Source organism: Echiichthys vipera (assembly GCF_963691815.1).
Source record: "Echiichthys vipera genome assembly, chromosome: 4".
NCBI lineage: Eukaryota > Metazoa > Chordata > Actinopteri > Perciformes > Trachinidae > Echiichthys > Echiichthys vipera.
Window position 1 is genome coordinate 14,496,055 of NC_139829.1, and position 60,948 is coordinate 14,557,002.

General features: G+C 40.4%; 2 protein-coding genes across 2 annotated transcripts; one reads left to right on the forward strand and one right to left on the reverse strand.

The window, feature by feature from the left end:
* Positions 1-38,836: 38,836 nt before the first annotated feature.
* Positions 38,837-46,960, forward strand: LOC310946583 (secretory carrier-associated membrane protein 1-like). The gene is made up of 9 exons (XM_083913087.1): positions 38,837-38,988; positions 40,219-40,299; positions 40,507-40,617; positions 41,076-41,184; positions 42,069-42,197; positions 42,902-43,061; positions 43,391-43,492; positions 43,580-43,697; positions 44,072-46,960. Exons 1-9 carry the CDS (start codon positions 38,932-38,934, stop codon positions 44,231-44,233), a joined length of 1,029 nt encoding a protein of 342 aa, XP_083769213.1. The 5' UTR covers positions 38,837-38,931; the 3' UTR covers positions 44,234-46,960.
* Positions 46,961-48,344: 1,384 nt separating this feature from the next.
* Positions 48,345-59,451, reverse strand: LOC310946685 (LHFPL tetraspan subfamily member 2a protein-like). Its single transcript, XM_083913221.1, has 3 exons — positions 59,317-59,451; positions 50,453-51,145; positions 48,345-49,240 (listed from the first exon to the last, which is right to left on the reverse strand). Exons 2-3 carry the CDS (start codon positions 50,862-50,864, stop codon positions 48,984-48,986), a joined length of 669 nt encoding a protein of 222 aa, XP_083769347.1. The 5' UTR covers positions 50,865-51,145; positions 59,317-59,451; the 3' UTR covers positions 48,345-48,983.
* Between the last annotated feature and the right edge of the window lie 1,497 nt (positions 59,452-60,948).

Consider the following 60,948-nt stretch of genomic DNA (forward strand, 5'->3'; position numbering starts at 1 on the left):
AGCAGAACTATGTTTTCATATCAGTGGTTTAACAAAGCCATTAGATGGTTGCCTCAGATGGAAATCTACATCCAGAAGATGAAACACAAACCCATAAAATCTCAAGAGGAAATTTCTAAACATACAGATGACTCAATTAAAGTGTTTGGTGAAGCTGATTCAATCTTCCTGAAAATGTTTGGTTCATTTATAAAGCCCAAGCTGTCAAAGACTGAATAGTTTGATGAGGGATTGGCCTGTGTGTACAACATCATCTGTCACACAGACAAAGCAGGCAGGATAAATCAGTGATATGACCATCTACTGAGCTCTTCATCACAAGGTAATGAGAGTAATATCCTCCTCTGCACAGTAACATCCAAGTCGGTTTCAGATAGACAAACAGACAAGCCCTTACGACCTTAACTGTCTCTGCTGTACGTATTCACACGCTCGCACAAAAATAACCAAACCGTCAACGAGGTATGTTTGAGTAGCAGTGACAGTTGTATTCTGTGCAGAACAACATGTGCAAAGGTGAGCCAAGATGACTACTTCCTGTTGGACAGCAGGAAGTGACATGGGTCAGATGGAATGAGGTTAGAGCAGAGGAGAGATAAGTGCTGTCAAAGACGTGTCAAAGTAATGTCTCAATCGCCCTTTAAAAAAGAAAACACCAGTCCTTTACCAGTATGAAGAAAAGAGTGATCACATGCGCTGACCTCTAAGACTTCAATTTACCTGCTGCATCTCCTTGACCTTGAACCACAGAGATAGTAATTCAGGGTCTTGGGCAGGTGATAAATGGTTTGTGTGCATGTGTGCACGTGCACATGTCCATATCTAATTCACAAAAGCGATCACAAATGGAGAGGCAGTGAGCTAGACAAACAGAGGCACAGCACACACACATGATTCAAAAACACACCTGCTACTTGAATCGGTGTTGTGTAATGTACTATATTGTAACAGAAATTGCTGTTTTGCAATTAAAATCAACTTAGTTCCATTAGGCTGCAGAATAATTGAATCTTTTTTGGTCTTTTGCATTGTGTTGCTTTCGACTTTTCAATTATTGGGATCTAAGTGTCAGTGCTGTTGTGGTTGAATATGGAAGTTTACTACATTGAATGTTTTTTGTACCACTTTTTAATTTTTTTAAGCCACCAATTATAAATGGAAAAGAAAGTAAATAGCAATCTCAGATCTCATCGGTTATCTGTCTGATATGATCTAATAGACCCTCGGGGCAGTGGCTACATATCGGGCATTCCGGAATTTACAAAAATCAGTTTACCTTAATTTTATTACTAAATTATAATTTGTGTGGATAGGCAATCCTAAAGTTTTTCTTAATAATGGCCTATAACAAATCTGCGATGCATTACAGACACAGCCACCATTTAGCATTTATAAGTAGTGTAAAGACATTACATAACCCACCATAATGTAATTGTAAGCAGATACGTGTGTTTATAGTAGTTGCAGCTGCAGCTGCTCCTTCTGTGGGCACCCATAAGTAAAAAGCTGATGTATAAACACATTTAGGAATAATATAATATAAAATAGGAGAAGTAAAAAGTGTTGGCACATTATGTTCATTAATAAACACTATCCTTATATCTGCTATAAATACATTGTAGTGTGTTATAAACCATTTATTAAACTGATTGATTATAAATGCTACATAAGGGGGATAAAGTAATGTTTTTGGATGTATGTATGTATATTGTGCATGATGACATATGTAAGTCCAGCAACATGGGGTGTGTGTGTGCGCATGTGTGTGTGTGCGTGTGCATGTGCAGGTTTGATGGCTTCCACCTCACGCTCCCTGCTTTAAAAGTCCATTTGGACTCCTGCCTACAATCACCTTCTCTTCGTCGCTGTGGTAACGGAGCCAGGCCTAATTAGTATGCATTATCAATTAACAAACTTAATAGCCGGCAGATTGATTAGATCCTCAGTTATAGGGGCAGAACTCAGGCGAAACATGGAATGAAAAATAATCATACGCACAGGCCTGCATGCTCACTCTCTCTCTCTGACACACACACACACACACACACACACACACACACACACACACACACACACACACACACACACACACACACACACACACACACACACACACACACACACACACACACACACACACACACACACACACACACACACACACACACACACACACACACACATACACACATACACACACACACACACAGCAGCTCACCAACCTTCTCCTCCTCCTCACTTGTGTAATTACTGTATGCATATGGCGGTGAGTGAATTGGGAATGAGGCAGTGTGAGGTTTTAAATAAACCTTCAGCTTATAATGAGTCAGGCCGCCATGGCTAGTTTAGCTCTGATTGTGCTCCACTCTAATGAATGACAAACCTTCTCCAATGCACATGCACGCATGCAAACACACACAGGGAAACTGTTTAACTGTGTATCAATACAATAAAGACATGTGCAATGTGTGGAGAAATGTATAGGGAGCATCTTTCACATACATCCACACATTAACCATGCACAGTGTCTCTACACACACACAGACACACAAATTCCCACCCACACACACTGAGAATGTAATCAGGCGTTAGTTTTCCCTCCTATCAGTCTAATGGAGGTTAATGAATGATTAGGTCTAATAATTTTAGAGTGGAGCTCTAGCTTAGTCACACGATGCATCAAATGCTTCCAGAGTGAGAGCAACAAGGAACAAACTCACCAGCAGTGTTGTGATGGTGACTCAAAAGCAAAGGAGAAAACATCTTAAAAAATGCAAGTAAAACATTATCATTAAATTTAGATGATATTTTTTTTAATTCACTTTAGCTTTTATGTGCTGATCACTAATTGTGCTTTCTGTATTGCTGAAATGATTTAGTTCAAAGTTGTAGAAAATATTCTGCTGGTCAAATTAATTAGATACAAGTACTTTACATTTACTGTTTCTGTGCCTACATTCTGCTCTACGAAAGAGAAAAGTAAGCCAATAGCTTATTGAGAACATTACACATTTTTTACTTTTCTTTTTCTTTATTTGGGTGAAATAAAATATTGGTGAAAAAACAAAAACATTTCTGTCATTTATTTTTCAGTCTCCCAGTGATACCATGATTTATAAAATTTAGAGTTAAATTCAGAAAAATAAATGTGACTAATTAAAAAAATGTGTCTGACAAAAATAAAATCATGTTCCTGCTAAATGATCTGTATTGGATGTGGTCAGCCTAAAAGCCGGTTTCATATTGTCATTGATAATGTAAATAACCTGACAGGTCAATGAAAATTATAGATCTGACACCAAAACATACTGAAACAATTCTTACGATACAAGCAATGGTATAACAAGGGGATTTTTCAATGACCAATGTTTGTTTTGGAATATTGTTTGTTGACATGTGTACTTGTGGCACTAGTGCGACAACAGTCAATCAATCAGCTCTGGGATATCGTTTCTTCTGGCTAGTAAATGCAGGGCTATAGCACATAGGCCCCATATAGAACCAGTGACCTACCACATCAGTGAAAGGCCAATTCATGGGCATTAAAATGCAAATGCATGCATATTTCACAGTGTTAAATTTTATGAAGCATTTACAGCCCCATCCCTCCAGTAGTAAATCCAAATGGTCTTATTTCCTATTCATAATATTCATACTCGCCACCTCTAAGCAGTGACATTAAAAATGTTTGCATCTCCACTCCTCAACTTAGAGTTGAAATTAAACTGAGTTTGGCAGTGAAGACACATATTTACACATAATCACATACACACATGGATGCAGACACATAACACATACACACACAGTGTGACTTTAGTGCAGATGTGCTCCTGCATTGTGGCCCAGTTTGCAGCCATCTCCCTCTGATGTATAACTCGTTGTCCAAACCTTAATGTTGATTTATTATCCATCCATAAATTAGAAAAATATGTTTGAGAATTCCGTGGCGCAGCCAGGCTCTGCGGACCGTCTGGGGATTGGCTGACGTGTCAGAGGCGCATATTGGCTCGCCAGGCAGCCTTTTGTTTCCCTGCACCAGCAGGCATTTAATGAGTGCTGATGGCTTAAGGTAAATGTGTTAGGACAGACAGCAACAACAGCCACAAAAACAGCCTGCTACATGGGAGAGATGTAGTCCCACTAAACAGCAGAAACCGGCTCCTTTTCTTTACAGACATGTTAAACAACAACATGATTTCCATTATAAATCATTTGGCCCTTTTTGTGAAGAGTCAAATAAAGTTTCACAAGAAGCTGATGACCATAAACTTCATGAGTAGTGTCTTTACACTACATTAAAGACTCCGTAGCTAATTTTACAAAGCTTCAGCCTTCCATTCAGCAGTTCAATAAAATGCCTCTCCAGAGCCAACTCATCATATTAGCTCCAGTTTCAGTACTATCCAAGCCTATTTTTTCTCTTATCCTGCTATTATCGAATAAGGTTGATTATTACTGGTGATGATTCTCCAGCCGGTCCTGGCTGACTTGTGTACCGACATACATACTAATTTCTAATACAGCCTCAGACAGCTCTTGGGGTAACATGTTGCAGCACAAGCCAGACTGTGCCACGGTCCTATCAGAAATGTTTTCATGCAGTTTGCATTAATCATAGAAGTAATCATAGGTCAAGGTTTAATTTTGTGACATAAAAAGCTGCTGTGATGTACGCCGGAGCATCATTCCCCATTTATCCAGAACAGCCCCTGGATCTATGAGACACACTGTACAGTGCATAATCAACACACTGAGACAGAAACATCATTGTCATCTTGTCTTCAGCTGACACTGTCACTTCATTGTCATGGCTGTTAGGTCTGCTGTGCTGATGTCCTGCTCTACTGTTTATGTTACAGATGTTGCAGTAATCAGAGCAGCAGCGTGTGAAGGACTCAGACTGCAACCCCGACCAACATCACGCCTGCAAAGGTCATTGTGGAAATGCTGGGTGATGGTGATGGCTGGGATAGAATGAGACATGGTTCCACTGAGATAACCCATTTTTCTCACATCGATGCTGCCGCCGTCAGTGGCTCTCTTAACTCTTGAGATGCTCATATTTCTCCCTGACAACCATAAACACTCAAAAAAATCCAAAGGCTTTACAGTAACTAAATAAAATGACTTGTTTAGATTTGTAGACTTTTTTTATTTTTACTCTTTCTTTACTAACTGCCTCAAGTATCTTGGTAGCATCAGCAATATCAGCAATTAAGCTAATTCAGTTGGGCAATAATAAGGACAATACGATACACGTATGCTCAATGTTTGTTCATAATTCATTACCATATTTTAATAATCTTGTTAAAATTTTGAACCAATTACAGGACTTGTCACAACATTATCTGGTCAGCTTACTCTCAAAATGGCTTTATCCATTAGCTGGAAATTTGACTGCCTTTTCTCATCTAGAAAACAATGAATCCTTCTCATAGAAATCCATATCAGTCAAGACACAATTGCTGTTTTGATGCCATCCTGGGTTGGGGAAAAACCTGATGTAGTTGTTTATTTCTTTGGGGGGAGGGGGATGGGGATGGGGGGGGGGGGGCTTGGGGTGCCGTGGGGCACACTGTGAGCATTTATCGTGGGCCATAAAGGGGTGCTGAGTTGCTAGTGGTGGCCATTGTTTAATGATCTCCTTGGGCGCTGGGAGTAAACTACTGCGGTAATCAGAAGGGTAAACTCAGCTATATTTCAATTTGGAGAGCCGCTCTTCCGTTCAGAGAGGCCGCTCTGAGACGATAAATAATAGGACTATTTAGCCTATCCCACAGGCTGCCTCTCTGACACCTACCCAAACACACACACACACACACACACACACACACACACACACACACACACACACACACACACACACACACACACACACACACACACACACACACACACACACACACACACACACACACACACACACACACACACACACACACACACACACACACACACACACACACACACACATAAGTCAGCCTATAACAATTCATGTCCCTTCCATAAATCAGCCCCACTAAAAGCTGGTGATTAGCGACATCATTTAGCCCCTAAAACCCAAACAGCGACAATTGTTTCCTTCCCTGGTTTAGGGAGAAGATGGAGAGATGCACAGATGGTAAATTGGTTGGAGGGGAATTAACTGTAGCTGGATGACTGGACTTGGGGATGTAGAATAAATTCAATGTAGGTTTCAGTTCTTGTGTTGAGATTATCTGGGCTATTTATGACAGTGACAGTTTTGACCTTGTGGATTATGACATGGTCACTGAGGAGATACCCTTTATAATGTATTTTGTTGTTTAAATAAAGGTCAACAACAATTTAAACGTGAGGGTGGAAAAATATCTGAATACAAAACTCCATAATTTTATCATGTTTTTATTTATTTTGAACTCTAAGTCCACTTAAATTGACATCTAATGATGGTCTTAAATTTAGAAAATAAAAATCAAAGAGAGAAAATTATGGATAAACATCTGGACCTCATGTATTCAAATTATGTAAATGTATTATTATAAGAACATCTTTAGTCTGCAATTTTAGTACATTTAACTTTTCCACATCTTTCATTATCTTTATCCTCTGTTCATTGAGGCACAAACTGAGTTCGCTCACCCTTTACAACATCTAACAGACCCATGGGTGACAAACATGCATTTGACATGAATACTATATATAATGAGGCACTCATGTTCCAATCCCAGTCCTAGAATAATTCTTGCTGCCTGTTTAAATGCATGTTTATGTCATAAATATATATATATATATATACAGTATATAGACAATGTATTGTAATATTCCTCTACTTATTTTCTTATCAAGAGCTCAGTAAGCCCATATGATGATTTGTTTTTCATCCGCACATCAGCAGTGGAAGCAATATTGTAATTATAGTTGGCCACTGCTGCAGCATGAAACACTACAATTTAGTCCTGCTGAAGAATGTCATGTTGAGAAGTGGAAGACTAAAGCTCACGGTGAAGCACACATTGAAAACAAAATAAAAACAGTTGATGGCACCACACTGCGCTGCGCTTTATGAATGCAATATTATGATTGAAGTAAAGACTGAGAAACAAAAGATAGTTTTGATGTACACTCTGGCCTGCTATACAGAATAAATTGGTATTTTCACATTTACTTTAGCATTCATCTTTTCTTTTGATTCTTGTAAGATTTGTAAGATACACTGAGCAAGAAATAACCTTTCAATAAGACAAGACTATTTGCTTTTTACTATTTGCTTTTGTGATCATTAATTATTTTCTATGATTAACAAAGAAAATAATAAATGATCTCAAAAGCACAGGAAACAAATTAAAACTATAGTGTAGCGCTACAACTGAAAATCCTCTTAGTGACAATAAGTACTAATATAAGATAAAGAATAAAGATAATAAGATAGATCATTCTACATACAGCTTGTACTAAGCTTCACATATAAAAAAGACATGAAATTTTAATCGACCCATATTTGTCTACTCAAAAGAAGCATGAGAAGCAGTTGGTAATTAGGCTAGAGAGAAATAAAAAATATTTTATATCCAGCCAATAATATCCTCAACCTTTGTTTTTTGAGAATCAGTGATTTACAGCCACCAATAAAATGAAACCGATTAAGCAACATAACCCAATAATTTTCTCATCTATCCTGCAGTGCTGTTGTACTGGTCTCAGTGGAGAAGGATCAGACGTGTGTCTGATGATGGCTTCCTAAAGAGCTTCAATTAATGGCCTGTCACTTATCATTAGAACTGCTGAAAGGCGGGACGCCAGGGAGCATGATGCAAACAAAGGCACGTTTTAGAACGTCAATTCTAAAAGCACCCATCTACTCTCTATTGTGGCGGCCGGCCTCTGAGGCCCTCATCCCTGCTGTCCCTCCTGGGGGATTAGAGGGTATCTGGAGAAATTAGCCGTTTGGATGACAAGCAGAGGCCAAAGTACGAGCCTGTGTTAATGGCCCTTTTTACAGGACAAAAGCGGTGGGGATTTTAAATAACATGTCTCCATTGCCGCCTGCGTCCACTCCAGTCACAGTGTGAGTGTGGTAGGTTACTGAGCGGCGTTAATTGATTGAAGTTGTGTGCTAACAGAAGGGGTTGGTGTGTCTGATGGCCTACACCATTCTGCATCTGTGGCTCAGAATTCCAGGTTATTTTCTCAATTTTAATTAACTTGACTGGTGAAAATTTAAAAGCAACACTACTACAACACTGTGACAATGTGCATCATTACCTCAACAACTCCACAAAACCATGAATTAGATTTTTTTTAAAAAACTGTATTAGTGGCTAAAGGGGCAAGATGTCAACATTCAACTTGAAGTCATACGATTCCTAATGCAGGCCAACTATCTTTGGTGTGGCACTAGCGAGGATGTTTACTCTTCATTACAGTTTGAGACAGAGGCAGGGAGATCGTCAAAGAGAACATCCACAACAACATCCTCTTGACTGGGGCTCTGCAGTCCTGCTTTTGTCCATTACGCTTGGCCTCCTCATTGACAGCCAATAAATCATTCATTTAGAGGCAAAGCAGGGAGAGAATCAAACAGCCATTTCAGAGCCTGAGGCCTTTCACTGTAGTGGCTGCTGCAGGCCACAGATCTAATGTAGAGTGGCCAGGCTGCAGGCGGGCGGAAGGGCTCTTAAGAGACAGGAGCCCATTGTTTGGAGAGACGGGAAACGCTGCTCTCATTAGACCTGAAGCTGAAAACCAACCTGAAAGGCCTGCTTCCATTTACCTGCCCTGTGCTTGGAATAAATCACCCCTATATGTATGTGTGTGTGTGTGTGTGTGTGTGTGTGTGTGTGTGTGTGTGTGTGTGTGTGTGTGTGTGTGTGTGTGTGTGTTGGACACATACAAACACATGTGTACAACTACTAGCATACACCCACTCATAAGCAGACACTTACAAAGAGCTTTATACATGCCTTTCAGAGCCACCTCTTCAGGTTCAGAGTTGTTTTAGCGCAGCGCTTGTTAAAGGTAAAACCTTTTACCTCTCTGCCTCTGATGGCCCTTTTGTTAAGCTGCTTTCTCATTCAAATCAGAATCACAATTAAGCCCGTCCTGACTTTGTATTTTTTTCCGTCTCTGTTCTCCTGTAGATTTGAATACTTCTTTGCACAAAGTGACTCACTGCCACGATGAGTAGCTTCTGCATGAGGAAGACTACTGTCCGGGGCATTTGGCTGTTGCAACAAGAACGGCCTCCTATAAAAGATATAGCTGTTATCATTTATTCGGTATATTGCCATATGGATTCTGGATCATTTCTAATTCAGATTTAGCCTTTGGTCTGTTGCCATGCTGAATTTCACCAGAGCCAAAAACTCACTCAGCGCAACAAAAGTAAAGAGAATCCAATACTTTACTTCGGGTAGTCAGGCACAGCAGGTAACACCCTGTGACAAATTCCAACACACTGAGAAAAAAAGAAAAGAAAGGAATACATTTCACAGTCACTGTTATAAAGACCAGAATTGACAAAGTATAAGAGCGGCCTGTTGGTGGAAGAAGGATGGATAAAAGATAAGTAGAAGGACAGATGGATAAAAGGGCAGATAGGAGACAAGCTGGAAAAGTGGGAATGGAGTGCAGGAAGCCTCTGAAAAAATGTGGTGGCAGAGATGTCAGACTATTTAAATACTGATGAGGCCCTCTGTCTCTCCTCGTCTCTGCTAATGACATACTCGTCAAAGCCAGACAAAAGGACCTGCAGCCTGTCACAACAGACACACATACATATACACAGTCAACACACCAGGGTACATCTGTGTTTGTGTGTGCATGTGTGTCAGGGGGATTCTTACATTGCTGTTCTGTCAGGGTGTAAGGTACCACTGAGAGGTGATAAATCTCCTCTTCCTTGTCAGAGAATGCTGGCAGTGCACGCAACAAAACCTCTACTTGGGTCACTTTCTTCACTCTCTCTTCATTTCTCCTTTCCTTCTTCCCTCACTCCCTCATTCCATTTATTCTCTTGGCCTGCTGTGTCTCCACCAGCATTCAAAATTAAGATGTCACACTAGAGCGGATGGATTACACACACATACACAGAGTCACACACAACTCATAAATGAGGCGAAATGGAATCAGACTCTTATTGAATGTCTGCTTGAAAAACTGTTTTGTCTCTAAGCACTATACTCTGTTTCAACCCATATCGATCTCCGCTTGTTCTTTGTTTCTGAAGTGGTGCATTGTATGTACATGTTTGGACTAACGACACAATCTTTGTCTCTCAGACTGCTGACAGGAAACAGCAGGTGATAGAGCAACATCATGAAAGGAACGGCCTGCTATAAAACAGGCAGTGAAAATGAAAATGAAAATCGGTGCCTCACAAAACACATATGTCTGTTTGATACATGAACACGGAGTCATGTCAGACAATAAAGTGTCCATGCAACAGACACTCAAACGGACAGCCGGAAATGTATTTGTTTTGGTTTCACTGTGTGACTACATTTCCAATTGTTATTGCAGCTGGAAACTAAACTTTTGCTCTAAATTGGCTTTAAAAAGACATCATAAAACTGTCTTTCCATCTTTCATTGCCTCTCTTCATCGTCTTCTTTCGTCTCCTCTTTGTGACTTTAGCTCTAAAGCAGAGGAGAGTGTCAGCGAGTGTTCTGTTTGATTCAGTGCTATCTAACCTTGCTTTATGAAAGCATTAAATTGATGGTTCCAGACCAGCCCAGAGAAAATGCACATAAAACTGAGACTAACTGAGAGATAATAGTCCTCGTAAACTGGTCTAAGAGCTCTATAACTCTCAACGTCCTCAACTTGTTCTGTCTTACACAGCACAAGCTGTCGCATCCCAAATACTGATGGGTACAAAGGCACAAACTGCAATGCAAACGCAAACAAAGGGAAAACACAAATGGAAGAAATACAAAACCTGGAACCTGCCAGCACTCCCAAGTCTATTTTTGATATTTAAGTAAGTATATTTAAGTAGACAAACCAACAGTACACAATACCTACTAATTATTATAACTGGAAATTGTTTGTTACATCAGAAATATTAATCATAAACTGAAATCAGTCAGAAAGTCATGCCAAAAATGCATATTCATTACTACATCGTATTGTTTTTTTAATCCAAAAGTGTAAATACAACTATTTGCAATTCTTTAGGGGGGGTTATATGCCAGACTTTTATAACTTTCTACAGGGTATGCCGATTGCCCAGCAAAGAAATACTCCAGCATAAACGAGTCAGACTATTTCCCTCTGTTTTCAATATTTGTGCTAAGATAACCTTACTGGAGGCTGGCTTCAGCTCCACATTTATCAATATATATATATATATATATATATATATATATATATATATATATATATATATATATATAAATAAATAATAGTATCAATATTCTCATCTTAACGCTGCTTGAAAGCGAATAAGCTTATTTCCCAAAATGTGGAACTATTCCTCTAAAATTATGTCCAGTGTATAAACATGAAATTGGATCCACTGACGTTTTACACAGCAGCTTTTTACATGATGAGTTCAAGTACTCATTTGTCTCACATTGTATCAATAACTTATTATACAAACATTTCACCATAATGCTGAGGCATATTATATATTTGCATACATATGATTTTGTCTTTATTGTTGATTAACATGACAGCTTGAAATGTGTGAAAGCATTAGTAGCAGCAGCTGCTGTCAGCTAGATGAGTGATGAGCCGCCTCTGTGTGTGCGTGTGTGCGTGTGTGTGTGTGTGTGTGTGTGTGTGTGTGTGTGTGTGTGTGTGTGTGTGTGTGTGTGTGTGTGTGTGTGTGTGTGTGTGTGTGTGCGCGTGCAGAGAAGAGAGGGAAGGTAAAGACATTTTCCCTCCAGGACTAAATACTTTCAAGGTCTGCTCAGCGCCCATAAACCAACTCTGCTTCTAGATCTCGGGCCTCATGTCTTAAACCGACCTATTCCCTCCATCCTCTGTCTCCCACCTTTCAAATGACAATACAAATAACACACTATGAAAAAAAAAAAAGGAGTTTATAGGTCAAAAATTAAGTTCTCCAAAACAAAAAATGGGCAGGACAATAAGTGCTACTGTATGTACTGTCTGCTATACTCTATGCAGACGACAATATAGTGTGCAGTGAGTGCATGAGATTTGTGAGTATATTGTACATCTTTGCAGGTTGCACTGGGTGGTAATGGATGGCCGGTGGGTGCCCGCTGACGTGTTATTCTTTTATAAAACATTGCCTCTGCGTACCGGAGCGCCGGGGAGAGCGTGTCATGCTTGTGATGAATGACCAAAGGGTAACATCTTCACTCCTGACCCCTAACACAGGCGTGCATGCTCATACATAGACACAGACATACATAAAATCTAGCATGCACTCATGCACATTCAAGTTAGTAAACAGATATTTTTTTTTTTACTGTGAAAGCACAAAAACATCTGATGCAGAGAATCCACTAATCAGAGGGGGATCCAGATGCAGGTCTGTGTGCCTTTCCTTTGAGTGTGTGAATATAAAGAGATGTTCAAGCTTTGTATTCTTTTCAAAGCTTCTGCTCAAATTGGTTTCATCGCTTTATTATTTTTTCATTTGATCACAGGAAATAAGGAAAAGTCTATTTATTGACGGAGCTCTCATTTATCACATAGCCTGACTAAAAGGCCTGCAGTCATCAAAGATATCCTCAGCTATGTCTCCCAACAAAGCATGAAAGAACAACAACAAAAGCAGCTCCTATCAACACTGGCAGAGCCGGAGCTGCTGGACAATGTTAAGGAGCTGGAGAGGTGAGTAATAAGCAGTGACCTTCTGCTTTTACATGCACACCGCCAACACTTGAACGCAGCACACGGACAATCTAACAAGCAGCAAAGAATGCTTATATATGAGAGGACTAAACCCAACGCTGCTATACCTGAAGTGCAGCAGCAGAAAGAGAAAATAAAAAAAGAGAGACAGAGAAAGAGATAGGAAGAGAAGGAGACATGATAGGGAGGAAAGCGAGACAGAGGGGATGAGGGGAGAGACAATGAGACAAGCAGACAGAGACAGAGTGGGTGAAGGTGGCGGAGGTTTGGCGAAGCGGGTGGGGAAGGGGAACAAGCAGCCAGTCTATTATCAGGAGTCTATAGAGAAGCATTTAGGGACAAATAGGACACCACCCCCCTGTCACCTCGAACCATTCAGCCCCTGTCAGCCCAGGCCATTCACCCAAACCCCAGGGGGAAGAGGCAAAGGGGGGACAGAGGGGAGGAAGCAGGATTAGGGTGGTGGTGGTGGTGGTGGGGTGAAGATGGAGTACCCCGGTACCACCCCACCATGATGCTTCAGATGCTGTATCCTAGCAACGGCACTCTGGGTGTGACCCGTAGTCATATGGCTCCATTCAGTTTCACACCTCTTGAACACACACACACGGGCCTGCAGTGCTCCTCAGGAGCCCAAACAGGGTCTCATGTACAACAATTAGCACAGATCATGCCCCCCCGAACCCGGCCATACCAGCAACCCCACAGGGAGCAAACTTAATTACCATCAACAGACAGAGGGCAGTTTATCTTTACACACTTAAGATGATCCACTTTGCACACACACATCGGGTCATCCTATACAAAAAAGCTCCATCTCAGCCCGCTGTCAATCACATGCTAATTCAAGCAGCGTGTTGATGGTATTCTTTTCTCCCTGATTTTCATATGGAATTAGTATTTAATGAATTGTGTGAAGATTAATTAAAACATAATGATATTTAATTGTTACCAACTAATTGCTGTGGCACTCTGTTTTGAAGTTGCTGGGAACTTTGTTTGGTTGTAGTTGAGAAAGGAACAGTTGGCTGGAGAACACTTCGCTGAGCACCGTTTAAACTTGAAGCGTTTCAGTAAAAAGGGCCTTTTAATCACAATCAATTTGTGTGAGAAAATTAGCATGTAATGTTTCATACGAGATAAGTGATATTAAACATGAAAGGTTGAAAGGCATGTTTTGGGTGACGCAAATGCACGCACACGCATGCATGCACGCACACGCGCACACACGCGTGCGCGCGCGCACACACACACACACACACTCACACACACACATTTAAGAGAGGGATAAATGTCTTTATCAGGCTTGTTCTGGCTAAAAGATTTATATACTCCATCAATTATTTATCCATGGATTATCACTGTTGCCTGAAGCTAGTGATGTACAATGTTTACCATGACCTTGGGCCACACACACTTCCAGCACACTCAAGTGGTGGATGATAATAAACAGGCGTGCAATAATTGTCCCAAAGTCACTTTGTTCTTTTTCAACTCTGAGGACCCTTGCAAGCCAACTCTGATGCCTATTGAATAAGATTGTCTACCGTGTCTTTATGACTACTCATTAAAACACACTTTCATCATTTGTTATAATAAAGTGCACTCCTCTCCAAATGACATCATTAAACATAATTCAATCTTTACCTCTTCTTCATGTGTGCTGGTTTTCCTGATTTATCCCTACTTTTATTTCATTTGCTCTCCCGGTCCACAGCAGCACTGCCCCTCTGTGGAGGGTTCTGGGGCTGCATGGTTCCCAACACAGATAACTGCAACTACAACAAAAAAGAAAGGCGAAGATTACTAAAAAAACAAATTGTCCACTCAAACCAAATTGATCTACAACATAACTGAAATACAAACAGACAGCATCAAGTTTGCCCAAATGCTGCGAAGCACAAACATTAGGGTAGTGCACACTCACAAACGCATTGCTCTGTGTGTGCATACCAGCTATGCACGCACACACCCATAGGGCAATTTAGTAAATGTCATCAGGTCTGCAGAAAGTGAGGGAAATAGGCCTGCCTCCCATCTTTGTATTGGGAACACAGGTGAGATTGATGAGTAGCGTCTGTTTATGATATCGGTTATTCAAGATGAAAGATGAGGGTTTGTAGAGGGGTTCCTCCCATTCACTGTCATTGATTTACACACACAAACACAAGAGAACATACCCACAGTGAGTGTCCTTGCTTTGTCAATAGTCAAGGTTATTTCATATGCAGTAGAATATTTGACTGATCTGGTGATATCAAACACAGCAAATAAAAAATACTTTTGGTCATAATGGCAGAACAAAGACTGACTTCTTAAGGGACGTATTCTCACCAGACAAGCAACTAAGTACTGAGTGAACATCCATCAGTGGAGAAAGAACATAAAACTGTGGTTTAAAAGCAATAAAAGACGGCAGGGAAATTTGTGAAGAGCAGTCAGGGTAGAAAACGAAGCACTCAAGCCAGAGCCAATTCTGTTCTGGTGAATTAAAACCTAAACCTCTTCACATTAACATCCGCAGAGAGACAAGTGTTGCGGTAAGTGAATGTGTTGCCTGTGTTTGTGTCAAAAGCCTGTTTTTCTTCCTTGGCCAATTAGAGTGACTATGGCACAATGGCAGCTAATTTTGTCAAGCTCCTGTAAATGGAATGATGGATGCTGACGTTTGGGGGTGGTGGGCACTGTGAGTGAATGTACGCCTCGTAGTTACCCAGCAGGGCCTCCTTCATTAAAGCTTCTTCTAGAGAAGCACATACAGACAGGCACAGTGAGAGGAAGATGCACAAACATTCCCTATTCAGGGTGAATCAAAAACCCACAACACACTACTTTTCACAAGAGAGCATTCATTATGTAGCCCTAATGTAATGGCATAAAGCACAGGAGCAACAGCCTATCAAGTGCAGCAATTTGGCTTTTTTCACTTGTACTGTTTCGTTGCTATAGGGTAATTTGTAGCACTCAGCAGGGCAGGGTAAAGTGAATCAAGATTAATTTACATGCAGGGGAACACTTAGGCAGAGGCAGAGCGGTAAGCAAACGCACCATCTCTGCGGCTGAGCGGAAAGAAGGCAGCAAGGCAGAAGGGGGGAAAGTGTTGGATAATTAAGGAGCATCAAATGTGATTGCTGAAGGCAGTTAAAAGGCCACAACATGCCGACTGTGGTTGCTCTTAGAATGCAGCCTTTGCGTTTTAGTCAAGCTGCATTGACGGAGGCATGGATTTTAATGGGAACAACAGCTGAAGAGCCAACCAGCCACTCCAGATTCAGTCTTCATTAATTGTGCTTTAGCGTCTTCTCCTCTAAGCATATTATTCCTGTGCATTAGTTTGTTTTCATTTAGGAAAAAGAGTGCCACGCTCAGTACTGCACCTAGTAACACAGTGTACTGCTATAGCCTTTGGAAGAGCCAAGGAAGCCCTGTATGAGCCAAAAAGGCAGAGGTTTTTCAATTGAAACACTTGATTTAAAGAACACATTGTCGTACATCACGTTGACACAAAGACAAAGCAAAGAGTCCCTGAAGATGTGAGGTTGAAGTGACAAGGCTAACTTGGACAAACCGCTGCAAACATTCAGATACAAATGCACCAAGCAGAGGGGAATGAAATTTCTAAATGAGCTGTTTGAGGTGGACACACATCTCAGAAGCGATGGAGGCTGAATCCTTGCCCCACTGCACAGACTTAACATATCAGAGAAAGAGAAAGAGATCACTGGGATGGGATAAAAAGAGAATAGCTGGTGGAGTTTCTCCCCTCTATCGCTCAGTGGTAATGGACCCTGGACCAAGCCTGTGGCAGGGGAATCTGATCAAGTATGCTATCCTGGAGACAGTTCACATGCACGCACGCACACATGCATTCACACACAGAATGATTCTGTCAAATCTGAATAAACACAAACACACATCGGTTGGATTGTGGGGTGCAGCTTGGGGATTTGGGGTGAGCGTCTGGCATATTTGGCCATCTCAGATCTCCTGTCAGGGCCTGAATGCAGGGTGACAGCAAGAGAGAGCCTGTGGCGTCAGGAGACCTGTCTCCATCTATGCATCTCTCACATAAACAAATTCTCCCATCGCTGTATTCAGACTAGCCTCTCTGCTCTATTACACACAACACACAGCTGCCACAAGCACTCAGACACCCAATCAACAACCACAGAGAGCGAGAAAGAGAGAGGGAAGGGAGAACGAAGAGAGAAGGGGAAGAAAGAGGAAAGCAAAGGGGGAGAAGGGCAGCAGAGAGAGATGGAGGAGAGGAGAAAGCGAGACAGGAGCAGCGCCAGGGGAGATGCTGAGATGAGAATGTTGAAAGGAGGGCCAGCGCTCTGAAGCTGTGCTCAGCGTTCTGTCTGGTCGAACAGGAACCTCCTAAAAGCAGAACGATGACCAGCATGGATGAAAGAGAAATGGGCTCCAGTGGGATGAGGAGTAGACGGGGGCAGGAGTGGGGGGTTAGGGGTTGCAAACACATTCAACACATGAAATATCAGGACCTCCTGCTCTTTCCATGAAATAGACTGAGGAGGAGAATGCAAAAGCTGAAGCTGAATGTTAAAAGAGCGATAAGATAACACTTTAATGTCCGTTTCCAGGGAAATTTGTCTTGCAAAACAAGCTCCAACAATTATGCAATTATACATGAAGAGATGAGACAACATCAATAAAAAACATAAACAACAACTATGAATAACAAATATGATGGGAGTCCAGCCCTGCAAGAGTGGTCATAAATAATCTGAGTCATAAATAATCTAACTGTCACTTCTTTGCCTTTCTGTGCTGATTCAACAGTGATATGGACAAAGGAACAAATCACAGTGTGTGTATAATGTTTGTAAAGTGAGGGATTGGGCACAAACTGTCACCTCTTAGAAGTAAAGGAGTCAGGTTTGTTACAGAGCTCAGAAACTTCTGCGTTTTATGTGCATGTTTACTGTGCGTTTTTAGCCCCTTCTTTTGGTTCCATTTTCAGTTATAACCCACAACAGCTGCTGGAATGGACCATTTCCGGTTACATTAGGATTTACAGCAGTAATGTTTATACTAGCTCAGTTAAATTTGTGATAAACTGTAATGTCACCTAAAGACAAATCTGGGTCCTGCTCCATGGACTGGAAGTCTTATATTGAAATAAGGCTGTAACTTATTATTATTTTTATTCTTCTTATAGATAGTTTTTCTTAATTAATCATTCTGTCTATGAAATGTCAAAAATAGTGAAAAATCTTCAAATAGCTTGTTTTGTCCAGCCAACAGTTCAAAATCATAATGAAGGAAGAAAATCACTGAAAATTTGAGAAGCTGGAAACTGCAAATATGTGTCATTTAAGCATGATAAATAACCTGAATCATTGATTAAATTGCTAAATAAAAATTAGATTTGAAGCAAGTAATTTGTAAAAACCTCGGAAGAGCAACAGAGAAGAAATCCAGGAGGCATGACAGAACATGCAAGAGCCATCACATTCGTATAAAGAGTCATAGAGGAATTACAATATGGAAAAAAAATAATGACAATTTTAAGTAAAAAGAGATGATAGTGAATTAATGTCATGTTAAATGGCTAATCACTTAATTAATAATCACCTTTACCTGCTAAACATACAAGGAATTGGCCTTGGTGTTCAACTCGCATAATAATTCAAAATAGTTAAATAACAGTATAAATAACAAAATAGTTAACAGTTAAACAGTTAACAGTTTAAAACAACAAAAGGTTGTGCAGTTTTGTGCAAGATGTGCAAAAATCCAGGGGGGGTGCAAAAATGTTGTGCAAAATTCACAGTATATACATTATAATTAGACTACTCTTACACAATGTCTTAAATATCAGTGGATCTCCTGGTTTCTAGATATTAGCTTTACTAAAGAAAGGGTTAGGCAAATTTACTTTTTATAGATTTTTGTTGCCCAAAGCTAAGAAGTTTATGTCTTTCCGTGCTCCACTTTTGGTTGATTGATATTAGGAGGTCAAGGTGCACAGGTGTTTGTGCAGAGGAGCACCTGAGAATGGGCAGCACAGTGCATGTGATAGGTGGTGTGCTGTTTAGCCAGATTGATCTGCCACATTACAAAACATCCCTCCTCCTTCCTCCGCATCCCCTTCTATCTGCTCCCACCGCTTCTGATCAGAGTATCGATCCCAGGACCAGTCGATCGGTTGCTACTCTGTGATCTGGGCCGGGCCAATTACTTCAGTGAGTAATAGTGATTAGTTTGTGTCTAGATCAATCCACACTGATACAGGCAGAGAGGCTGCGGACAGGGGCCAGGGGAACCGCTGACTATTCACATCAGCAGCACATTTGTGAAACAACAACAGTGTCGTTGAAGGATCTTGTGCTTAGTATCTTAAATGTAATGGTTTAATCTTGTCAAACCTCCACAGAGTACATAAATTCAAGACACACAGGGTTTCTATGTTTGCAAAAAGTTGAAATGTTGAGAATTTCTTCCACAGAGAAACACTGCAGTGAATCCATTTTATAGCCCATACCAAACACGCACAGACGCATGTACACGCACAAATCCTACACATATGCTTAAATCTCAGCCTATGCCATTGGTTTGACATTGTACAGGTCATTAAAGGAAAACTAGTGCTAGTGTCGAAGGCAAATCTATTTATGTTGATTGTATTCATGGGCAATCTTTCCATAACATTGATCAACACAGTTTGTCTAATAGGAAAATAATAAACAATTACTCCTGCAGACGAGAAGGGTAATTGATTTTCTTCTGTAAATTACTACCACCATCAGCCCTGCGTACACAGAAAGGTGATCATCTGCATAAAATCAATGGGATATGATCCTATCTGTATGATAATCATGGACTGTAACCAAGGAACCTTCATTAGCTTCAGAGCGAGAGAGAAGGAACGTGGAGGGTAAAACAAAGAGGCAGACAGAGCAAGCAGTGAGACTTCAAACGGATGTAGAGACAGATGTCCTCTTAATAAATCTAGTCAATGTCATTGCTGGTAGAGGGATCTTCAACATTTATGCACATCAGAAGTTAGAGTATCTGTGATCTAGAATCGATGCTACATTGATTATATATGACCTTTATGAAATGGTAAGATGCTTTGGGCCAAATCTGATCACCATAATGTTCTTATTTGTTGCGCTTCTCTCCGAACAAACAATTTGACATTGTATGAATAATGTGAGAACTGTACGAACTTGTGAATTAGTAGATATGAAGGCTGCGTTAAATGGCCCTGATTCATTTCTGATGGGTGCTCACACCACCCCTGGTGTTCCCAGCCAGACACTGACTTATAGTGATTGGTAAGCCCACCACCGGACAGCTATGTACGACCGTGTGCAGGCCTCCAAATCAATATGGCCACCAATATTAATATCATACGTCAACAGGCTATATCTGCAATGAGGACAAAGAATGAATGAAATGGATATGATTACAAACAATATGAGTTTGCTTAGTTCACAACAAGACCAGAACAAAAATATGACATATAACCAATCTCTCTCTTTCTTATGTTCATCAGGAAAATGACATCATTGGTTTTGCGTTTTAACACTTAAAATTACATTTTAATATTATTTTTTCCCCCTGCCAAGCAGCATGAATACTCTCTGAAGTTAATTGAATTTAGGGGTTTTAGCAACCTAGGGAAGGTATAGTTAAAACCATTCACATGGAAGGTATTTTATAAGATGATTTCAGCATTTTCAGGCTTGTTTAAATTTGAAAGTTTTAGGCCAACATAATAATGAATCAATAAAGGCTGCTTCATTTATACTTTCAAATAATATTCCTGGCAGTGTGAACAAGGCTTTGAAACAGCATTTAGATTAGAAAGATTAGAAACCTCTTTTTTGATCCATTGTCAATAAATTGGGGATTTGGGTGTATTGGGGAACTTATGAGCTTAGTGTAAAATCTTGGCCATGTTGGCCTTACAAAGTGTCCGACTTTGACACCTGAGACTGCAGTATAACATTAATATGCGACATCTTAACAAAAGCCAATATTTTATTCTTGTAAACATAAGCACAATCTTTTCCTCAACCATAACCATAACCATCAAACCATGCAGTATCTTCATCATACAGATGGCAGACATAAAAATACTCAAATGAGCATTTTAGCTGTTTTGGAAGGCAATGACAAACAGCTTTTTCATTTAGGTATAAGGATATAGCCTGTCTTTGACACTTACAGCTACTGCAAGGTCGGGTTGAACTACAACAGTATGTGGCCCCGGGGGGAAAAATAGCTTTTGGGGCCCAATTGACTGCCAGGTCCTCCTGCTTTCTCTCTGTCAAAATACCCATTAAGGAGATACTGCAGACTAAACATGAGGATATTATATTTTACATTTATCTTTAGTAGACTTGACCACTGTAACAGTATCTTTAAAAAGTCTCCTTTATATGAATCGATTAGACAGCTGCAGTTGATTCAGAACACTGCTACTCGAGTCCTCACTAAGACCAGGAGTGTGGATCACATCACTCTGGAGGTCTTTACACTGGCGTCCAGTCCATCAAATAATTTATTTCAGAATATTATTAAAGCACTGAATGGTTTAGAGCCAAATATATTATGAACGATCCATTTTTATTGGACCACACTTCTGGAACAAACTCCCAGAAAACTGCAGGTCCACTTCGACTCTCAGTTCCATAAAATCAGGGCTAGAGACTTAGCTTTCTGTTTGCTGCCTTTTATTAAATCCAAAAAATATCGATTTCTTTCACTGCACTGTAAATTTGATTTCATACAATGCTTTTACGTTATTCTATTTAAGCCTGTTTTCATTTTCTATTCTCTTTAATTACTGTTTAATTGTTTTTAAATGGCCTTTTACATGTTTCATGTAAAGCACTTTGAATTGCCTTGTTGCTGAAATGTGCTATATAAATAAACTTGCCTTGCCTCAACAAGAGACCCAATAAACGACGTGTACTACCTACTTGTTTGTCACAAAAAGACTATTGTTTAAATCTTGATTTTGACTCAGGGCTCCTCAAAGCCTCAGGGCGAAGTAATGATGCAGAACTGGCCAGTATCAACTGGCATTTCGGTGGATACTTTGCTGCAGATGTGCATAAAAATTTGTGGTTTACTTGGTATAAAACCAGTAAATGTGAAACTAAAGAGCGCTTTTTGTTTTATTACTTCACTCTACCTTCATATCTCTATGAATCACCTCCCTTCTTTTCCGTCTATTTAGAAGCAAACACAGAAATACTGTATAATTAATCTATTTTAGGTACCAACTGCACTCCAACCCTTTTCATTCTGTGTTCACTAAGGAAAATGTGGTTCCCAATATTGTAAGACCCTAAAACTAAATAGAGGCCTTTTCAATAATAAAGGCTTTGGGCTTTTAAAGCTGAAAGAATGAGTAGCTGGAGACAAACAGCAAGAGGAGGCTTTCAGTATATTAGCTTCTCAAATCAAATCACTGTGAAGGAAAGGCAAAACCTGCATTTAACATAGTAAGGGGGCCTAGACACTGAAGAATAAAGTGAATGCTCTGTTTGAATCTGTCCTTCCTTCATAGATTTTAATGGCCTATGGTAGAGTGAAGTGTGTTAACACTTGGAAGCTACATTAGCCCAGGACTATTTTTTAAAGCATAGAAAGGACCATTTCCATTTGCATTACGGTTGTAAATTGCACAGAATGAAATCAAAACCTCTGGCACACTCAGTCCATAGCCTGTTATCAAATTATATTGATTTATTAAAACTAGTTAATTTCAGACACTAAGTGCAATTAAAGACACCGACTGATATGTAGTGGCCATTATGCATAACCAACCTCCCGGTGAAGCCACGTTTGCAGGTTTGGATCTAGTGAATATACATCTGAATTATAGTTGTTAGAAGTAGCTTTGTCCAGATTGATGTCCTGCTTTTGTCATGACTGACTGAAAAGCTGGGATCACTCAATACTAATCAACAGGCTGGACACGAGCTGGTCTTTATCACTTTGTCCCCTTTATATGACTCCCAACCTTGGCTGTGCAACCAGTTGCCTGATTTCTCATTTTGTTGCAATGCGCCTGACAGTGAGCAGCTCTGATTGAGGGGATCCATTAGGGATCAGCCTGAGGAAAGCCCGTTTGATGGATGAGACCAGCAGTCACCTTCAGAGCTTGCTAACAACACCTGTATCCTCTCTGTCTCACACACACACACACACACACACACACACACACACACACACACACACACACACACACACACACACACACACACACACACACACACACACACACACACACACACACACACACACACACACACACACACACACACACACACACACACACACACACACTTGCTGACATATAACAATTTGCATTGGCGTGCTGTGTAGAGTAGAGATTTAAAAAGATGAAAATCTATACTGTCTTATCAGCAGTGATTCAGTTCAACCTGTAGACAAAACTAGCAACTGGTGAAAGTACACTTGTAAAATGAAAAGGACCTACAATGGAGAAAAATCTCTTCACCTAAAACCTGATTTCCATTAAAGAGATACTTGACGGATAAAAGTGTTCCTTTTACCATTTATAAGCTTTACATAAGTCAGTCAACATAAATGCTATTCAAGACCAGTCAAGTTTCAAGACACATAGATAGCCATCCACTAAGGATTCTGTACCTCCAACATGGAAACTTAATACCAAAAAGCTATGATATTATTAAATCAATCAATCTAAACATACAGTAACAGAATACACTGAAAAATATTAAAATCCTGTTAAATTATAACATTAACTATAATTACATAACTATAAAAAAAATGAACATTAAAAAAATCTTTATCCCTCCTCCTTTGATCGACTACGATTACACTTTCAAACAACCATAATAAATATGTCATTCAACTGTCTTCTGTCATGTTTTTGGGCTTAATTTGGTGTGATTTAGGGAATTCCTTCTAGAACAAATCAGGAAAATGGAGTGCTACAGGAATGGGTCCTAAAACCTGATAATAAGTTAGCATTTTTTGCAATTCTGGTACCTTTGTCTCAAAGTCAATGCTATTTTTTTAAATGGGTTTTTGGTGAGACACCTGAAAAAAGGTCAGTGGTTAACACAAGCCTAAGAGATTTTCATGTTTTGTTCTATAACATAAAATACGTCGTGAATGTTGAAGCTTCGGGTAATAAAAAAGGTGGTTGCTAGCAAGTGGCTAAATGAGATTATGAACATCATCACGGCAAACATGTGAAATCAGTTTGAAGATTTTATTGTTGTGGCATAGTTTATTCATAGCCTAATGTTAACTTTTTACTCGCATTTAGACTTCAAAAATAAAAAATTGGTATGTAGTTTGTAAAGATTATGTTACTGAAAAAGAAAATGTGAAAGCATCAAACTTTTGTTTACCACAATAATTCTAATTATAAAATCCAATGAGAAAAATTCGTGACCTACAAAAATGTGTCATCCCTGCAACACTACATGGAAGGGAAGAGTTTTTATATTCCTATTTTCAAAAAAATGAATTTTGCAAACTGGAGAAAAAGTGCAAAGGTGGTCACAGACACAACTGTATTATGTATGTAGACGTATGATTAATAAGAAACAGGTTCGTTTATAGTTGTGGGACAAATCCCCACACAGCAGCATGTACAGTAACAGTAGACACAAGAAGAGTGCGGCATCACCTGCTTAAATATTAGTATGTAGTGTTTTTGAGTTTTCAGATCTGCTGACAGTCAACTGTGCGCAGGACTTCACTCACCCAATGTTCATGCAGTAAAAACATAATGTCACAGGTTGGCTTTCATTCCAAAAACAAATGAATAAATCATATTATGTACATTATAAATGAAAAACAATCTTTATTTCTTTAACTTTAATTGGCAGTTTTCTCCACTCAGAAAAATAAGTGTACAGTATGTACTTTATACACTTCTGCATGTGTGTGAGCCTACATGTTGGTGTGAAAAGTCTTCTCTGTGTCTAGCAGGCTAATTGCTCTCAGCAGTATTATCTCATTAGGGCCCATCAGCATTTGACATTTAAATACAGAGCTGCTAAAAGCCTCTCTGCTTATTTAATATTAACATTACCATCCATCACATCCTCTAGAGAGGCAGGGCAGGCACAGGCCTTGGTCTTATTAGTTCCCTTTCTCCTGACTCCCAGCTCTTGAAGCCACTGGGTAATTTTTTTCTTAAATCCCCAATTGATGCATTTATAAAAATAATGATGTTAATAGCTACAGCGTGAGAGTGGCAAAAGGGGACAGAGAAATCATATTGCATGTACTGTCAATGAACATAGTATGAAATAAGGAGGGGATGCTGAGATGAGTGAAGGTAAGCAGGAAGGTGAAATGGAGGATTTGAAATGGAAGAGTGAGGAGGGATGGGAGAGGGTGAAGGAGAGGGAGGGAGGTCAGCCGAGCAGTGTTACGGAGGGAAGGTAGAGCCTGATGGGCACCAAATGAACAAATTATGACGGGCTCCATTTTGCAGGATGGGGTCACACCCCCCCATCCCACCCTCCTCTCTCCTCCACTCCTCCTCTCTTCTCTTCTCTCTGACAGTTCAATTTCCCCCTCTCGCCTCCCTGCTCCTGCCTGCTAATTGTGAGTGAAGCCTTATCATTGGGCCCCCCATCCACCCTGGGTCCGAGGAATCGCAGTGTCAGAGAGGAGACTGGAATGTCAAAATGTTATCTGAGACAGCAAACAGCCAGAGACAGAGGTCACACACAATAAGACCGGACGTTCATCTGGATGCAGAAGCACGGGCACGCCACCTCTCACCGGATGCCTGGGCAAAAAGACTGGGAAATGATGCAATGGTGCAACTGTGTAAAAAATATAATTCATAAATTTTCATATCTTCTGTAAATGTGTAAAACAAATGATCTCCATGATTTTTCTGGTGTTACGCTTCTTGTCAGTGGTCTGAAAAATTGGTTGCAGTGAAGGGTGATGGAGTGTTAGGTGTCAATCAAATACAATCATTATAAAACACCTCCATTACATCAGGGGCAATAAAACTGTGATCCAATAGATCTGTTCGAAAACATATTGGATTTTGAGACTAACAAAATCAAACTCAGGCATTCATGGCAGGAGCGAATTCTTGGAGCCGGATTGATTCACATGCTTTGGAAAAATGCCTCACACTCTCATAAAGACACACACTCCTTCTACCCAAATCTTGTCTGAGAGCACTTGGCTCTCATGTGCAAAGTGAAGCTGAGGCATGTTATTTACAGAGTAGAGGAGGCCAGGTTTAAATGACACCTGAGGATAAAGCTCATCTCACACCAATGCTCAGCCCTCTGTCACTACTTTGTCATTTGAGATTGAAGCATCGCCAAAGAGCATTTGCTCATGGTTTCCTTTTTAGTTGCACTGTTCCCTCTGTTCATATGAGACAAAGATAGACAAGCCGAGAGATATAAGGCAATCTTTCCTTTGTGGGGGAGCAGGTGGCTGTCACATAGTATGGGGTTTAAAGTGCTTTAGTGGTCAGCTGATAGGGCTGATCTAAGGTCAGAATAATCTGAATGCAGGAGGAACTATGAGGGGCGACTCAGGACAGAATCACTGACCCCAGACGTTCCCATCACAGAAAGCTAGATTGAGGGTAAGAAAGGGATAGAGGGGAAAAGATTCAGAGCAAGAGGGGGAGAGAGAACGCTCATCTTTATTCCAACACTGGTAATGAGGGTTAATTCATTGGTTAAGGATTAACAAGGTGCAAGAGTATGATAGGCAAGCAGTTGCCTTCTCAAATATAGGTTTAAATCAACCCCATTATGTGTGTTGTAATTTAAACTCCAGAGTCCCGCCTTGTGGGAGCGTAATTATGCCAAAGTAAAACTACAAACCTGTGGTGCACCATCACAAATAAGAGGTGGTCCATTAAGAAGTTGTTTTTATCGTGTCCTTCCTTAAGACGATCACTCTTTGTAAATTATACAATAGCTCTCTAAAGTCTCTAAAGTTTTCAGAGTGTTTAGAGGTACTAACCTTTACACAAGCACTCTCTAAGTGTGCCACAATTCAAGGGGTCAACATATTACCAGCATCACCTTTGTGATTTAACTGCATAAAGATATTGCTTCTGCTGTATCCACTAAACATCAGCTTGACAGCTGAAGATTATGGCAGCATGCAGGTTACAGACAGGCTGTGGTTATTTCAGCACTTGGTTTTATTATGTAAAGAAAAGGAAATATTGAGTACTTTAAATGTTGAAGTTAATTAATGCAATGAATGTAATGTATGGAGTCATGTAATTGATGCAGTTCATTAGTATTGATATTAATATATTCAGTTGGGATCTTGAAAGGGAGGCCCAATTTTACAGGTGAACATAAAACTTAAACAAATGCATACATACAAGACATGATCAACATTTATTTGAAATTCAACATCATCTAGATCAGTGGTTCTCAAACTTTGTACTTGACTTACCACCTCAGTTATAACCAGGCTCTCTCGAGTACCACCACTAAGACCAATGTTAAAATATAGCAGCATAGGCAGATGCTATTCAGCTACTGACAGGAAGGTTTATACCTAATCAGAAGATTATTTATTGTTGACTGTCTTCAGCCACAGCCACACTGTAGAAAAGGGTAGCATCAGAACTGACATGTCAGTGTTTTCAAACCAATCATTTTTAATCTGCTTACTATCCTGCCATCATAGTTTAGCTCATAATTTGGCTCTAATTACTAAACTATTTGATCAAACATACCCAAGAGGTGTCACTGATTTCCTACCTTCCAGTTACCTTGCATTCTTAAAATGTGGTTGAGACACTGTAGGTAACCTATCACAGCTAGGGATGCAAAGGGGCAGTACAATTTTGGTAAATTGCTGGAAACTTTCCAGAAACAAAAATATGACAGGAAATGCTAAACTTATTTTAAATTACATATCAATGATCCTAAAAGTTTAAATATTTTCTTAGTATTATATTAACTTAGTAAAAAATGTTTCTTTTTCTTATCTTGGAGATTCCTTCAAGTACCATCAGAGAGAACTTGAGTACCACCAGTGGTACAAGTACCACAGTTTGAGAACCAGTGATCTAGATAATTAAGTGTCCGAGAAGTCAGACGCAACCTTTTCACACTAAAGATAATCCAGGGTCTTTCTACAGGTATTTTTCCAGTGTGTTTTAGCTGAATGCAAATGTCAGAAATCTGTAATATACTCCATCCATACATCTTCAACCGCTTGTCCCTATTGGAGACAATATACTAATATACTGTATAATGATAATGATGATGATGATAATCATCAAAATCCAAAATCTACTCATATGAAACCTTGATAGTTCTGGTAATAACTTGATAATCCCACCAAACCGAATTATTGCCTATTTGGCATACCCACATGCAAAAGCTTATAAAAGATTCACTGTAAGACCAAAATGTACGTATGAGGCTTTGGAGAAGTGTGATTTATGATACTAATTCTGCAACGCAAGGAGTGACACACTATGAACATGTTACAATATTTGAATCCTTGGAAAAACAATCTGGTGAATAAACAACTGCACAAAATATACTGGTAGAGCTACTTTAAAATAATTACTTTTAAAGCTAAAAAAATTAGTATAAACATACAGTACATAAGGACAGGGAGCTACAGTAATGGTTAAGGCACATACCATATGACTGCAATGTCGATTCTAGCTGTGGGACCTTTGTTGCATAGTATGCTCCCCTCTCCAATAATGTTTCAATCTCTACACTGTCAGCTGTCAAAAAAGGTAAAACTGACAAAGCAAAGAATATTAGTACCATGAAAGCAGGAAACAAAAAAGCTGCGTAGTCATTATCCAGGTGTAATTTTTTAATTTTTTTGCTTTTTAACAAACTGATAAAATTAAGAAATGAATCTGCATATTCAGTCACTAAGTGGATTTGATCTCTGTGTGTGCGAAATAAAAATGGACCTGACCTCCAAGGCAAGCCCAGACTAAGTAATGACGGCCTGAGCTAAGCTAATATTTCATCATCAGCTAGCCGGTGTTACAATGATCTTGATGCTATTAGCAGACTAATGGCTAAATACTCCGGCACTGCTAAAGAGGAGCAAGCCACTGACACACTTAGCATCCGTTGGCTCGTTTAGCATGGACATAAATGAGCATGTGAAATGGAGACATGAGAGGGATGGGCACACCAGTGACCCCTACATATACACATGCACAGACACATACACATACACCACTACACACACATACAAGCACGGACACGGTGACCCCTACACGGTTGATGAGACGGGAGCTTATATGCGAGTCAGACGGAGCCACATTTGTAAAAAGCGATAGCCAATTACGGCAGCCCGAGCTGGGGGATAATAGCCTGCCTGTCAGGCTCTGTGTGCAGTATATGCGAGTGCATGCATGTGTGTGTCTGTGCCTGAGCACGTAGTACCCAAGAGTGAATATCGGGTTCCTATTCTCATCTATTTGCCCTATATCTCCATTCCTTAGATATTAATTTCAGAGCAGTGCTGCAGCACAGGGCCCAGGTCGTTAGTGTGATTCATCTGGGCGTCATCCAAAATGGGCACGAAAAAGACAGAAAGAGTAAGCCATGTCCACCAAAATGGGAGGCATATTTCTGTAAGATTTCAGCACCATGGAGTAATGGGGAGGTTTTTATCCATAATATTCTCTATCCCCGCTTTATATTACAAATTATGTGAGATACTGGGTGAAGCAGAACATAAAGATGGAAAATAAAAATTTGGGTGAAATATAAGGAACATAGGAGAACTGTACTCATGATCACAGAATGAAAAATATATTAGAGTATATATTAGAGTCCCCTAAATGTAATGTATATGAAACTTCAAAGTCTTGCAACATCATAAAACCATGTACCAAGTCATGGAGCTCCGTCATAGAGAAACTGAATAAAACACAGCAGAGACGGCATTTGTCTGAAAGCTCAAACATCAGTGTTTGTCCTGTACTTTCCACAGACACATGATCTCCTCAAGGACTCAGCCCTGTCAGCCACAGTGGCCAGCCACCTGAAACAGAGGAATGATAGACTATCAGAGGAAGGGAAACTGTTCAAGGGAATTGTGTGGATTTAGTGGTCTAGTGCTGACACATGGCTTTGAGCATGGTAGAAAAGCACTTTAACTCTTCAGTGCTTTTATCGCATGTACACACTCCATAAAACATGAGTCTATGTCGGAGCATGGCGCTCGCACACACACACACACACACACACACACACACACACACACACACACACACACACACACACACACACACACACACACACACACACACACACACACACACACACACACACACACACACACACACACACACACACACACACACACACACACACACACACACACACACACACACACACACACACATTGTCAGAAGACTACAAAATTTTCAAAAAACTTTTAGATTAACAGTTCACCTGATGTCAATCAGTAAGAAGGTGGTGACAACAGACTGGGAAAGATTGACACACTATAACATAACTAATTACCGCCTTGTGGTTGTACACCACCGCCAACCAGTCAAGTTGCAGTTTACATACAAACTGGCCAGACTTACATAATATATGGAGAAGACTTGAAAGGAATTCAGTATCTAACCAAATATATTCCTGAGTTCCATCCATCTTCAACCCATCGGGGTCGCGGGGCGAGCTGGAGCCGAACCCAGCTGACATCGGACGTGAGGCGGGGTACACCCTGGACAGGACGCCGGTCTATCGCAGGGCACATAGAGACAAACATAGACAGACAACCAATCACAGTCACATCTACGGGCAATTTTAGAGTCATCAATTAACCTAACAGCTGCATGTCTTTGGACTCTGGTAGGAAGCTGGAGAACCCGGAGAATACCCACGCAGACACGGGGAGAACATGTGTGTTGAATAATGTTCAGAAATATTATGTTACAGTGAAGTTGACTTTTTGGATATAAAATGTCATCACTTCATATTTGATCCTTTTAGACATTCGTTTGAAATGTTGTCATAATTATCAAAGGAATTATTGAGTTATTGCCAAAAATGTGATTGGTTGTAGGTCATGTTTTGTTGCTGTGATCGGTTGTAGGTCTATCCAGTTGTGTCCAGAAGCAATTTGCTCTGTTGAGTTTGATAGACAGATGGCTCATCCAATCACCTGTCACATTTGTGCTGTATTTGAAGAAATTAACACCAGGGATTCCTTCCTATCACTTCCACAAAAATGGGATGGACAAACGGAAAGACGGACAGACAAAATGCCTCCGGCCATGGCTGTTAGCAGTGCAGAGACAACTATTTTAACTGTTTGAAGTTCACATAACACAGCCACTTCAATAGCTTTCCACAATGCCTGCAGAAAGGTTCAAGCACTGTGGACTTAGCATAATGGACTTTGATCGATTGTCATAGTCTTTTTGGTTGGTTTTGGTTGTTTTGCTGTAAGCAGCAACCTGATTCTGCTTTGTTATCTGCATTTGTAGTATTTCAGCTGTAAACTAATTTCCAATGGTGGGACTGAGATTAATGTACGTATGCACCCAACCAGACTCCTGTATTTATATGCATTATGTCCCTACGGCTGCCATCTTATCATTTCCATTAAATCAAATCAAACCGCAGAAAGTATAAGCCTACAGAACTAAAACATACCATAGCAAAAATGTTATGGAACAGCTTTTGTTTTTAGAGCATTATTTAATTGAATTTAAAGTTGTTCTCTATATAAAAAAATGATTAACTGAAAACCTATTTTTCAAGGGCTGGCAGGATACAACTGCATGAATTTTAAATCTATTCTGAGGCTATAAATGGTTTGCTCTTGTTATTCATACGTTTGTTTTGTGACACTGGAGAAAAATGGTGACGATATAGTGGATTCTAAAAGTTTTGACATTATTATTTTTCATCAGCAAGCCTTTCCTTTAATTTATATACATAATTCATATGTACTTAAAGAAATCCCATATTGGGGCTTTAATGCTGAAAACAAACAATGAAGTTAGAGCGTATCCTGCGATATTCCCCTCTCTACTATTCATCTCCGTAATAGAGATGCAAGCTCCGTAATGCTCGCTGGGAGCCAAGCATGAGATTGAGGATTTCTCACACACCATGCATTATTCATAGTCCAGAGCAACAGAGTGTGTAAGATGAGAATTACACAGCATGAAGAGAACAGGAGAGAGGGGACTAAGGGGAGAAGAGGGGGAGAGGGGAGCAAAGGTGAGAGACCGTGTGCAAGAGAAAGAGATAAAAAGGAGAAGAAAAGAAAGTGAGATAGTGGACACTGTCAGACCTCCATTTCCTATCTCTCTCAGGTTAACCCCAGGATTGTTTTTGGAGTTTGTGAACAGTGGGGTGGAGGAAATGAATATGGAACCAGGAGCCCCCAATAGCTCAACCAGATTGGCACACAATTTGCATTTGTTAAATGTGCGTCTTGTGAGTTGGTTCGTATTCTGAGCACAAACTGAGTAGTGAGCAGGAAATTTCAGGGTTCTGTTATGATTCGTGTCCAGCCTTCGTTCTTCATAATGAAAAACAATGGGAAGTGAGTCAGGGTTGGAATTGATTTGTTTAACAATGGAAATGAACAAAGTAGGAGGCATGGACCAAAATAGGAGGCATGCTTTCTTAAATGAAAGCTCGGGACCAAGAAATTGCAAGATTGTGGCTGATACAATTTGACAAATGACTTGTACAGAATGATACGGAGCATTTTTCATCAGAATAATTGGTAGATGGATAAAAAAATGATTTCATGTCCATTACAGTGCAAAAATATTCCTGTGCTCAGGGCACTTTATTTACAGCTCAAGAACGTTCTTGGAGTATAAAACAAAGACACAATTGTACAACATAAAGTATCGCACCAATTTTCTGATTGTAATTATTAAATCAAAGCAGGATATGAAATAGTAGCAAAACAATTTTAGTTATATCTTTGATGACCCCATTTGCTTGGTCTGAAAGCCTCTCAGCAGAAGACTAATGTTATTAGTTTGCCAAGTAAATGGAATATTACATTATATATTTTTCCTTTCAACTAATACGTATGTGAGTGTGTGTGTGTGTGTGTGTGTGTGTGTGTGTGTGTGTGTGTGTGTGTGTGTGTGTGTGTGTGTGTGTGTCCTCAGATGCAGCCTTAATGACAAGATTGTGATGGTTACTGGCTTTTTAACTTCCCAGTGATGAAAAGCCAGTATTAATTTAGGCTACAGATTTCATTTGTTCCGAACAGGAAAAACAATATAAATCACTTTTAGAGTGATTAGAGAGAGGGTTGGATTAATCCAGGTCTGATTAGGGCATTATGCTGGCTTGTTATGGACACACAGGGTGACTGACGGTAATTACTGTCTGTAATAGGGGAGCACACACTCAGTCAAGGCATGAGCCACGGCATGGTGTGTGTGAATTTATGTGTGTGGTTATGTACTGCATGTGTGCGCTTAGTTTGACTGAAACTAGGGTTGATAATGTTTGCTTTTCACCAATTATGTATTGAAATATGCAGACTGTGTGCAATCAGAGAAAGAACTGAGAGCAGCCTTGTGTGAGAGACAATTGGAGATGTTGAGAGGGGTATGAAGAGGGAGAGGTGAAAGAGTCATGGCTTTGTTTATGGTTATTGATATCCCTAGACAAACATATTCACCCGGATAATAAAAACAGATGGCAGTAGGTAAGGCAAATATTACCGTGTGGAAAATTAGAGAGGTGCTAAATCAGCAAATCGAACCTCAATGTGCACAACGGACACACATGCACAAACCCATGCACACACATCTGAGTCAATCCTTATACTGTACATAATAGAGACAACATCTGAAGATTCTACGGCTACAAAAAGTGTAGCTCCTAAATTAAGGGATATCCTGATTAGTCTGAATCTCTTGTCGCTTCTGCGCAAATATAAAAGTTGAATATATATAAAAATCTAGAGTAATCAGTTCTATGCTTTTCAAGCTGCATTAATACCATAGGTGTCTTGACGGCAATAGAAAGCATAGGGCAGATTCAGCAAAGCCTCCATATGCCAACATTGTCTTTATGATGGGGAATTTCCTGCAGGTGTAAAGCTAAATATCTTTTATAGTTTGGAAGCAGACATAGGGCGCCCAATGAGATGTGTCCCATTAAAGGCATGGGAAATAAGTATGCATATTTAGCAGAACGTTGCACATCTCTCTTCCAACTGCACTCACCATCCTCTCAGAGCACTCCATCTCTCTCTTCCATGCTCCTTTTCCTTTTCTCCCCCTCTCCTCTTTCTTTCTTTATGGCAGCAATTGTTCCTTTTCATCACATCATTGGTTGAAAGAGAACTTTAACACACCGTTGGCTCAGCAAGAGCACCACATGATTTGATAGGCTGAGAGCCCCACCAACGGTCCCTTTGGGCTGTAAAACAACAGTCTAGAAGCTTGTTTTATGAGTGCATGCCTCTGCTCTTTGCATGTTTATGTCAAACATTTGGAACAAATGGCATCCATTGGCTGGAACAACACAGATAAATCTAGTCAATTCACTGGCAAGGAGAGCAGCACAGGCCACCGAGAAAGTGGCCCACTTGATGGCTGACAAGCGGAGTGCTTGTATTATTCAATTAATACCTGAAAGGGGTATATTTTATGCAGCATTTACTTAAGCATCCAGTAGTCAATGTGCACATGGCACGCACAAATACACAAACACAGGGACTTGTGTTTGCATCCTGGGAAAAGACTGGACTCCCCTTCCATTTTGCCAAATCAAATATACAGTGAGAGCAAGCTAAAAGGCACTTTCAATCAGCCGCTCTGGGTCTGTCTGTCAATCTGGGAACAACAACAATCTAGCCTACTTGGAGTGGTCTAGTCAACATCCATTCCCCAATAAATTCAATCAGTGATGCTTTGTGTGTGTGCGTGTGTGAGTCACATGTTGTGTGTGGAAGTGCAAGTGTTTATGTGAAAGGCAGAGCCAAAGACTCTTTCCGACAGAGTTGTTTTCGAATAACAAAGGATCAGTTTAAAGTGACACCTGGATGTATAGAGGATGTTTAATATTCAAGGAAAAAGATATCGGCACATCCAGGTTGGGAAATACAGAGGTGGATACATTTTTCTTTGAACATAATCCTATTCCCCATTGAGAGTGACAATAGGAATCTCTCGTTCACCAAATAATCTTAGAAAGCCAAGTAGCAGAGTTAACAGGCCTGAGCTAATGACATTGATGTGGAGGGCTGCACGCTGGAGTGATTGTCTGACTGAGACCCAAAAGCAGCACTAGCAGGCTCATCATGGACCCGTACTCTCATTATTTGGCCACAAATGGAAATGCAAATTGCTCGCTTTGCTGTGGACGCCTCAAATTTATTAAACTAAAAGGTTTAATTTCCATTTTTCTCTGCATCAGCTTTATTTATAAATGTCGTGCCCTATGAAGACCCTGTTATTTTCTCCCTCTCCTGCAGGCTCTTAACAAATCTGCTCATTAATATGGAAATGGAGAATCAATCGCTTTTCCGGCGACAGAGCACTGTTTCCCTCTCTGGTGTGTAATGCGCTCTGACTGGTCAACAGCACAAACAAATCCAAATGCATACACACTCCATATATTAAGCTACAATATCTATATCACTATCCATATAGCTTTATTAGAATTATGCATTCTACATTGTATTTTACTATATGGTCGTAACATCTGTTCAAGACTGAATGTCCCGGCCCATTCAGACACCTATTAGACTATTGCCAGAATAGCACCAGATGTTGCAGCATTAATAAGCCATAATATCAAGTCCTGCTTATCCAACCTTTTCAGAGCTCTAAAATAACACTCATAGACTTTAATGAGATCTAATTATGCACAAGGTTCTTATTCAGGGCAATATGATGATAATTGCATCTGCAGCTTTTAACACTTGGTCGGTAAATTGCTTCTCTCTCCATCTGTCTGTCGGTCTGTCTGTCTGTCTGTCTTTTTCTTCTCTTTATTTTTGTCTTCCTCCAGTCAACGGGGGGATTGAACTATCACACCTGTCCACTCTGGTCCGCAACCTAATGAACGTTTCTAAATGGCCATGACCAGCTGGTTAAGAGACTAATGCAACAGCTATTAGCCAAAGCGGTTGTTTCCTCACCGAGTCATCTGTGGAAAGCAGCATACGAAAGGCAGGAAAGAGTGGGCAAGGACACAGGTCCCTGCTTTAACACAGCACGCACACACACGCAAGCGCGCGCAAGCATGCACGCACACACACACACACACACACACGCACGCATGCACGCACGCACGCACGCACGCACGCACGCACGCACGCACATCTTTCACGATCTGCAGCAAACAAACCATGTGACGTATTCTCAACCCACAGTGCATTAGTGCTTATTAGGGCCTCAAGGTGTGTGAGTTTATGTGTGTGTCTTATTAGGAAAATTCAGTTTCACTCAAGGTCTCAGCTCTGTGGTTGCAGACCACTGGCCATTGATTATTCATAGAGTCTGTGATTGGGTCCATTAATACAAGATTAGGGAAGGAACCGATGCTCATTTTGAGTGCATTTGTGTGAGTGTGTGTTTGTGGACACGAGTCGAATTGTAATGAATCCACAGTTTGTGTTTATCTAGAGTCTATCAATGCAAAACATTATATAGGTACAGTACATAAAGCCGGAGGAGCATATTAGCAGGGTATGCAAGTGCTTATTTACTAAGTTTTGTTATTAACAAAAGCACATTAGTATAAGTTAAAGGTATAAGGTGTTAGGCTCCTATAAAAGTATCATGGTGCCTTTGTTTAAAAATGTGCATTAGGATTCAAACAATAAAAGGGAATATATTAACCTCCATCATTTACCACATACTGTAGGATTTCCACCTAATAGCATTTGTTCTTCAATTGAAACTTAATCTGAGTAAATGGTGCTTAAATGTTTAAATCACATTTACAGGCTGTCAACTGATGTGATGTTCTTCACATGGTCACCCTTTGTTTGAATGAAAATAAATTGACGGCAAATGAGAAAGGATTCTGCAGAACAGGTTGAGGAGACCTATTGGATCGTGGCTCCCCCAAGTGGCCATTTTGGGCAACTACCAGAACCTCGAAGCCAGTGTGAAAAAGCACACACACAACAGGAGCTCTCACGGGCCTGATACTTCTTATGGGACCGAGTGCAATGAAATGATTTCTAGGAAATTGTCTGGAATTGCTGCTGAGGAAGGTCAGTGTTACTGTCAAGAAATAAGCAGTCTGGGTTCACCTCTCGAGCTCTTTCTTATAGGCAAGAGACCGACTGAGCAGCAGACACTTCCATATATCATCCTCATCATCCTCCTCCTCATAATTATCATCATCATCATCATGATCATTAAGTCGGGAAGATTGCTGTAATATTTGACCTACAGAAGCTAAAATATTGTGCAGTGTGCAAACATTACCTGTACAGTATATATATATATATATATATATATATATATATATATATTATTTTAGTCTACCTCACAGTCCGTGTGTGAGGTTTGCCTTTTAGTTCCAAATTGTGTTTGGGTTGTTTTTTATATAGATATGTAAAGCATAAAAACACAAACACTACTGTATATTGAGTACAGACACACATGATCAAAGAAATGCTGAGAGCTCAATTGCAATTACTCAATGTAAAATATAATAATTAAATGTCCTGCAATCAAAAGATTGCTTAAATATAACCATCCAAAATAGTACGGAGAGTGTATTGTATTTTGGGATTATTAAACATGTTTATTTAAATCAATTCATCATATTTGGTAAACTCATCATATATTTCATATCTAAACTCAATCTTCAAGAAGCCCCCCAGGTTGAGAGTCAGTTGTTTATCTGATATAATTATATAATATAATATTTGTTAAAGTACATTAACATTGAAGTTCAGGGTTAACTTAGTGAGACCTTGTGCTATTAAACAATCTTGTTTTTGAAACATGTTGCCCATTTTCTCAAATAAAGGTCTGTTTAATTCTGCAGTAATTTTTTGTGTCTCTGGGTAAAAAATGAAATGGCCATGTAGTGCTGTGCTAATGTTATGCTTGTTGATGTAAACTCGGAGGCAAGTTAGGTACACCATTCATGAACGTATGCCCCCAGGCCCCCATCACACTTTACCCTGGCCATGTCTCATATTAAAATAAGGGAATGAGGAATATTGGCTTAAATTTAATCATCAGTGTCTGAAATATACTTTTTTTTAAGATTATTTATTTGGCAGTTCCCAAGCCTTTATTAGACAGGACAGACAGGAAATGGGGTGAGAGAGAGGGGGAGACATGCAGCAAAGGGCCGCAGGTCGGAGTCGAGCCCGCGGCCGCTGCCTCAAGGACCTTCAGACTCTTTACATGGGGCGACTGCTCTAACCACTGTGTCACCGGCCGGCCCTGAAATATGCAATTTTAATTTATATACAAAACATCACAGAAACAAAGATCAGATGATTCTCATCCCAGTACACCAGGGGTATTGAAGGCTGTGTAGGCCAAGGATGATGGAGACAACAATGATCAATAACATATCATTCATATACTGTATTTATACATCATATGTTACTGTTAAACATACATTTGGAAGGCACATTGAATCCTTCAGCTCAGTTATATCTGTGCATGGCTACAATAGTGCCTATAAGCCTGTCATCAAGCTTGTGTAAATGTATTTATTTTTAAAATTGATTCACAAATGTATCTTTGCTAATAATACATTGCATTCATGTTAATGTATATTTTCAGACATTTTTTTGAAATGACAATTTGGTGGACCCCCTGCAGTAACTGAGGACCCCCTGGGAGTCCCCGAACCCCTTGTTGATAGATCTCTGCCCTATGACGTACTGTACCTGTCCACGCGCCATGCTGTCCGCGGTGCTGAAACAGTGACGTGAGAAGGCGCCGCTTCCTTTCACGCATCCTCTCCTGCCATCTTTGTGCTACTGGCTAGCTTTGCTAAGCAAGAGGGGGGTCTCCATCAACAGGAGGAGAAGACTGCAGGCAAGAAGTAGAGAAAGGGCAGTCAAAACAGGAGACTGAACATTCCCAGGAGAACCGGGGAGCTCTTCCACACCGGAACCCGTTATTAGAAAGGCTGTACAATGTCAGATTTTGACAGCAACCCGTTCGCAGACCCGGACTTCAGCAACCCCTTTCAGGTAGCTAACGTTAGCCAGCATGCTAACGTGAGGCCAGTCTCACTTTAGCATCCCTGCTAACTGTCTTAGCTAGCTAGTTGACAGCTAGCGTTCATGTATCCCACCACTGAGACAATCTATGGTTGCTCACATTGTGAAATAAGCTGTCACGGATTTGCTACAAATGATGTGAAGTTAGCTGGCTAGCGTTTCCCACCGTCAGTAAACATTAACAGGGTCAGGCTTAGGAGATGTATTAAACGTGGTAATGAAGTTGTATATTGTCACAGCGGTGCTCCATTAGTCATTACACTGCACGCATACACGCTGCACACGATATTGGCACTTAATAATGACTACCTGCTACATTTACTTCCTCTGATTCTGATAGTTAATGCTACATTGGTTTTCATTATAGGCTTAATGCAACAAACAAAGAACCCATTTATGTATGCTACAGTTGTGTGTACAGAAGAGTTTATTGTTCCCTTTTAAACTATCTCACCTTTAAACCATGAACCAGGGGCAGCCAACCGTCTGCCTCTGCTCTTCATCCTAACAGGACACCTCAGTGGGTTATTCAAATGTTGAGGCCCTCCCCTTCAGGTGTGTTAATTTGTGGGTGGAGTCTTTGCTGGAATAAAAACCTGGCAAACTATTGGCTCTTCATGGCACATGGTGGTCCACCAAACACTGTTCTTTCGTGCAAACTGCTCCTGATCCCATTCATATTGCTTCAAATAGCCACAAGATCAAGAAAGGCCACTTTACATAGAATATAGTAAGATAAACATTTGTATCATGTTGCACGTAGGCTTTCAGTTCCATTTATTTCCACCTTACCTGTTACCTGTCAACACAACAATAAGAACTGATCCGAACATTAATAATTCAATTCAATTCAGTTTTATTTATAGTGCCACATCACAACAAAAGTTATTTCAAGACTCTTTACATATAGGGTAGGTCTAGACCACACTCTATAACTTATTTATGATTTGAAGAGACCCAACAATTCCTCCATGACCAGCAGCAATATAAATATCTATAATAATAATAATTCATTCTGAATGAATGAATAATGATAATAATATATACCGTATTTATCCAGCAATCTTGTGCACACAGTGGCAATGAAACCTTCCTTAATCGACCCAGTGTATGTGTGATCCGAACAATAAATAAGCTTTTGATTTTGTGGTTGTAGTTTTTACCTGCCTGAAACCCTTTGTGGTCCTCTCTGTCCCGTAGGATCCTTCGGTGACACAGGTGACCCGGTCTGCCCCTCCTGGTGGTCTGGAGGAGTATAACCCCTTCACAGACGCCAGAACGGTCAGCTTAACTAGCGTCACCATTGATGAGCATTGTATGTGTGCATTTGTGTGCTTCTGAGTCACTGACCTCATTTTATCCACTACCCTCCCACTGCTTTTCCACAAACTATATCTCTGACAACATATAACTGTGGCCTAAATATGGTTTTGATTCAGGCTCTTTTTATTGCATGAAATATTAATAAAGGTCTATGCTGGTTTACAGGCGGCCCCCGGGAATGCCCCCAAACCTACTCCTGCCCCCTCCCAGAACACACAACCTGCCATTATGAAGCCCACAGAAGAGCCGCCGGCTTACTCACAGCAACAGACTCAGGTACTACACACAAAACACGTTTAAAATGTAGTTTTCATATACAAACACTCTCTGTCTTTGTTTGTGTTTCACATTTCCTCTTGTAATACACATACGCTCTTGTATTCTATGGCCCAACAGCGGCGTAATGAGGTACTGTCTTTCATCTAATTTCCCATACCCCTTCGTGTCACTGTCTTGAAAAGTGTGAATTCATTTAACGCCCCTTCCACACTTCTAGTTTTCCTCGCTTGCAGTACAATTATAGAGCTTATGTGGTACTAACTGAACAAGACAAGTGAGTTAACAACAGTAGCTGACAGCTTTTCCAATCATCACCCCTTTTTTCCTTTATAAAACTAGTAATGCTCTAAGCTTACCTGAGTGGAAATATACCTTCATTACTTACCTGATTGGATGTAATAACTCTTGTCAGATGTTGGATAGTGATTTTTTAAGAACATTTCTGTCTATGCTAGGACCAAGCGCGTGCTCAGGCTGAGTTGTTGAGAAGGCAGGAGGAGTTGGAGAAGAAAGCAGCAGAACTCGATCGTCGGGAGAGAGAGTTACAGTCCCATGGAGTGGGAGGTCAGTCAGTCTTTATTCCCTGGCTTACCTCTTTAACCTCAAAGTCCAAATGGGCATTCCCAATCAAAGCTGGATCCATTGCATACAGTAGACATGAAACATACATGTTAATTTATTTACCAATATTAATTCTGAAGCTTTATATCTGTCCAATTACATTCTGTGTCCTAATTTGCAATTATTTGTAGCACCACATATTTTAGAATTGTAGTTACATTTCAAATTGTGGTATTTTAGATTAGAAATTAAGTGAATTAAATAATGGTTGTGTCAATAGTGAGGATTCATCTAACTTAAACTTCATGGGAAAGCATTGTGGGTGTTTTTTCTCTGCTGCAAACTGGAATGATTTGGCTTAAAATTGATTTAATTAATTACATTTTCTGGGATATAGCTCATTACCAGCCTCTTAGACTTAGAGCAGTTTACATGCCATGAAACAAATGTGAGCTCCTAGCAGAGAAAAGGCAAGCTGTAATATGTGAATGGAAATTTTGCATCATCTTGATGAGCTGAGCTTAATGCACTGTTGCTTACATTATTATCCAAATGCATCTAGAAACTGGGAAGACCTGTGATTGGAAACGACATGCTAGCGTCAGTTTTAAAACAAATGTTGAGTAGGTTTTGGGCTAAAAGTTACTTATTAGAGTCATGAAAAAATTCTCAGTTCACTTGCACTCATGCCTTTCTCACGTTTTTCAGCATATATAGTGATCACAGTGCTTTAGATTAAACCAAAAAAGCTAAAACAGAGGGTATTAATATTTTGTTTTTTAGCAGTGTACTATAATGTTTTTCTTCTGATTCTTGCACACACACTTGATATAAATATGATTCATAGTATATTAACTAACTATCAACAACTGATTTTGTCTACACAGGGCGTAAAAACAACTGGCCTCCGCTGCCGGAGAAGTTCCCTGTGGGCCCATGTTTCTACCATGATATTGCTGTGGACATCCCTGTAGAGTTCCAAAAGACCGTCAAAATCATGTACAACCTTTGGATGTGTAAGTGACACACACCATCTGACACACCCTTTACCAGGCAGTATTATCATTGTCATTTATTGTAACTCTCTCTCACACAACTGTGTTGCAAAAGTCCATGATTTTCAAACTTTCCATGGGAATTAACAGGAATTTATGGGAATAAACCTGGAATTTACAAAATTAAAGGCTGGCCCTTAACAGGAATTTTAAATATAGTTGGGCAAAATATATTTGAGCATACTCTGTATTAAAACATGCAGATTTAATGCAAGTACACTTGAGAATATCCATGCTATTCCTCAATCACATGCATATAGCACACTGCTTACTGCAGGGGCCACACCCTCTTCATGCACTGTGCACTCCTCTATCACATGCACAGATGATTTCTAGAACCTTGGACTATTGAGGTCACATTTTTGAGCCCAGAGCACACGACTATCTGAGCCTGTGAACTATTTCCGCCAGCTTAACTTCCGATGGAAAGTTTCTGGAAATGTTCCGCCCCTTTGCAACCCTAGTTAGAACATGTGGGTTTACAAGACGAACCCACATATTGCATTGCAATAAGTCAGCCTGTCACCAAGCACACTTGTCTGCTCAGTTATCACAATGGCATTAGAAAATAAATAGATTTCATTTTGCTGAGCATAAACTATTTCTTACTATTTTTATATACTGGAATGAAACGAAAGGTCTTGATTATGTTGTTCTTGTACCAGTTCATGCAGGCACACTCTTTGTGAACATGTTCGGCTGCCTGGCCTGGTTCTGTGTGGATGCATCTCGTGGTGTAGATTTTGGTCTGGCTATGCTATGGTTCCTCCTGTTTACCCCCTGTTCTTTCGTCTGCTGGTACAGACCGCTTTACGGTGCTTTCAGGTAAGTAGATACATGGAAAATTACACCACCGTCCTCTGTGGACGACCATTATTATTTGCGGATAAAACAAAATGCAGTACTACAAGTATGAAACTAGAAAAAATAGGTGGGCGGTTGGCCTTGAAAATGCTGTTATTTCTTGAGGTTGAGGGAGGTCAATCTTTATCATTCTTTTCTTTTCCAACCCTACACTTACACAAGTAAAGACATAGATTAAAGCAGGCTGTCATATAGGAATTCATGCTTAATGGACAATGAATTTGTGATTTATTTTAATTTATTGCCTCCACATTGCTCTCTCACTACCTCATTCTCTGTCTCCACTACAGGAGTGACAGTTCTTTCCGCTTCTTTGTCTTCTTCTTCATCTATATCTGTCAGTTTGGAGTTCACGTTCTACAAACTATTGGCATTACTGGCTGGGGAACATGGTGAGGATTTTTTTGCTTTTACTGATTCTGTATCTCCATGAGTTTGTGTTGAAGTTCACTCACATTGTCACTGTTTTGTTTTGCCAGTGGTTGGATCGCAGCTTTAACTGGTCTGAACACCAGTATCCCAGTGGGCATCATCATGTTACTGATTGCAGCTCTGTTCACTGCATTGTCTGTGGGCTCACTCATTATGTTTAAAAAGGTAACACAATCACTAAGTACTCTACATGTCTACAGCTAGCTGCCTCTTCATCAGAGAAAGCGTGTGAAAATAAAGGTGAAAAACATATTAATGATGCAAAAAATCTGAACACTATCAATACATTTTTATATTGCTTGAACGTAGGAGAGTGGAAAGACGTACTTTGATTAACATACTGACAATGACAGGAAATGTGAGTTCAAGCAGGCACTATCAAGGTGGCAAGATTAAACAGGATACTTTGTCAATATTATTCACATCTATTGCAAATGAAACATCTGCCTAACTGAATCATTCAGTGCTGCTAAAGGCCCTGTGGTAGTTTTAAATCACTTGACTTGATTTTAACTAATTTTCTTTTCCACTCTTTCCAGGTGCACGCACTGTATCGTACGACTGGTGCTAGTTTTGAGAAGGCTCAGCAGGAGTTTGCAACTGGGGTCATGTCTAACAAGACCGTTCAGACTGCGGCTGCCAACGCTGCAGCTAATGCTGCGACCAATGCTGCTCGGGGAGCCTTCAAACCTCAGCCATAAATGGACCCACCCACATACATACACACATGCTCACATATACAAGCATATATACACACACACACACACTCAAAAGTTGGAGATGCACAACTCTGGCCCTGCAGGCTCTCAGATCAAATTGATTATATTTATGAATGTTGTTATGTTAAGATCGCCCTGCACACTTTGCTTAAAAAGAGTCAGAGGCTAGAAATAAAAAAAAAGTTAATCATATACAGTAACCAGAGTTGTCCAACTTCACCTAAAATCAAGTTTCAGTAAAAACTCCCTACACCCTTTATGTCTGCTTTTTAGTCAGATGACTGTCCGCTCACACCCCTTGAAACTTCCCTTAAGTGATTCAAGGTGTGCTCAGAGTGTGTGGGTTTTCATCTCACACTCTCACTCACTCCTTTGCTTTCTCTGTTCTTCTGTCACCTTGAGGTGACCCTAGGTCAAGCAGAGGTTCTAGCATACCTTATTTTTGTCATGGTGATGACCTCCAAACAGCTTCCTGCCTGGTTAATACAGTATAATACAGAGTTATGAAAAGTGATAATCTGATCATGGTGTTTTGCACATAGTTCTGTTTTCTTGGTCACATAACAAAAGTACAGTGTATGGTTGAATGGCTGGGCCTGCGTGTGAATGTACACTTCACTTTGAGAGAATTGTGGCTCTTTTTTACTATCCAGTGCTTGGTCATTGAGATCTAAAAGGTCAATTGTACGATGTCCTACATCTTTGCTTCTATTTTGAGATAAATACCATCCTGGTAATTCATATAAGTAAAAATATGTTGGTATGTTCTTATTAAAGGATATACTTGCAGTTCCCAGCAGTGCTAAAGTGACACCTGTCAGTTGAACAGTTATTCCCACTGTGTGTGCTACTTTGATTGGCAGCGTTGGCTGGGGCTGTGGCTTACTAAGGTTTGACAGCATGATAATTACATGCATGTTTAGCACACCCAAGGTAGCGGTTTCTTTGGCAACGTCATTTTGTCCACTGTTCTCATTTTCTCAGGCTACAGGAAGATGCTGGGGGGGGGGGTCTACCTACGTGGTTGGTTGGTTTCTGTGAGAAGTGAGCTGAAAGGTTATTGCATGTCCCAGTGGCTTTGATTGATGATGTTTGGATATTTGTGAAGATGCACCCAGGTCAGTAGGGTCACCAGTCCTCACCACAAACCTAAAAGAGGTTCAGTCAGATAAGTTCATGGCCTGGTGCACTAAACGGGGGAAAAACATGAGGAATATCCACATTTTCCTTCTGTATGTATGACATTAACAGGCTACTAGGTGGCTTCATCTCAGTTTTTTTTCTAGCCCTTCATACTAAGTTAACAACTAACGCTGCTATTAATCTGAGAGCCGCTGGGTCGTGGCCTCCTGCTGTCATGTTTTCTGTTGAAAAGGACACATACCATTCATTCATAGGGATAACTCAGAGAAGTGACCTGCCTTTTATCACAGAAGATGACCTGGACAGTGGTGAAGCTAGGATTTTTCTAGAGCTTGACCTCCATACATAAAATAGTAAAAACATTGACACTGTGCATATGTACAAGACATAGACTAAGTCCGTCTGCATTTTTACAGACAAAAAAAAAGTCAGTCCATTTGTTTTTCCTTTCAGTATTTCAATACTGGCATCAGAAGTTTCATGCCAAAATGAACATTAAAATAGGATCAGAACTTGATGCGCATTCTGAAACATTAATTTCCACAAAATAACAGTGTTATTCAGAACTAAGTTGTACAGACAACTGTCACTGGAGTGAAATATGGACATGGGTTACATTTGTGCCGTGCATTAACACCTCTCATGGCGGTGGTGAGTGTCTGAGGATGTGCACGATAGATGACTGATGACTGACACTACTGTTATTACAAATGTATGGTCTGAACATTACAGTGGATTAAATACTCCTGTGAGTGTTACCAAGTTGAAGGTCAATAATTTGTCATGAAACAAGTCAACAATTTGACAGTATCTGTTTGTTTTTTTAAATATATTTTGTTTCAAATTCATTGCACATTTCTTGTTTTATGTTTAACTTAGTGCAAAAGACAAAAGTTTTTCATTTATGGTGTAATTTAAGTTGTTTGCATCTCAATTTTGTTTGGTTTGATTTTACATGATGTATTATGTTTGTGTGTGTTTTTTGTAAGGACGTGATCATAGCATCAGCTAGATTTAACAGTGTTCAATGACTCTGCAACGTGTGCTGGTATGGATGAGGATGTGTGTAGGATTGTAATGAAAGGCATAAAAATTCCCTGAAGTGTTATTCTATGTCCTGAAAAGCTGTGAGAAATCTACCAAATGTTCATATAGATTTGTTTTTAAATCTCGGTTTGTAATGTCATCCCTTGCTATGTTTTCCTTAACAATATTACACTAGTTTTCTTTGCTACAAAACACCCACTCATTTCCCATCTATCTATAGTTTTAAACAGTTATTATGTGAAGCCATGCCACAGTAGGTCATTTCATGATGTACCGTATTTGGGCGAACTGGTCCACAGAACAGAACAGTGTATTAAGTGTGCTTTTGACCTATGACCATGTTATTTCACTGAATAAGAGAAGAAAAAGGGACACTTGTATATTTTGTAATGTTGAAAATTTGAGCCCCATTATCAATCACATGTAAAAAGAAAATGTGATGCACTCTTGTCTGGCCTTTGTTGCATGTGAAATAGTTTGAGTTTTGTATATTTATGGTATTAACATGAAATAAAATTTGAAAGAAATATTTGTTGATGTATTTTAAGAAACATATCTGTAAATTATAACTATATACTGTATATTTACTAATTGAACATTTGCTTTGGATGAGTGGTATAAACCTTTAAAATGAAGCAGTGTCTTCTCATGACCCCTTGTTACGGTTTTTGGACATACAAGCTGAATCCAAAAGTTGATGTTCACTGGTCAAACTCTTACATTTAAACAGGTTTAAGAGAATTGACAAAGTGAAACTTAATGGTCTTTCAAAATAAAACTCCAAAAATGTTCTTGGTTCAGAAGCACTGGTATACACTACTACTGTTCTGTGTTGTCTACTTTCCATCCCTAGGTGTCAGTGTCTCCTCAGGATGTTTAAACAGGAAGTTAACATGAAAAAGAGGAATCTATCAGAGTAAAAGAAATGTTTTACCAACACACCGCAGACAGAATTACTAAAGAAGGCCTGGTTTATTTGAGTACAAAGTACAGACTATCTCTCTCATATCAACCTCTCATACATGCAGCATCATACAGTGTGCCAAAGATGCTGCTACTCGTTTGTTAATGTAACAAAAACAGCACAGTCAACATTAATTTAAGCATAGACAGACTAGAAATATCTCATCTTATCAGTCCACTCACTCAACAGTTAACACACTATAGTTGAATTATTGCACATTTCATCTACAAAGAATAAAAGCAATCACAATGTTACATTTACAGCAACTTAAATGAAGCATGTTCGGGAAAACATGAGGCGATGTGAAATGAATTAAGGACCAAGTGCAAAACACAATAACAGGTGATCTTGAAAAGTACCAAAAAACACAGAAAGGTTTACCTTAATCATGGTATCACTGATGATGACCCATTTTCTATTTATCTAGCAAAGGCTCAACAAACCCTTTTTTAATTCCAACCAACTTTTTTACATCTCTACATAGCCAGATCGTGTCTGTATGTTGTGTCAAACTCTGGTGCAGCCTGCTTATCTCACTGAGAGCAAACATCCCCTCATGAAAGTTCACCACAGTGAAACATACGGTAAGTCTGTTCCTCTTCACACACACTCTGAAGAGACCTGCAAACAATCCATTTAACAGAAGAAACTGCCTTTAAAGTGGCACATGTAAAGTTGTTCTAAAGAGTCTGTGCAGTCCTGCTGTACAATCAGAGCACACACACACACACACACACACACACACACACACACACACACACACACACACACACACACACACACACACACACACACACACACACACACACACACACACACACACACACACACACACACACACACACACACACACACACACACACACACACACACACACACACACACACACACACACACACACACACACACACACACACACACACACACACACACACACACACACACACACACACACACACACACACACACACACACACACACACACACACACACACACACACACACACACACACACACACACACGTTGTGATTTGAATGGACTCATCTGCTAGTATTCAGTGGTTTGTTGAAGTTTGCAGGTGAACCGTGTGAATGAACATTATAATGACATTACAAACCTACACACTGTTTGACTGGCAGTGTTTAACCTGTCCACAATAACGCTAACGATACAACCATTACCCCATTTATTTTACTAATCTCCTGCCATTCCAGGACAGTGGTTTGTTTAAGAAAATAATTATTACAAAAATAAACCATATCTTGGTCAAAAACATTGGATGATAATGTCCATTAGCCCGCTGCTGTACCAGAGCCTTTTGGCAGTTTAACCTGAAGCAGCAGAAGGGAATTATATATATATATATTTGTTTTCCCTTCAACTTGGTATCATCAGGGAGGCATGCCAAACAATTGTTACAAAGTGGTTACCAACAATCAGTTGATTTTATCCAGGCTATGATGAAAAATATCACTCAGAGAAATGTCTGTCCTCTTTCCACTGAGATCTACAAGTGTCCATATAAGAGAAATGACCCCATGGATGATTTCCCAGAGCTTCCCAAAGTTTCTGACAGCTCAGAGCAGGCAGATCAGACTCTTCCCCTCCTCAATCTCCTCCTGAACCTTATCGCTGGAGGTGGCAATCTCAGCCTGTGCAGACAAAACAGCACACAGAAAGGACCCCAGCGTTCCTCCTATCGCTGCGTAGAACGCCCAGCCGAGCGAACACAGAGCCGGTCTAAAGGGCAAGGCCTCGGGGCCACAGTAGCCGATCACCTTCTCTGAACCCCAGCCGGCAGGGTAGAGCATGAGGCCCACCATCAGCAACAGGCCTGCAGGGAGAGCAGACGAAGGGTTTAGTCATGTACGCGTAAACATCTGGGGATGACAGCACGGACACACTGCAGTGCAGCTGGGAACATGGTGATTAAACTCGGGTGACGAATACATGTATTTTTCATCTGACAAGCATTTGATTTGTGATGCAAGGAAATACCCCATTTGACCGCTTCTACAGTGATGATGACACATAATAACAGATTACCTACTCAACAGACCTGAACACACCTGTGGGAGTTGACTGTTGTAGAAACATGCAAAAAAAACAAGGTTTGGTTGGAATATTAAACTGAAAAAGAGCGATGGAATGCAACTAGATGATGCCAACTTACAAACTCAGATGTTTCAACTTGTAAACTCAAATGCAACACAGACATTTCCTAAAGGCTATGGCATGATTATAAAACATACAACCGGCATTCATAGACGTGGAACCACTATAAACTCTGTGTCACAGAGTCCAGATTATTAGCATTAGCTTTGAGATGTAGCTGTTGAGCTTATTCCGTTTGTCCTTGTATCCTCCCTGCTTCTCTGAGGCTAATTTTGAGGGAGCTTCCAATTTCTTTAATTTTTAACTAGGAACTTTGAACATGTAAATCCAGAGGATGCATGAAAATAAAAAAATAACACATTTTTTTTAAAAAGAGTAAATTTGTGTATACATTTGTTCTTTTGTAAAGTAATATCATTGCATACCATATATTTTGTATGCAATACACTTATATATATCGTGAAAAACACCAAATATTTTTCGCAAACTCAACAAAAAAAAAAAATCATATCTTTTACCTTACTTCAAACCTCTATTTTATCAGGGATTAAACAATAAAGTTCTTGACTTATAGTCATAGTTGTCCCTTTTGTTTACACAACCCACCGGCCTTTATTAAGATGGAGACAGGAATTCAATGTCTGACATTAAGATATATTAGAAAAAAGAACAAAATACCTAAAGAAAACTAATCATGTGAATTTGGGATTCAAATTTTATGACTTTTGTGTATAGTATATATGATTAATATACTGTGCTTTGAGGTCACCTGTTGGTCTAGTGGTCTGTTTGATTCAAGGTGAGGATCTTTGTTAAATGTCATCTCTCTCACACCCGTTTTTTATTTCTATCTATAATTTATGAAATACTTTTGAATGAAAAAAAAAAAAACTCAAACTATATTCAAACTTGAGTGAAACTGATTGCTCACCTGCGATAGCCTGGAGCAGTCCGCAGATGTTGAATATGCTCTTCTTCAGGATACTCTGGAAGCACAGGCTGAAGATGGAAATACAGGCCACTCCTCCTAGCACTAAAATCCCCGCTGCCAAAAACAACATTGCAGCCTGCCAGAAGCCACTGGCCACTTCTCCAAATGTCCCAGCGTAGGGCCCGCAGCTCACCCCGACTCCCCGGGACCCAACACGAAGGCAGCGGCTGTAGAGGCCGAGAGACGGCCGGTACTCCCCGGAGTCCACTCCCGCCCCGTTTGTGCTGGAGTCTGACCGAGGGAAGCCCAGCAGCCAATCAGGGCTCATAAAGGCAATGAGTTCAGCAAAGGCCACTACAATACTGAGCAGTGTCCAGAGCATAGAGCGGCATGTTACAATAACATGACACATGGTGTTAATGCTTTCTGAGATGGTTACAACCAATGATAAAGAAAGTTCAATTCTTGAAGCCCTTGAAGTGACAGAGCTCTGATACTAAGGAGTTTAATCCCTTTCCTTACGAAGAGAAAGGTCCAGTGCTTATCGGCTCTTATCCTCTCTGAGCGGATTTTTTCCCTCCTCTCACGATGCTTTCTTCTTTGCTTTCCCCTCGTCTTCTTCTCTGGTCATCCCAAACAGTTACAATGCACCAAAGCAGCTTCCCTCAGCCATGGTACGTCTGAAAATCGCACCTACAGACAGACACACAAGAGGGTCAGAGGATAGAATATGTATACATAAGAAGTGGGAGTAACTGACGTGTACAAGGGGGGAAAGGGGGAGGAAAGAGGGACACAGTACAAGGAGGCTGAATGGCGACTGATTTCCCAACCACTATGAATCATCTCCCTTGTGTTTGCCCCACAGGATGTCTAATTGTCATCAAATAGACACAAGATTTTCCCACAGAGTGCTACTTCACATTCACTAGCAGCCAGCTGTGAGTGTAGCATGAGCAACACTTCCAGATGTTTGTTGGAAGAGTCAAGATGAATCACATAAGTTTACACTGTCATCATTTGAGTCGCAATTACTTGGACTTTGTGTGATTGATTTTTCTGCAAAATGCCAGGAGCCTTGTGAATTTTGCCACTGCGCAGCTGTCAACACAGATCAGCGCTGTGCTCTGTTACGGCATGCCACATTTCACATTAAAACATCCTCACTGCCGTGGCAAGCTCACACAGGACACCGACCGGGGCTCCATCATTCAGTTCACTTTTCAAATTACAAACTGAATTTTTAAAAAATGCATTTTTTTCTCTATTCAACAGCAATCAAAGCTTGATTACAAATAACTTTTAACCTGTAACAGATGACAAGCTCTCAATCTGCGTGTGTGCATGTGAGTCAGTGTTCAAGTGTGTGTTGAGTGAGAGTGTATCGGTCTCAATCAAAGTGATCGTGATACTGTTGCCATGTTATGATTTTGTTGCCGTGACCACACTGGCCTTGACACAGCCGTGGTCTCATGGGAGCACAGAGGTTTTCTCAGAAGCCCTATGATGTCATGATCCAGCATTATGATACACACAGGAAAATATGTGGGATCTGGTTTAAACGCAGCGTGCTGTCTTGGTGGAGCTCACTGGGGGAGTGAGTGAAGAAGTTCAAAGGGTCTTTTTACAAAAATTACAAAAAAAACTTTCTAACTCAGCTCTAGTGGTATCTAGCCATTGAAATAGTGTTGGTTTTATTTGCCCCCGTTTAGAAATATCTATACATTTTTGGCCTCCACTCAAATACAATGGAAGCAAATGGAATTTAATTCAGGGTTTTTAAAGCATTAAAAGATTATCCTGATAATCAGCTCTAATAAATCAGCCGCGAGTGACATTCCCACATCACACCGTCTTTCAGTCTTCTTGTTGCCATATCTGTGTCCATTTATTTCTTCTGTGTCTATTTCTTTATGTATTTAGCCAATAAAATAAAGTTCAATATGTAATTTCACAGTATTTTCTTTAGCATTTCTTTCTATTGAAGAAATCTCCAAATGTATTAGCTGTAAAAGAAGAAACAGGTTTATAATCAGATTTTTAATCAAACAACCACATAACTGCAAATGTAGGGTATGTGTACTGTACCAGCACTGTGTGAAGGTTGTTCTATTTTATGTGCATACGACTTTTATTTCCTTTTTTGAATTGATATCAGAAGAGGTATGGAGTATCTTTTTATACTGTGTCAAAGTTAAAAATAGTTGGTAGTATCGGGATAACCTTATTTGTAACGGAAGCATTTTTAGAACTAGGAGGATAAGTTGCGGTTAAATGATCTACATGCAATTGATCAATTCTGTGAGCTCCATCAACAAAATCTCATTTGCCTCTATTGTACTTGACTGGGGGCAGAAATCTGTGATTTCTACAAATTTGGGAACATCTGTTGCATGGCTTGATACCCCAGGGGTTAAGTGATATTTGTTTTTTTGTAATTTGGGTGAAGCTGAGTCACTCTAACATAACTTCCACATAAAAACACAAAAACATTTATTAAGAGTTAGTCAGGCTGATGCCCTGGTATAAGGTACCTCCCCACCTCCATTCAGGGATGGTAAATCATCCCACGGCATCTGTAGGGAATGAACACGATGTTGTAGATCGTCCGATACGATCTGAGTCAGTTCAAGGCAAAAACGCTCCAGACATTTCCCTGGCCACTACATGAGTGCAGTATCTCATGCGGCTAAGAAGGCTGATTCATCTGAGGTCGCGGTCGAGTAGAAACTAGCAGAAGTGGATCATAATAAAAGTCACAGGCATGACAACATCTGAAGAGCATAGGTATGCGATTTGAAACACTTAAGATGCGGGTATAATTCAGTTCAGCAGGATTCAGTCATGTCTGCAGCTCGAGGTTGGGTTATTTAAGTAGTGCTGCTGTAGGTGTGACAGGTTTGTTGTGCTTCGGGTTTGTGCTCAGGTTTGCTTTGTCTTGAGTTTGACAGTGATACCTATCTGTAACATTCCCAGTCAGCGTCCTCTCATTCTATCTACCTTGCTTGAGCATAATTTCAGGGGCACATCTCTGCTTAAAATTTGCTTTATTCTCATCCTAATTGGAGATTTCATGAACCCTCAGCCAACCTACACAGTCTACACATACATGTAATTACCCAGCTTAAAAACAAAACTGAGGGAGTAAATTTCAGTTGAGCTAAAAGTTCTAAGAGCAGGATAAAGAAGCTACAGCGACGTCACTATTTATTATCAGTCAGAAAGGAAACAGGAAAAATAAACAGGAAGCATCAGTGTTTGTCAAATAGTCATGCATTGTGAATGTCATAATCTTCCAACCTATCTTCTTTCAATCTAAACCGTCGATCCTCACATAATATCTGAAGAGAAGAAACATGGTGGCATTTGTGATTATTCCATGGAATTACAGCAACAAGAAAAAGTACAATATAATTAGCTATCTGAAGTTTGTGTTTGAGGATGGTTTAGGGTGAGCCCTATTCTACTACAGTCACTACTGTACTACAGTTTATTTCAAAGGTTTCACACAACAGCGCTCACTTAGCCTGACTGACCACACAGACAGTGTTTTACCACTATAGCAACCATTAAAACACAGAAATGCATTGTTTTTTCAGTGTTTGCATCCTGAATAAACATGTGTATGTAAATGTGTGTGTTTTTAGCCACCCAGGCTACAGTTTTGGTTTCCCTGTGGAGTTTGAGTGCTCTGTTTGCAGCTGATTATAGTCCATCCAGGCCGGGCATGGTGGTGTGTGTTGAGACTACAATGCCCTCAAATTAGCAGCTCTGCCTCTTTAAACTACAGGGACGGGGCCTAAACATGCCTTGTCAAGGTAGTCAGCAGGCACCTTGAGTGATCTCCCCTAGTTCTGACAGGAAATCTCTACACTCACACCTCATCATGGCTCTCTGTAGTCTCTGCAGAGGGAGGTAAAGGGACTTTTTCTAGTGGGGTAAAGAGGAGAGCATTCTGACAATGAACTCCAACACCCACAAGAAACCCTTTTAACAACTTTATTTGATACTAAAATGTATCAGTACTGTTCAAATGCTACATATTGGCTAATAATCTTTAGCACTAGATTATTAATCTTGTTCACATCTGATGATTTGCATGTGTGTGAATGCATGCATGCTGCAGTGTTATTTAGGGAGCAGAAAGGTCACTACATCCTGAAACTGATTGATACTTTCCGCTTATTTGCTGGTTGTTGAACAGACTTCTGGGAAAGTGCTTGAGCAGCACTTTCTTGGCAAGGTCAAGATTTTCTGTGTTTTTACAGCGTGTGAGCGCTGAGGATGGAGGGTTTTACACTTCATGGTACATCAGACACTCAGAATTATAACTTTATTCAAAATCAGGGCGCTGTGGGTGAGAGGTCTTAGCCTCCCAGTTGCTTTTGATAGATATGCATCTATTCAAACTGTCAGATCTTTGTTACCGCAGCTCTCTGTGTGCCTGTGGAGTCCCTGTCATAGATATTCATCATCACCAACACTGACAGATCAGGAGTCTTATGCTTCTTTCATGAATCCTCCGTGACTTGCTGAGTTTGATGATAAAGTAGATAAAGCTACAAGATGAAAGCCATAATGTGTTTCTGCATCTGATCTGGACCTGCTCATTCCCACACTGTTCTCTTCTTCAGTCTGCCACACAGGATTATATGCATGGAGTGAAGGCCTGAAGCCAACTTACACACAGTTTTCCAATCCTTCATTGAGCAAGCCAACATGAACAGTCGTCTTGCTGCGATGAGACAAACTTTCTCTCATGGAATTTACAAAATATACAATCCATGGGCCAACATGTGGACTACACGTTTGGCTGTGAAAACCTGTTGGCCAAGCAGCCTGTATGCACAACAAAACTTCTACTAATGAAGTGTAACATCAGTTTGAGTTGAGCCCTTTCAAAGCCCCGGACGAAAACAGCGGATACGAGGCATATATGGGTCAGTCAGTTGGCCGTTGGTTAAAGGAGCCCACAGAGTAGTAAATCTAGAGTAATTGGTCTGAGATATCAGCAAAGGTTCTGGTAGCATGCCAAGGTGCTGAGGTAATGAGTGCTGGCCACTGTAGTCTGTTTGAGAGAGAGTCAAAGTGAATGCAGACTGAAGGTGGGTGGTTGAGAGATCCAAAGCACAGTTGACCCAGATTGTTCTATAAACAAGTTAGACACAGCCGTTAGAGTTTGAAAAAAAGTCCATTCATTTACAATATTTTTTGGAGCTAAGCCCCCCGATTGATCTGGGATGGGAGGACTCTATTAGCTCTTTTTCTAATTAACGCACAGATCCTGAACCAGAAACCTCAAACCAAGGCAATCTGTTCCCTAATCTGCTGCGCCTGGTCTGGTCCAGCAAGCAGGAAGGCCCTCAAACAAAAACCACATTAGAGAAACCACACATTTACCATCTTCAGGGCTACATGCAACTACTCAAATAAGATGAGGACAGTGAGGAAATCATTGGCCACTGATGAGGTTCTAATTCCCCCTCTGTATCTCAAAGAATCAGGAAAGTACAAACCCTAGTATAATGATACCAGTGAAATTTGGGCAGGACCAAACATATCCCTCTTTCATAAAAGAATGCAGTTGAGCTCCAGGTGAAGTGAAGGAGAATGAAGCAATGTAGCCTGAATACTGAACATTCACCTCCCACACACCCTCAACTCTTGATTTCTCAATCAATTGCCTATTCATTTCTAAGTCTTCATCAAATCTCTGATCTGGCAGGGCAAAGTGGATGAAATAAGAACAACAGGCAGGTCATAGCACTAGCCAGAACAGAGAGACCCATGCCCTCCAGTGATACATTTTCATTCATATCTACTGAACAACAACCACGGATCGACATCGAGCTCCTCTTTGCCCCACAGCAGTCTGAAAGGTAGATTTGTAAGCGTGTGAAACCCGAACCATCAGAGGTGAAGAGAGAACAAAGCCTTTCAAACTAAAATGAGAGAACTTGCACACAAAACTAATGAGTTGTACATTATGGCTTCTCTTTGATTGTCACACCTAAACCTATAGCCTTAGGGAGGCAATCATCCACCTGCTTTCACAGCATGCTACAAACAAAAGGAGAGATGGCGAAAGACATATTCATGCATAAAAAGCACCAAAGAGACTAAGATGAGTTCAGCGTCTTTGGTTTACATGAAGCTTTCTCAATCCTCCCAGATATTATGAAACAACCCGAGCAGCTCTCTTCAAGAGCTCTTTCTTGCTAACCATAACCATGTGAGCCACTGCTTTAGTAGCCCTCCGTAAACAGTGAATGAAAGAGTTGCAAGAGGGGAAAATGTTTCCCATGGATAGGCATTTACCACAACTTGAGTCTCATAACTTTAGCGAGTGAGTGATGGCGGCCATCAAATGCATGTTTAGTGCTCCAGAGTTAGTTTAGGGTTATTTTACAGACCAGGATTAAACACTATAAAACAATTTAAGCTGTAAAATGCCATTAAATGTTATTCCCTGAATGTGTATAAAGAGTGAAGACATGTCGGCAGTTCTAGCTTTCAAATAAACCAGAGGACCTGAGGTTTCAATGACGATAAGAGTCCCTAGAAAAGTAAACAACAAGTCAACAGTGAAGCCCTCCAACAGCGTGCTGAAAAAATGTAGTCCAGTTTACTGACGCACAAACACAAAAACAAATACACAGCCATAAACTGTGAAAGGTGCCAGCCTGTGCTCACTCGCCCAGGGTATAATTGCATCAAAACGCATGACTTCCCAAAGGAAAGTATCAGCCAAGCCTGTTTGTGCGCATGTGTTTGTGTGTGTATGTACCAAGAAGCCTGAATAAAATCGGCCCACTTCATCTGGTGCCACTCAACTCAAACAAAGGCTGCATAAAGACGTGCCGACACTGGCCCCCTCACTCAGTCTTCAGCTCTCAAAGACATGCCACTGTTGGCCCAGAATGTACTCCCTCATTCTCAAAGACAGGCCGCCGTGGCCCCTAACCTATTCAATCTGTGCAACACCCCAGCCCCCTTACTCCCTGCGCTGACTCTGTAGTGGCCCCAAGTTTCTGACGCACAAAGCCCCTCAGTGACCCTCACATTTCACCTACACAAAGACAGGAATGACATTGCCTCCCTCTACTCCCTCCTCACTTCTTCAGCTCTCTCATTTGTTTCTACAAAAATTATGGATTCACACAAAAACTCTCTTTCACTGATGTTTCAAGGACCTCATGGGTGTTTTTTCATGTTGACTAATACCTAAAAGTTGCATTACACTTCAAACTTTCACTTTCATGCAGCACCTGCTTGATTTATCCTGCATGAAAGGTAATCCATCACAACACACATTTTGTCAAGGCTATGCTACCACAAAGTGGCAAAATAGAAATGTGTGGCGCATTCACAGATGTTCACACCGTGATGAGAGTACTGCATTAAGAAGCTCATTTGGCACAAGCAAAACAGTAACTATAAAAAGAAAAAAACATGAAAAACAAACACTTTCTTTCATATAAGGAGCGCTTCTCTGATTTTATATCAGAAGATCAGTTTACTTGCCATGGAAAGTGCTACTTAGATTGTGAAAACTGAAGTTTAGGATACATGAAGGATGATTTACAATTTACAAGATGATTTTCACATTGGTAAATTCATTGGAGAACAGCGGCCTCCTAGAAGGTAGATAATCTATCAAATGACATAAGTAACCATATTTATGTCAGCAACAGTGTAAGGAACTGGTAATGAGTAGTTAACAGGATAACATATACAAAACTAAGTGTCATTCTCTCTTTACCTCTACTCATAAAATACTCAACTTCTTCTTAGACTCTATTTGCTAATGTTCAAAATGCACAGGAGGAAATCACTCACAAGGGGGCAGTTGCCCATTTCTCTACTGTCTGGTATAAAACTCAATAGATCAATTCGACATATAGCCACAAGCTAGTTTTTTTGCGTTTACTAAGAAAGTAAATCTAAGTAAAATAAATCTCCCTTTGCAATCGCTATCATGTTGCACCATCCAGGGACACATAACAAGTTTGCACTTGTCACATGGGAGTTGTCAAAACTCATTCTAGGAATACTAGGCAGGTAAGAGCAATCACTCTAAAAAAGTCAATTACAGCATAATTTCATCATAAAAACAACTGCTGGAATTTGTAACATTTGAACTGACTTGTAACAGTGCAAAAGACAGCAGTGATTCCCTCCTCTCAACATGTCATTACAGTTTGTCCTTGAACTCTGCTAGGATAAACACTGAAGGTTTTCCTGGTTTTGTTTAGTTTATGATGCAGCACCACTTCCCCTCTCAGAGCAGTGTGTATCAGGCAGGGAGCTCCATGGGTGGCTCTACTCCTCCCTGCACTCCAAGGACATGGGCTTGTGGTGCACAGAGAAAACTGAGAGCAAAGGGGCTGCTGCGTGGACATGTGTGAAAGACAGATTACGACAATACAAGAGTGCAGTGTAATAAGTAGCTGGACTGCTAGTGGAGGTGATTTTTGTAATAATATCCACTGTGTTGTCATTTCTAACTGCTGCCAGATGTACCTGAACACAGAGCTGCAGCTGTAGATAGCCTATCTCACTTTCTCCAATTCCACATCCCTCCAAAAACAAAAAGTTCTCATATCACTATTCAAATTGTCTTCGGGTGGCTGCATCAGAATCAATGAATGATGCAAACTTCAACTGCTGCTAATAAACTTTGCCGTGTTAAGAAGAGAGATCAACGGAGTAGGCCCATTACTGACAGAAGAAGATTGAGCGTGTCAGTCCAACAACATTAATGACACTTTCAGCAACATGAGTCATATCTGCCAGTCAAAGTGTAAAACCCTGGTCCTACAGCAGCTACATTGTGTTTCTTTGTCGCATTGTCTTCTACTTACAGGAAGTCAATGAAGAGGCTTTGCAGGCGCAGGAGTGAAGAAGCTGTGCCTTGTTTTGAGGCGCTGGTTGTCTTCCCGGTGCGGAGCCCCGGACGCTCATTCAACTTGAGTCTCCTTTCTTCAGGTCGATATTTCTCTTTCCTTCTCCCCTCACATAAAGCCATCCCACTACACATCTGACGTCGTCCTTTCTCCTTTACCCTCCTCCCTCCTCCCCTTTTCCCTTCCCCCACTCCGTTTGTCAGCGTGAAAGAAGGAGAAAAGTTGCAGAGATGATGTGAAAGATGACGACGAGTTCCTGGATTTCGCGACTTTGTGGTTCCCACAAACTCCTGCAAATACGCATCGAGACTGATTTATTCAAGGCTTTCTTTACTGCTCTATCAAAGTTGTCAAAGTTATCACCTTTTCTTTCCAATAGACTGGAATCGAGTGTCTCACATTTCTTAGGCATAATAAGTAGGGTACTCTCAGAGAAACTGCAATATAATTAGAGTATAAAAATAATTAAATATAATAGAGTTATTTATCTTTTTTTTTAATGTGTTGTGTTTTTATGTACACCATTTAACGGTTCTCATCTCATCTCATCTCAACTCATCTCATCTTCATCCACTTATCCGGGGTCGGGTCGCGGGGGCAGCAGCTTTAGCAGGGGACCCCAAACTTCCCTTTCCTGGGCCACATTAACCAGCTCTAACTGGGGGATCCCGAGGCGTTCCCAGGCCAGTGTGGAGATATAATCTCTCCACCTGGTCCTGGGTCTTCCCAGAGGCCTCCTCCCAGCTGGACGTGCCTGAAACACCTCCCTAGGGAGGCGCCCAGGGGGCATCCTTACTAGATGCCCGAACCACCTCAAATGGCTCCTTTCAACGCTAAGACGCTAGCTTACTGTTAGCACAAAACTCCGAGCCAAGGCCCCAGAGCAACTGGCGGCAGAAGCATGCCGCGGAGCTGAGCCACAGGTTTTAGTGAGCATTAGCAAGCAAACTAATGTTAGCCAGCTGGTTCTGGTGTTGATTGCTTCATAACATTAGCAGATAAAGTAATTCGCTAGCGGCGAGTCGGCCAGCCTAGCCCAGCAAGTCTGGAGGAATCATCCACTCAAGGCAGTATTTTGCTAACCTGACTCTCGCCAGATTAATTTTGTTCCACCTTCTTTCACTCATCCACCTGGGATCGCTAGACTGGGAAGCGATTTCAGGAGGCTGGGCCTTATCAAAAATCCTTGCATATGATTGGATAAACCACTTATCTGTCATCTTTATTGACATGCTACTTCAACCACTCACATCGAAACCACCCCAAAAAAAGCATTCAGAGCCGATCTCTGGTGTTCCTTTAAAAAATAAATATTTCCTAGATCGGACAACACGGATGAAATAGTAGCTTCGATGTTGACGCCTGCTTCCCCGATTCTACATCACATCTTTAAAACCCCGCCCAGTGGTCCTGATTGGCTCTACCATTTGCAGACCCTGAAATCACTTTCCTATGGAGCGATTACTGATGGTAGAGTGGAGCTAGATTCAAGACGGAAGCAATGCAGATCGAAAGTCATCCGGTTAGTCAGGTTAGTTTTTTGCTGCTTCATTTCACTATAAATAGGAGACTGATTTTGAGGACTCCGAA

Bases quoted from the DNA above. Each gene is read 5' to 3' on its own strand.
- LOC310946583 (XM_083913087.1), top strand. From the start codon at position 38,932: ATGTCAGATTTTGACAGCAACCCGTTCGCAGACCCGGACTTCAGCAAC. The intron at 38,989-40,218 runs GTAGCTAACGTT...TCTGTCCCGTAG, and splicing joins ACTTCAGCAACCCCTTTCAG to GATCCTTCGGTGACACAGGT. The intron at 43,698-44,071 runs GTAACACAATCA...CACTCTTTCCAG, and splicing joins CACTCATTATGTTTAAAAAG to GTGCACGCACTGTATCGTAC.
- LOC310946685 (XM_083913221.1), bottom strand. From the start codon at position 50,864: ATGTGTCATGTTATTGTAACATGCCGCTCTATGCTCTGGACACTGCTC. The intron at 49,241-50,452 runs GTGAGCAATCAG...CTCTCCCTGCAG, and splicing joins ACTGCTCCAGGCTATCGCAG to GCCTGTTGCTGATGGTGGGC.